Source organism: Gymnoscopelus microlampas (assembly GCF_963454915.1).
Source record: "Gymnoscopelus microlampas genome assembly, chromosome: 1".
Classification (NCBI taxonomy): Eukaryota; Metazoa; Chordata; class Actinopteri; order Myctophiformes; family Myctophidae; genus Gymnoscopelus; species Gymnoscopelus microlampas.
Window position 1 is genome coordinate 63,491,052 of NC_139962.1, and position 72,089 is coordinate 63,563,140.

General features: G+C 41.8%; 2 protein-coding genes and 2 long non-coding RNA genes across 4 annotated transcripts; 3 read left to right on the plus strand and 1 right to left on the minus strand.

The window, feature by feature from the left end:
* Positions 1-3,480: 3,480 nt before the first annotated feature.
* LOC311044452 (coiled-coil domain-containing protein 106-like) lies at positions 3,481-5,593 on the plus strand (the record flags this gene model as incomplete). Its single annotated transcript, XM_084056052.1, has 3 exons — positions 3,481-3,586; positions 3,840-4,031; positions 5,271-5,593. 3 exons carry the CDS (start codon positions 3,481-3,483, stop codon positions 5,591-5,593), a joined length of 621 nt encoding a protein of 206 aa, XP_083912178.1.
* Positions 5,594-15,275: 9,682 nt separating this feature from the next.
* Positions 15,276-17,228, plus strand: LOC311052161. Its single transcript, XR_014601477.1, has 3 exons — positions 15,276-15,347; positions 16,548-16,822; positions 16,996-17,228. It is a non-coding gene; the product is annotated as an uncharacterized lncRNA (long non-coding RNA).
* Positions 17,229-20,281: 3,053 nt separating this feature from the next.
* LOC311052610 (uncharacterized protein) lies at positions 20,282-21,865 on the minus strand (the record flags this gene model as incomplete). Its single annotated transcript, XM_084067649.1, has 4 exons — positions 20,282-20,545; positions 20,752-20,996; positions 21,370-21,534; positions 21,675-21,865. The coding sequence occupies 4 exons, from the start codon at positions 21,863-21,865 to the stop codon at positions 20,526-20,528; spliced, it is 621 nt and encodes a 206-aa protein (XP_083923775.1). The 3' UTR covers positions 20,282-20,525.
* Positions 21,866-57,294: 35,429 nt separating this feature from the next.
* Positions 57,295-58,433, plus strand: LOC311046586. Its single transcript, XR_014600903.1, has 3 exons — positions 57,295-57,409; positions 57,527-57,657; positions 58,334-58,433. It is a non-coding gene; the product is annotated as an uncharacterized lncRNA (long non-coding RNA).
* The last annotated feature ends 13,656 nt before the right edge of the window (positions 58,434-72,089 follow it).

The window sequence follows — 72,089 nt, forward strand, 5'->3', positions numbered from 1 at the left end:
ACAGCTTGAGAGAGCATGAGAGATAAATGCTTAATTTGTCAAAATATGTAGTGTTACATAATATGCCTATGAAGCCATTTGAATTGAAGTGAGAGGGAGAGAGGGGAGCATCCAACCTGTGCATTATTTGCATTCATGATGCAAATGGGATGTGAGACCTGGAGAAGATTGAGCCGTCTCTGATGGACCTTGTGATGGCTCTGCCCCTGTGGGTTGACTTTCTGCAGCTCCTGTAACATAACATATATTATATACCATATCTGTAAATAAAGTTTGAAGTAGTAACATAGATAGAGTAGTAGACCAATGTAAAATAACAAAACATGTATTTCCAATCAGATGTATAACGTTATCTGTGAGTGTGGCTACAGACTGGGTGTAGCCTATGAGTGGCAATGCTAATAATATCACTTACCACCGATAGCCATCCTTGGTCGTGTTGGTTCTTTTGAACTGCATTCTGCTGTAGCAAACAGGGCATCTTTTTTTACTTGCCAATAGCCTCTCCTCCTGGGGCCATCTTATTAATGGTTTGCCCCCTTGCGCTGTCCTCTCAAGCAATCTTCTTAACAATGTCATTGCACAGAGCAGACTGTCCGCCTTAACGTGTACAGTGAGTGCACACAGTCCAATGAATTTATTTAGTTGGCGCTCTCTTGGCGGGTGATGTTGCGTAACCAGATGTTGCGTTCATACAACTCGGAGGGAATAAATACATGAATTGAATTTGCACCATTTCAGAGCCCAGGTTTTCTGGGGCACCACGTTAAATCCCCAAAGTTTGGAATCATAGTGGACATTTTTATGTTACAAGCTGTTAAGAACGCGTGACTTGATGTAGCATTTTCATATTATGGAATATCGGATTTACAGCATGCTCTTGAATGTCTCCATAGCGGAATGACGTATGCTACGTAACCTACGTAATTACGCAACTTGACGCAAGACGAAAGCAGAGGGAATTTGGAGTGGACTACAGTAGACTGGAGTTGAATGAAGAAACAACAAACAAACAAACTACAACGGTCGACTAAAACCTCCAACTTGGTAAGTAAGACATGTGACCCGAGCCTCAACTGTAAAATTAACATGTAATGTTAGCTGACATGTTTGCTAACGTGAAAATGACGAAATCTAACCATCCGTTGGTTAACATTGGTAGGTTAGCTACTAGTTTCTAGAGCCCATCTGGAGCGAGCAGTTCCACCAAAGTAGCCCAGCTTTGGGCATAGTCATCTTGCTACCATCTTGAACAACGTCTGCTTAATTTGACATTGCCACCGGCACGGCAAAACATAGTGATGGACGATGTCATTATATTATCATTTTTCCAATTGTAGATGAATGAGGGATCAATTCGCTTTGCAGTATGTAGATCCGGTCTAGATCGGATACGGAAACGGTCACTAAGCGCATCTACTGTGTGGGTTTGAATTACCGGATATAGTAGGCGGAACCTAGACCAGATCTGAGCATAGCCGCAAATAGAAACCAAACCAGACTAGAAAGCCTGTTGACGCAAGGTTAACAGTTAATTGTGGATTATCTTAATGAATACCATTATCATATGTTTTCCCATCGCATTATCAGTTTAGTTCAGCTCTGCAGAGCTAGACTTAGTTTTAAATATATTATATATATTATTATATTATATATTAATTTCAGTAATATTGTTTGTGCTGCTGCATGTCCATCATATCTATCTAAATTACTGATCATTCAAAAGAGGTTTTTGACAATGATTTCACAGTCAAATAGACATCTGCACTAGGGGTGTCACGATTCACTTACCTCACGATTCGATTCAAAATCGATTCCTAGGGTGCCGATTCGATTAAAATTGCGATTCTGCGATTAATTGATATTCGATTCGATTCTGCGATTTATTGCGATTTTCTAGGGTGCCGATTCGATTAAAATTGCGATTCTGCGATTTATTGCGATTTTCTAGGGTGCCGATTCGATTAAAATTGCGATTCTGCGATTAATTGATATTCGATTCTGCGATTTATTGCGATTTTATTAAAAAAAAAAAAAAAAAAAAAAAAAAAAAAATTAAAAAAAAAAAAAAAAAATTAAAAAATCGATTTTAATATTTTGAATCGATTTTTAAAATCGTGGCATTAAGAATCGCGATTTATTCATGAATCGATTTTTTTTGACAGGCCTAATCTGCACCGTTTTTATTAAATATTCATTGATTGATTGATGTACTTTCTTTAATAAGACGGGGCGGCCATAGCTGAATGGTTAGTGAACCCGCCTAGGGAGCCAGAGGCCCTGGTTGCCCCAGGTTTGATTCCAGGCCAGGGCAGCATATGTGTCAATGAAATTAAATTTGTCCCTGAGCAAGACTCTTAACCCCTAATTGCTCACAGGTTCTCATTGGAAACAAGACCGCAAGGACTTTCATGAACGACCTGTTAAAAGGAATTATCCTTATCCTTAGACATGAGAACAACAGTACATTGAAGTACAAATTCAAAATACAAGGTCTACTAAACTGGAAGACTAATTAAGCACTGAGCTTGTTTAAGATGAGATCCCCATGCACAAATATCATGATGATAGATATGGTACAAAATGTTTTTCAAACCTGCTTATGTATGTTCAAATGAAAAAAATTAAACATTCCTTATTCCTTTCCTTGCACAGCAACTTGTTTTCTTTGATATGTATTGTTTTGTTTTTTTATAACAAATGTGCTAAATAAACTAAACTAAACTAAATGTTTTAGCCTGGTAACGTCTGCTGACTGGAAACAAGCTGTACAATCCAACAAAAACACTTTCTGATTTGATGTACATGTAAGCCAGCGGTCTTCAACGTTTCCAGACCCTTATGGGGTTCAAATTGTGTAACTCTGTGTTGCATACATGTTAATGAGTATTTCCAGGCAGACAGTTAACCACTTAAACCCTCAAGATTTACAAAACTTGAACTTGGTCTGCTCTTTTTTCCCTGTACAACAACCTTCTTTGCTGAAAATAGCCGATCTACAAGCTTGCGTTGCGAGCTTGTAGATCGGCTATATTTGGCTAATGTTCCCCTCGGAATAGGGATGCTACTGTTCAAGTCGTTAATGTAAGAAAATAAAATCCTGTCACACTAAGATTAGGCGGCCCCCCTTGTAGTAACTCTTGAGGACCCCCTGTTGAAGACCTGTGTGAAGGGATGGATAAGCCATAAAATAAGCTCAACGTTGATATGTTTCAACCTTACAACAGATAGTTTAAACGTGTCTGTTGAATATATATTTTTAGTTTTTCTGCCTTTATTGATAGTATAGTAGAGAAGGACAGGAAAACGGGGAGTGACACGCAGCACAGGTAGTTCGGAATGGGATGCGAACCCGCGACATGCCGTCAGGCATTAGAGCCTATGTGGTATGCACCTGGACCGCTAGGCCAGCGGGCGCCCATGTCTGTTGAATTGTATCTTATTTATTTTTTCTTTTCCCACATAGTCTTGTCAAAAGTCATGGCCACCAAACGCTCAGCCAGGAGACCGAAGACCACTGCAGGGACCGCACCAGAAGTGCAATGGACGGACAACCCTTCAGAGGAGACCCACTCTGACAATGATGGTAAGCTTTTGATTCAATCTTTGTTGTACATAGAGTGGCCAGGTTGTCAGGGGCTCTATTCTTAAAGACGAGCTAAACCCCCAACATGATTTAAATTGTTATGTTCGTTCACATACCTTGGTATACTGTGCAGCTACAAAGCTTAGAAGTGTAACTGAAATAGAACAGCTTATGACTGACTACAAATTAGGGTGTAAACACGGTGAAATCAAATATTTTAAGTATTGAATACATCTTTCTGCATCTTTTTTAGTTGAAGAGATTCAACAAAGTGCGTCCACAATGGTCAAGTTCAAGGCCGACTTGAAGTTGATCAAAGGGGAGAACCGCCTGCTGAAGGAGGAAGTCCGGATCCTAAAAGAGGAGAACTCACTCTTACAAGAGCAGCGGGACTTCATCCGGGAGAAGACCCGTGTCTCAGAGGCCGGCCCCACAGTTTCCAAAGGTAACTAGACTGTTCCTCCCAAAACCAACATGTAAGGCTCTAACTACAATCTAAAGAAGTCTTGGTTAGTTAAGGCTTAAGGGTATTCAGCAATGTTTTTGTGTTGAAATGAAATCAGTTTTAAATGGATATATTCTGTGACTTGAAAGCCCAACACAGGGGGGGGGGGCTGTCTGCTATTTCTCTCCTGTAGTCCTGGATGCAGGGTGGAAGTATCTCTGTAAATAACTAAGTATTTTTTAACATAAATCCAGCAATGACATCTGTGAGTCTGTACGAGTTACGGTTGCCGCAATACGTCCACCCAGGGCTACAGGAGCGAGATGGAGGACAGGGGGTATGTGGTTGGGGCCAAACACACTTTTTCATTGATTGCTGTGAGAATATAATATGGTGACGTGACGTGACGTCTTTAAGTAGACGCCTCTTATTGGTTTTGCCTGCCTTTGTGGTGCTGCTGTTTTCATGTCTTAAATGAGCTCATAGATTTGATAACTTTTAACTTTGCTTTTACATTTGCTAACTTTAAGGGTGGCGCATAAGGAGGCGTGAATCCTCTTCTGGCTCCTCTCCTTCTCCTGAGGGTCAGAAAAGGAAGATTAAGAAGAAGGGGAAAAATATTCCTCTTCTTCTGACTCCTCCTCTGAAGACCAGAAGAAGAAAAGAAACAAAAAAGGATCATTTGGAAAGAGAGGTAACCCCTCATCTGGAAAAAGATGACTCACATTTCTAATGCTTCTGGAACAACCCACACACAAACAGCACTGTTGTTTACATCACACTGCAGCACCATTATGCACAGAATTATTTATTTTTTAAGTGCCCTCAAAATTTGGTGAATGCCCCCCCTTTTATACATCAGGGAGCTTTCACACTCTGTCATATGGGCCTAGCAAGGTCTATGGACAATTTTCATCTTAGTGGAAGCATCTTTTATTGTGACACTGCGGTTACATTTCCATCATCATTTCAGTATAGCATGTTCAGGTGTCGATTTCTTTGATCAGGCATAATGCTAAGGTAACTCTCTCCCCTCCACCCATATAGGCTACATTTACCATAGTCAAGGCCGGCCCTATTATCAAACAGTAATTTATAGAGCGTCTAGGACTAAATCAATTTAACCATGGAGTGAATAAGACTGGTCTAAGTACTGATTGTCATGTATACTCAGGATTATAAATACATTTCCAAATTATGAAAGTATTAATGTATATTTTCTTTTGATCTGTCTTGTAGTTCTGAGCCCAGAGGACGTGGTACACAGGTACAAGGCCGTCCTGAAGGTTTTTAAAAAGAACCGCAGTATGACCACCACGTGCGAAATTCTGAAGGTGGACCGCAACACAATTGCAGGGACTGCCGTCATTGCAGATGTGCTCATTGCCGGAGAGGCCGCAGAATTTGGGGAGCTGCCCATCATTTCTGAAAAGCAGAGTTTGGCGAGCTATGCCCAACTCTGCAAGGCATTTTTGGATGCCAACAAACCCCTGCAGGAAAAAATTGATAAGATGAAGAAGGCCACAGAGCTGCTCCCCATCAAATACAAGATGAAGAAGTGAGGGGTCAGCAGCTCTGTGGCCTTCTTCAAGTGTGATCTGGTAAACCATCCCGTCGTGTGAATTGACATTATCAAGTGTCTTCTGCAGATCAGTCTGGCCCCAAGTGCTGGGTGGGTGTTTTGCAGAAACCAAAAAGCAGAACAGCCAATCAGTGTCTGCGCTCAGGGCCCTCATTGACAGACACATCTTGGCTGTTCCACTTTTTGGTTTCTGCAAAAGCAGTGCTTGGGCCAGACCGGTCTGCAGAACACACATGATAATGTGAACTTATTTTTGTATATATTTATTTTAATGTATTACTGCACTGTCTGTTTATTTGGAGTTACAAATGTGTTAAACCTTGCCTCTAGGAGGATGTTTGCACTTTAATTTTGATATAATTATTGTTTTATATGCAACTGTTTTGCACAAATATTTGCACTGTTTTGTATGCAAAGAGAGTTTCACAGAGGATTAAAATGGATCCCTTTGACAGTTCACCTGTTTTTGCGTATTTGTCACAGGGTGGTGTGTAATGATAATTCATTTTATCTTTATGTATTTGATGGCTGGTAATGTTGGGGATGCTGGTGTTTTGGGTGGGTCCTGTGAACTCTGGGTGGTGTTTCCTCTTATCTCCTGACAGCTACTTACAGATGCAGTGTAGGTGTACAGTGTGCTGTCCAGGGGGAGAAGCAGAATAGACTCGCGGACACCGTGTTGGAGCGGAGAGCCAAGACTTACTTGGCATACACTGAACGCAAATGGAGGATGCCCTCCTACCCAGTGGTGAAAGTGGTTGACATTTCTTGCCGGAACTGAAGCATGCACGCGCGCGCGATTTTTTTTCTTCGGTTTCGGGTCGAAAAAAGTGCGGGTTTGGGTGGGTTTTGGTACTTTTTTTCCTTTACTTTATTTCGGTTTTAGGTTTAGGGTTAAGGTTAGGTTAGGGTTACGTTATTTAATTTTCGTTCTCATAAATAAATCCCGTCCCTGGGCCCACCCATGGCTGCACCCCTGATACACATGATGAAAACAGAGCTATATTGTCCAAGTTGACCATACTGTACAATAAGTACATTTTCAAAAAGCCAAAGTTTAAATGGGGCTGAAGCGGTTTATGTATATTTTGTCATAATAATTAAAATCCACAAAGTAACTAGTAGTATTAAACTCAAGTTTTCAAATAATTGAGGTGGAGTAAAAGTATAATATTTGCCTTTGAGATGTATTGGAATAGAAATAAAAATATTGCAAATTGGAAATACTCCAGTCAAGTAAAATTACCTTAAAATTATACTCAAGTACAGTATTTGAGTACATGTACTTAGTTACTTTCCACCACTGTCAGCATTAGATAAGATGAATTACTCACCTTCTGAAAAGATGAAACAAAACACACTTTTGTTCCATAGCCCCACATTGTCTTGGTTTCAGAGATCATGGTTGTAAATATGAACTTTTGCCACAAAGTCTTTATATTCCATAATGTCCCATGACCCACGTCCGTGTTTACATTTTGACGATGCACGTTAGTCAAGTGGAGCTGTGTTCCGTGAGCAGAAAGCTGTCAAGTGGCCTCCAGAAAATAAATCTGGTTTCCTTTCAAAACGATGTGCATTTCAGAATAAGAGGTTTTTTAAAACTCTGTCCTTGTAATGTTACAATTCAACACGCGTTTTATTTTGAAATCATACTACTGGAAGTAGAAGTACCCAGGTAGCCTAGTTGAAACTACTTAACTTCACGCGAACGCAGCAGTTTATGCGGAACGGGGGGAGAAAAAAAGAAAGAAGTCAGAGACAAACAGTGGGGGGAAATCACGGATCTGTGAGAGTGTCCCGTCGTACACACAAATTAATGAATGGTTGTGACGCCCTGTATGTTAATCTGACGTTAGTAGATTATGTTTTATTCTTGAACATGGCCATGGGTCTGTGGCAGGTTATATAATATGGGATTTTCACAGCTGCCTTTGACTTTTTCTTAACGGAACGGCGTTCCGGGACCGAATCTTTTACCGGAACGCCGTTCCGGACCGCTCCGGCCCACTTTCACCCCTGCTCCTACCACCCTGGTCATTTTCGGGACATTTTGCGTCCAAGTGTTTGGGTCGTCACCACTCCCTGGTATAATTTTACACACCCTTGGCATACTGATGCCATTTGGTTCCAGTATGGGAAATATGGTGCAAGTTTTCTGTTGTATGGGACAGGACACTGTTATACCAAGATGCTTTCTTTAACCGTACAGCTTCCTTTCGAGTAAAAGCTTATGTATCTGACTGGGTAAATCATCATGTTTTAATTGTAAGAACATTGTAGTGGCAGGTAAACAAACACGGCTTTCTTTTACAGTTCAGTTCCACCTCAGTTACTGGTTAACTCGCAATGTTGTACTTGATAATGTATTGGAATGTATGTGTTACACATTTCTAATTACTGGGTAAATACCTGGAAATTGTAGGGGAAATATTGAAGACCTTGCCAGGTAACACAGGAGACTACTGTACCTGATGGGCAATAGTGGATGTTTAGAATCTACAATTACAGGGACAGTACAGGGTAATATCATGGAAACAATCCACGCTTCCTTTCACAGTACAGTTCCATCTTACTTTCCGGGTAACTTGCAAGGTATTACTTGATAATGGTTTGGTATGTATGTGGTCCAACTTTCTAATTACCAGGTAATTATCAGAGTTATTGCCAGGTAACATGTTCAAACCTGCACACCCTGATGGGTAATTATGGAGGATTATAGTCTACAATTACCAGGTAAGCACATGGTAATATCATGGCAGCAAAACACACTTCCTTTTTCAGTACAGTTGACCCTTAGTTACATGGTAACTATTAAGGTTTTACCTGATAATGTTTGACTAATTACCAGGAAAACATTTGCTAGTTATTGGGTAAATATTGAGTAATTACCAGGTAAATACCTGGTAGTCGTCATTGAAATATCTTGTAAATACCAATTAAGTAGGTGGTATTTGCCAGGTAAGTACCAGGTAATATCATGGCAACAAAACACACTTCCTTTTACAGTACAGTTGACCCTTACTTACATGGTAACTATTAAGATTTTACCTGATAATGTTTTACTAATTACCAGGTAAATATTTGTTAGTTATTGGGTAAATATTGAGTAACTACCAGAAAAATACCTGGTAGTCGTCATTGAAATATCTTGTAAATACCAATTAAGTAGGTGGTATTTGCCAGGTAAGTACCAGGTAATATCATGGCAACAAAACACACTTCCTTTTACAGTACAGTTGACCCTTACTTACATGGTAACTATTAAGGTTTTACCTGATAATGTTTGACTAATTACCAGGTAAATATTTGCTAGTTATTGGGTAAATATTGAGTAATTACCAGGTAAATACCTGGTAGTCGTCATTGAAATATCTCGTAAATACCACTTAAGTAGGTGGTACTTACCAGGTAAGTACCAGGTAATTACATGGCCGTTACCCTAACACGGTCACATTTAAACAAATTGACAAGGTAATAGACAGTGGAGGTTAGGTAACCACCAGGTAATTATCAAGTAAATACCTGGTAGTTGCCAGGAAAATACTTAATACCTAATAACTGCTAGGTATTTACCTGGTAGTTACCATGTAGTTAAACAATAAATACTTATTGGGCCGGATTCATAACTAGGGTCGTAAATATGGTGTAAATGAAGTTCGTAAAGGAGGTCGTATTTTTGGTACTCACTAACGGACGTGCAATTCAAAAAGGGGGTCGTATATGACAGAGACGTGCGTATGACCAGGTGTGATGATTACTCTCTGGAAGGCTGCATCCAACAGCATCCAACTTCAACGTCACCGTGCTGAACCGTGCCAAACAGTGTTGCCATATCCGCTTATTTTAAGCGAATTTTTACTTATTTTTCTGTAAAGTTGCTTGTAAATATTGGGAGCTGTGGGGTGCGTTTTTTTGGGCTTGTTTCTAAAGTGTAGTTGGTTATTTCAATAGGGTCTGGCTGCAGACTGAAGCGCAAAATGAGCACGTGACCGGGGGGCGGGACCTCCTCTGATGGAAACCTCCTTTCATGGACCTCGTCCAGAGAACGGAAACGGAAATGTATTAAAGGGGTGTTTCTTTTCTTTTTTTTCTCCGGAAACGGAAATGTATTGTTTTCTTAAATGAGGTTTTGATTATTTTAAATCGCGCTAAATGGCCGCCGTGTGCCCGGGCGGCCACCCCGGGAGCCGGGGTGGGCACCGACGCGTGCGCACCCCCGGCCCGGATCCAACGAGCCCTCCGCCGGCCCCGTGCGACCCACGGTCCGGGAGGTACCGGCCGTTTTAGCCCGAAAAAGAGCAGATCGACAAGCCTGAGAGACGTTGAGATTTTCGGCCGGGGGTCCTCCAGGGGGTCCCCGGGGACCTAAGTTTGAAGAGGCTTAATGGTGATTATTTAGTGTTTTAACAGAACGTTAATAAAATGTTTTCGCGATAACATATTTGTGTCTCTATAATATTAATATACTGATAATATATAATAATATATAAAGATGCCTGCCGCCCAAGGCTATCCAAAAAATCTTCTAAGTACAAAGCACCACCAGGTCCCTGCGGAGGGGGGGGGTCCCCTCCACCCAGCCCTATACCCAGGATTGGGGTGCCTTTGGCTGGGTAGAGAGGGACCCCCGAAGGGGTCCTCTGGTTGTTTTTGAAAAATACAAAAATTATTCAAAGTACAAAGTACTACCAGGTCCCTGCGGAGGGGGGTCTCCTCCACCCAGCCCTCTATCCAGGATTGGGGTGCCTTTGGCTGGGTAGAGAGAGACCCCCGAAGGGGTCCTCTGGTTGTTTTTGAAAAATACAAAAATTATTCAAAGTACAAAGTACCACCAGGTCCCTGCGGAGGGGGGGTCCCCTCCACCCAGCCCTCTACCCAGGATCGGGGTGCCTTGGTCTGGGTAGAGAGGGACCCCCTAAGGGGGTCCCCTGGTTGGTTTTGAAAAATACAAAAAAAAATCAAAGTACCACCAGGTCCCTGCGGAGGGGGTACTTTGTACTTTGAATAATTTTTGTATTTTTCAAAAACAACCAGAGGACCCCTTCGGGGGTCCCTCTCTACCCAGCCAAAGGCACCCCGATCCTGGGTAGAGGGCTGGGTGGAGGGGACCCCCCTCTCTACCCAGACCAAGGCACCCCAATCCTGGGTAGAGGGCTGGGTGGAGGGGACCCCCCTCCGCAGGGACCTGGTGGTACTTTGAATATTTTTTGTATTTTTCAAAAACAACCAGGAGAACCCCTTCGGGGGTCCCTCTCTACCCAGACCAAGGCACCCCGATCCTGGGTACGGGGCTGGGTGGAGGGGACCCCCCTCCGCAGGGACCTGGTGGTGCTTTGTACTTAGCAGATTTTTTTGGATAGCCTTGGGTGGCAGGCATCTTTATATATTATTATATATTATCACATATTAATATTATACAGACACAAATATATTATCGCGAAAACATTTTATTAACGTTTTGTTAAAACAAACAAATTATCCATAATTCACTAAATAATCACCATTAAGCCTCTTCAAACTTATTTAATATATCAATGATATAAATAGGTTACCACTGGAAAAACACGTTCATTGTAAAATAATAAACAAGACTTATCCATAAAGTAACATTGATTTGTAACAGTGTTCAATAAAGTTTTGAAAAGAAAAAAGTGAACAGTCACGGAGCCCCGCCCCTCCTCCCTAAACCCCGCCCTTTCCTCCCTACTGCGTGCTGCAGTGAGGGGTACATGGAGAGATCTGCTCTTTTTCCACGGCAGGACTCTGTCCTTTTTCCACACCCACGACCGGGGACCCCCGGGGACCCCCGGCGAGGCCTCGGCCCGGCCCAGGGAGCCCCGAGGCTGGGTACTCGCTCCACTCCGGGGACCCCCGGCCCGGGGGTCCCTGGCTCCAGAGGCTCCACCCCGGCCACTCGGCCGCTCGGCTCAGTTAGTGCCCCCAGTGGTTAAAACACAATTATGCAGGACCTCTTCTGCTGGAACGTGACGTCACCACCTCGGCCGTATTGAGCTGGTCTCGTGGAACAGGTCTGCAGCCAGACGCTTCTCGGTTATTTGGGCTTGCTTCACAATTGTTTAATTGTTTTAACCGGTGGTTCTCAAATATTTTCATGTCATGGACCCCCAAGTTAATATGTATGCTAATGTATCCCTATAAGTCCCATCTGAAAATGTTTTGTGCGAGCTGGAGGCAGATTTGTGTTAGAATGTTTAAAAAATCTTCCAAATCTTCCAAATGTTATTACACGATTAAAAAAAAAATTAGCAGATCTACAAGCTCACAACGGTTTAATTAAAGTGCTTATAATGGCCTAAGTGCCAGTTGCTTCTTTTGGGCTTGTTTTCCTAGACCTGGTTGCTTATTTCTCTCACAACATCTGGCAACGCTGATGCAAGTTCAACTCTGCCGTCTCTCGTCTAAAGATAACTATGCGGTGTCGCATCGCCTTCTGTTCTGTCTGGAAGCGGATCACGTAATAAATGCTCTCATGTGTAATGAGAATAAAGAAGTTTACAAGGTTTAACCCCATTACCAAATAAAAGGCTAATAAAACGTGGAAAGGATATTATATAAGCCTTTTCTAATGAACATTGCGCACCTTTACCAAGGTAAAAAAGATTATGAAATCCAGCATACAAGTGGAACGCTGCTATCCGATTATGGACAAGAGCTTATTGATTACTTATTGATTAAATTAGTTATTTTTTTATTAATATATCACTGTCCTACGTCGGAATGGGGAATAGATCTTCTGGACACAGCTTTCATCCACAATTAGTTTCCTCATCAGATGCTAATATTTATTTGGCTGTTGTGTGTGGCGTTCATGTGATCAATATACAGTAGAGTAGCCTACAGTAGACGATTAGCCTACAAATTAATACCGCGGCACGGACACTGGAGGTGAGTCCGTCCCTCCGCAGTTTCATTAAGGCATGATAGCCTATTTTCATTATTACGTGACACTTTGGCTGAGATGGCCCGCTGGCAAACACACTGAGGGACCTTTTCAGCTCTAAATGCAACTCATAGCCTAGAAATTAAATAAAAAGCGGTGGAATCTACATCATGTCTAAGCAATACATCGTTTGACATTTATTTTTATTCATTTATATATATGTGTTGACAAATGTTGGACACATATATATTTTATTTGAGGTTTGCCACTGTTGTAATAGATTTTGGCATGAAGAATAAAGCATTCTAAAGACATACGCACATTTCAGCCCTGGCAAGACTGCCTCGGGGGTGACGTGAGAACGTGCGCACCTGACGCGCAAGACACAGACCAAAAAATCTTAATGAATCAGGTGTATGTGTACGACTTGTCCTAAATGCCGTTACGTACAAAATATGGTCGCAAATCCCTTTATGAATCCGGCCCATTGTTCTCTATTAATTACCTGGTAGTTGTCAGGACAATTCTGGCAAATTACCTAGTAACTACTGAGTAATTTACATGGTAATTACCATGTAATTAAACAATATATACTTACTATTACCTAATAATTACCTGGTAGTTGTCAGGGAAAAAACTGGTAATTACTTAGTAACTACTGGGTATTTCACCTGAAAATTACCATGTCATTATCTGGTAATCACAAAATAAATACGTATTATTACCTGGTAACTACCTGGTAGTTGTTATGACAATAACTTGGTAATTATCTATTAACTATTTGGTACTTTATCTGGTAGTTACCATATAATTACCATGTCATTAAAAAAGGAAAACTTATTGTTACCTAATAATTATCTGGTAGTTGTCAGGGAAAAAAACTGGTAATTACTTAGTAACTACTGGGTATTTCACCTAGAAATGACCATGTCATTACCTGGTAATCACACAATAAATACGTATTATTACCTGGTAACTACCTGGTAGTTGTTATGACAATAACTTGGTAATTATCTATTAACTATTTAGTAGTTTACCTGGTAGTTACCATATAATTACCATGTCATTAAAAATAGAAAAACGTATTGTTACCCAATAATTGCCTGGTAGTTGTTAGGAAAATACTTTGCAATTACCTAGCAATTACTGAGTAATTGTGTTGGTAGTTACCATGTAATTACCTGGTAATCACAATAAATACTTATTATTGCCTGGTAACTACCTGGTAGTTGTCAGGGAAATACTTGGTAATTATCTAGTAACTAATGTGTAATTTATCTGGTACTTATTATGTAATGTCCTGGTAATTACCTGTTAATTACTTATTATTACCTGGTAGTTACCTAGCAAATACCTGGTTGTTACTGGGTAAAATACCTAATAGTTACCCGGTAATTACTGATAATTACCTGGTTAGTACTTATTATTACCTAGTAGTTACCTGGTAATTACCTGGTTATTACCTGGTAATTACTGTACTGTAAAAGGAAGGGTTACCCATATTTCCTATAGATTCATATTTACCGTATACAGTACATATCAACCTTATTTCTTTACATTTTGGCCCTTTAGTCTAGCCTAGTTGGGTCCCTTGAAAATGTTTGATTTGCCTATGCTGTTTTTATGCCATGCTTTTAACCTGTAGCACTTTGAGATGTGTAAGAATGTAAAGAATATAAATAAAATGCATCATTATTTGTTTTGCTTCTTTCTTTGACACATTTTCTTTCACATCAGGACATTGTAATGATCATGAGACTCAGAGCAATAGCCAACACTCCCTCCCCAGAGTTCAGAGTTTGAATGGATGTAGAATTATGTGCAGGATGTAAATTGCATAGATGTGAGAGGTCTTAAAGTTGCTATAAGTAGTTTTTGGTGATTTTTGGGCAAAATTTTAATGACATCTTTTTTTTTTTTAGACAGTCAACAATGGGTTAAATATGCTCCGAAAATATCTAGTGTGTGTGAAATGTGCAGCGGCCACCAGGGGCCTCTAAACAAGTAGCCAGTGCTGTCACAGATATACTGCTCAGGCCCACCTCTATACCCATAACACTGCGGAATATAGGCACCACCGAAGGAGAACAAGAAATCTGCACTGCGCAAGCTCCTGGACTTGCGTTTATTTTGAAAAGTTGCTGCGGACATTGTGAAGACTGAAGACACATAGAGAGAGAGGGATAGAGACCGAGGGACACAAACACATAGAGAGAGAGAGAGAGAGAGAGAGAGAGAGAGAGAGAGAGAGAGAGAGAGAGAGAAGACAGACGGAGAGAGACGGAGAGAGAAGGAAGAGAAGACTTTTCGTGTTTTACATTTGAGAAGGAAGAAAAACTTTGTGTTTTGCATTGACTTCTGGCGGAGAATGTCGGATTCTGAGGTAAGCTAGCCTATCATACTATCAAACTTATTGTAAACTATGTATAATACATACACATACGTTTTTACTCACAGCTTTATAGCAAGTATTTGTAGTACTGTAAGACGTTATATAGGGCTGTAATCAGTTTGCTGGCTGATAATGTATGTTAGCTAAACCCAAGACTTATTTTTTTGTTGTTGTTGTTTACAGTGCAATTCCTCCAGAGTCGACGACGACGACAGTGACACTGAATATGTCCCACCACCACCAGTAGCTGGTAAAAAGGCAACCAAAGAAAGCCAGAAGGCAGCTAAGACCACCACTGCAGCCACTGCAGGTCGCGGTCGTGGGCGAGGGAGAGGGAGAGCGAGAGCGAGAGGCCGGCTCGCTGGAGAGGAACGTTTGGACCCCGAAGATGTGGAGAGGATGGAGCTGCTGCGACAGCAAGCCATCGCGGATCAAACGGTAACTAATAGTATTAGGCATAGAACAAATTATGTATATGTAGAAAGATCGATGTATCTAGATAGATAGGCTATGATATAAATATGAGATTGATAGAGTACATTTCGTTGTACAGTTGTGTTCAATGATAAATTCCATCCATTGTGTGTCACACACACACACACACACACACACACACACACACACACACACACACACACACACACACACACACACAGAGAGAGCTAGCTGTCTGTCTGTCTGTCTGTATAGATAGAGTCCAGTTCAGACATGAGCATATCGTATGCAAATGTTAGTCTGCACGCCAGACACAGCCTACCCAGTCACCATTCACTATAGTAGAAGTAGATTATTACACAGTGTTTTAAAATATGTTTTACTCAAGCTAAACAAGCCAATATATTTAGATAGAATTATATTTTCTTAGGTGAATTGTGCATGAAAGGGCTGTTCATGTACAATTGTGTTGTTGAAACACAATTGTTGAATTATTGCTATTTACAAGACAACTAATACTATTGCACTTAGGCTCTTTCAATCAGTTTTCCCATTTCTGGGCATGTCATTATAGGAGAACATGTTCAGATATTTTATTATTTTATATTTTATTACAAATAACAAAAATAACCGATCCCCAGGCTGTGAGCTTGTAGATCGTCTATCTTTGCTACATGACACCATGACATGATCCCGGAATCCAGGTTATGTGATTTGGAAATGCTTCAGTACCAAATAATAAAAAGTCTGAAAATAAAGACTGGAAAATGTATGGAATTTGCAATTGAATGTGTAAGAACCTTGTCCCTGCCTACGGGGCGGCAGTGGCTTGGGGGTTGAGTAGCCGGTAAAAGTGCCATGGTAGACCCGCAAGGTTCCCAGCTCGATCTGTGCTCCCCCAGAGTTAGTGTCGAAGTGTCCTTGAGCAACACACTGAACCCCTAATTGCTCCCGATGTGCTGGTTGGTGCATTGCATGGTTTCCTGCCATCGGTATATGAATGTGTGTGTGAATGTAATGCACAATCTATGTAAAGCGCTTTGGAATACAATTGCTATATAAATGCACCATTTACCATTTATTTATTTCCATGTGTTTCCTTGGTCTAACATAATATGTATACTTTGATGAACACATGTTACGTCAGTGAGAAATGAATTGTAATTTGTCTCTATAAATATTATTGCCTTTGTCTATTGTCAGGCACAAATTGACAGTATGAGTCTGGAAGACTGCCGGCTGATGCTGCACAGGGCTCTTGCACGAGAGCCCAGTATGCTATTTGACCTGCCAGACAACCCCAATACCAGCGCTCCACAGGATCCTCCAGCTCAACGGCCACCCAGTTGGTGTGTGTGTCAGCGGTGCAGAGAGATGCCAACAGTTCTGGAGAAGAAGTGCTGCATGCAACGGCCTGGCGCATGTATCTCTCTGCTGCCACAGTTTGACATGTATGTCATGCAGGAGGGTCATCTCAGGTTTGTAATATTGTTTTTCTATGCATTGTTGATTTCTAGGTACAGTTTCGCGGCTTTGTTTGTAACCAATTGCGACCAAAGGTCGCAGTTACTGTAGAATCGATTTACCAGAGTGTCCCTCCATCCGTCAGTCCGTCCACTTTGTAACATTTGTTTTGACCCCTTACCCTCAGACTGGCCCGGAGGATCTGGAATGATGTCCAGGCTGCCGTCGACCTTCCTGACGCAGGAGAGGACAACCGGCAGTTTCGATACGCGGCCTACAGGCAGTTCATTGTATGGCGCTACGGGTCTCTGGGCGCTGACAACCGCATCGTGATTCCCAGCTGTTGTGTTTGGAAGATACGGAGAGCCTGGCCAGACCCTAATGGGCATTATGTTGGTTTCATTCCCCGCAGGATTTCGTTTTTTTCTGTATATCTGCTGTTTTCACTGTTTGGGTTTAGTTCAGAGCATGCACCTGACACCTGAAGTGACACAAGAATTTGAGTACTTTTTCCACCACTAGTTCAGAGCAGACACCTGATAAAGGGGATAAATACATTTTGATGTTCATATTGTGCAGATTGTTGAATAAAATCCATGTATGTACATACGATGCATATATATGTGACTTTGTTATAGTCTGACACCGTGGGTGTTTTGATATTTTAAAGCGGCCGGATGGAGAAACCGGATGAAAACTTTTAGAGCGGAATAGTGAGGTTCCCTGTTAAATCCCGGGCTCCCCCACAGTCAGTGTCAAAGTGTCCTTGAGCAAGACTCAACTGCTACTGATTAGCAGGTTGGTGCTTTGCATGGGGTCCTCTGCCAAAGCGCTATATACGGGTAAAGGCACCATTTAGTTCACCCCCCGCACCCCAACAAACTACTTGTTTTCCATCAATTACACACCCCATGAAGCCTTGAATTCAAGGAGATGTCTGTGGTTGCATTCCTAAGCCAGTAATTTGACAACCAGGTCATCGGTTAGTATGAAATGATTGGCTCAGGAATGTGACAAACAAGAAATAAATCTCAAGGCCTCACTGGTGTGCGTGTGTATACCTAGTAACACTACTACTGTGGTACAATAGGTCAGTGGTTCTCAAGCTTTTTACACTGTGGGGCGTCGCTAGGCAACAGCCTGCCAGGTAAGCACCTCAGCAGGGAGAGTCAGTGGGACAGAGGCGGTGCACGGCCAGCCAGGCCCCGCCCCCAGCTGGGCTGCGTCATCGACGGGCGTTACCTGCCCGTCTACCTGTGGAATCAGCCTGAAGTGAGCGCAGCCGTGGCACCCAGCTGGGGAGCGCACAAACAATGTAAAAGCACCGTCTCTGCCTCCGTGTGGACTGACTCTCCACGCTGGCCAGACAGGTGCACAGGCGGTAAGCGACCCCCCACTTCTTATCCTCCTCCTCATTTACCTGGTGTTATATAGATCGGAGTCTAATGTCTGTATCTCTCTGTTATAGGCAACCTAGGACCTGGTCCAAACCTTACAGAGCGTCTGTGGACAGGAATCCCCCGCAGAGCGCGGGCAGAGGATTACGCACAGACTTTATATGTTTCACTGAACCCTGGCTGGGTAGTGATAGTTATTGTTCTTGTCGACTTATGATTTGAAACGTAATAACAAGACGGCACCGGGGGAAACCCCGTGGACGTGCCGTATCCATTAATAAAACGCCCTGTGAGGCCTTCGCACATACTGTCTCCGAGTGTTGGTTTGGTTCAGTCTTCACAACACCTAGTACCACTTCAGAAAAGACCTGTTTCTCCAAGTACCACCATTATAACTGATGTTAAAATACAGGTGCATAAACCTAACCCATCCTATTCAGAATGCACACTGGAGGCCAATTTATTCTTTGAATTCCATATACTTTTTTAGTTTGTTGCATTCATAAGTCAATACTTATCTTGTTATGCTCATTTCAGCACAGCGGGAGAGCGGAGAGCCTATTTCAACCAATTGCTTGATCAGAATAACTATACAGTAATATCAATATTTCACTCCACTTATGTAGGCCCATTTTTCTTTTTGGGGAAACTCCTGAGTACCACCAGTGGTACATGTACCACAGTTTGACAACCACTGCAATAGGTGAAAGTGTGGGACCATGACACTATGACCACTGCTGGTCATAATGTGTCAGTCACTGTCACACATAAGCGTCAAAATATGTATACATCTGTTCTCACCACTAGACTACAGTTTATTTTTTATAATGAACACTTCACTGTTCAATATTTATCTATTGACTTAGTTCAAATATTTGTACATGCACATCAAAAGAATGAAACTTATTTTCTTTGTGGTCCTTTTATTCATTATCCAATTACAGTGGAGTATGTATATATACACACAGAGATATCACATATCTTCACTGCTCAAAATAAAGGGAACGCATGAACTTTATAATATAATTCCAAGTCAATTACATGTTATACATACATACATACATACATACATACATACATACATACATACATACATACATACAGGAGCACAACCATGTCTACAGTTTTTATAACTTTTGATTGACCAATTTTGGTGAGCCATGGCAGATACAGTATCCCTTTTCTTTTTAATTATTTTTAATGATGATTTTTCGCTTGCTTTAGCCATCATTTATAGCGCATCTGAATCTTCCAACCTGTAGGATAGTGACACACTTTGGTTCCCAGTTATTGGCAAGAAAAACTATTGTTTGTTGGTTCCAGTTCCATACCCTTTTACGTTCTGATTGAAACTCCAGTGGAAAAGGGGACTTACTGTGAGTCTCAGGGCATGGTCCTTACCTTCACCACAATAAAGAGGGCCGGGGTATCACCCAAAGAATGTAAAAAGAAATGTGACAAAGTTCTCAAACTTTTCAGCCTGTGGCAGCAGAGAGATACATGCGGCAGGCCGTTTCATGCACTGATGGCATCTCTCTGAACCGCTGACACACACACCAACTGGAGGATCCTGTGGAGCGCTGGTATTGGGGTTGTCTGGCAGGTCAAATAGCATACTGGGCTCTCGTGCAAGACCCCTGTGCAGCATCAGCTGGTAGTCTTCCAGACTCATACTGTCAATTTGTGCCTGACAATAGACAAAGGCAATAATATTTATAGAGAGACAATTCATTTCTCACAGAAATTAGACATTCGCCCGGCACCCAAACTAGTAAAAACAGCGACCGCCACATTTAGAGCTTGTAGGTCGGCTATTTTCACTACTTCCTAAACGTTTGTTTTCTAATTCATGGAATTTCTTAGATTTTTCTTTGAAGATTTGTTTCTCCTTGAAATGAGTGAAAAGGAAAAAAATGAAGTGAAAATGTTTTTGATTAAAATTAAAAACCAAATGTAGGAAACCAAAAGGTAGGGGACCCATAAAGATTTGTCACTGTGAAATGTGTCAGTGGGTTTGGGAAACAGTGGCGTAGATGATGCCTAATTTAAATTAGCCAGGGTTGGAAGTACCTGGATTTGTCCCCGCTGCCCTGGAGGGATAGGGATGACCCAGGCTGGGGCTGGAGCTGTCGCGGTGGGGCGGTGCACACTGGAAAGAGGAGGAAGATGAGGAAGAAGAGGTGGAGGCAGTGGTGGTAGCACAGCAACCCATCTGCGGGGGAGCTCATGGTGGAGTGAGAGGCCTTGATGGGACAGGGTGTGGGAGCCCACCGGGAATGGAACATGGGCCATTGGTGCCCCATGGTCCTGCCTGGCGCTGCTACTTTGGAAGTCCATGGCCTGATAAAGTAAAATCATAATTAGAATTAAAATTAAATCTGCTTGTTCACAGCCAGGTTTATGCCTGGACAATGAATTTGACCCACAGACTAGTCATTCAGGCATAAGAAGCTAATAATCAAATGCACTATCTCCTCTCCATTATCATCAATTGAAAATCACTTGCCATGCATGTTATTATCAAATGCATAGTCTACAAGGCGTACCTAGACCGCGGCACACTTGGGACTCCAACATCTCCTGTGTGGATGGGGGTGGAACACCACAGAGAACGCCATGATGGCGTGGATCATTTGGCCTTCTTGTAGTGCTCCGGGGCATCCCTCTGTTGGCCAACAGTCTGCTCTGAAGGATAGCCGACTGTAGCTCTTTGATGTAACTGTAGTCCTTCAGCACCTTCATAGGGTACAAGCTCCACTTTCTGGACTTTTTGTTGTGAAGCTTCCTATATCTGACACAAAAAAAGGATATAAACACACAGTAAACAGCAACCCGTTACCCTAGTGTAGTGGTTCTCAAACGTTTTTGACTGTAAATAACTTTGATCCAGCCCTGAATTACATTAGGATTTTAGAATCTCCCTGAATTACATTGGGATTTTAGAATCTCATGTCATATCATGTGAGCTTGTAGATCGGCTATTTTTTGTGAAGAGAGTTTAGGTAGGTGGGAAAACAACTCAAGTACAGTGCAGCTCAAGTCTATTTTACTATGAATATACATAGAGGGTCAATGTGGTATGGATGAATACTAAATATTATACAAGTATTCTGTAGCACCCACTTTGAGAAACCCTGCCCTAGTGAATTAATGTTTTAACTTACTCTGGTGATCCATCAGCCTTGAGCTTGTAAGGCCTGTGGACGTGGTGGTTGTAGTCCAGAGCGGCCAGCAGGTTTCGGGCTTCGTACACCGGAAGGGAGAAACAGAAGCGCTTGGCACAGTACATAAGGATGTGATTGTGGAAGGACTCCAATTCAGACGTAGACCTGAGAGTCCAGCGGAAACAACACATTCCATGTTCTTACATTACTCAAGATAAAGCAGTGCACCATTTCAGAATGACTGTCAAATATGTATTGCATAACGAAGATTGCAAGTTGAATACAAGTCTATGTTGACATTTTACCTGAATGTCAGGTACTTGTGAACATCCTTCAGAAACCGTTTGTTCAGGATAATTTCTCTGAGTCTGTTATGGGCCACGGTATTCGGAGAGATCTTCTCCTTCTCACTTTCCACATAGTCTGGGATATGGTGACAGGCTCCCAAGTACCACTGGTGTTTGCCGGCGACATGGTGCAGTAGTCCCCTCCACATGTCCTGGAAAACAGCAAGGCATCATTACTTAAGTTATACATGTAAAAGCACAGATGAAGGTTACTAGTTACTGCTACTGTCTTCTCAGAAACACATGAAAACAGAACAGTATGCACCTAAAATAAAATATATAATAAAATATAGCTGCAAGCAGCAATGAGCGGTTTCGAGAATAGAGAGAGAGAGAGAGAGAGAGAGAGAGAGAGAGAGAGAGAGAGAGAGAGAGAGAGAGAGAGAGAGAGAGAGAGAGAGAGAGAGAGAGAGGCAGTTAGAGAGAGAGAGAGAGAGAGAGAGAGAGAGAGAGAGAGAGAGAGAGAGAGAGAGAGGCAGTGAGAAAGAGAGGCAGTAAGAGAGAGAGACCGAGAGAGAAGAAGTGAACATGCATTAATTAACAAAGTCATGATTTTTGTTCAGTAAATTATATTTGGACTGGTTAAATTGGGGTTTGAACCAGGGACCTATAGACTTGTGGGTAGGCAGTGTAAGGATAATTCCAGGTCCGTTCATGAAAGTCCTTGCGGTCTTGTTTCCAATGAGGGCCTGTGAGCAATTAGGGGTTAAGAGTCTTGCTCAGGGACAAATTTCATTTCATCGACACATTTGCTGGCCTGGTCTGGAATCGTACCTGGGGCAACCAGGCCCTCTGGCTCCCTAGGCGGGCTCACTAACCACTCCGCTAAAGCTGGGGAACAATAGCCTGGGTGAGGGGGGGAAGAAGAGGAAAAAAGGGGAAGGAGGGGGGAGGAGAAGCTGTGGGGGAGGCGGAAGGGGGAGCTGTGGATCGAAAGGTCACCAGTTTGATTCCCGACCGGAACATCTCTCTAACCCACCCAAAGTCTTACCAAGTGATATATGAACCTTTCAAATATCATTTAATTAGTGACACAAAGAGGTCAGTGTCTTGTTGAGATTGCCATACAGTCAAGTAGTTATATTTTGTATTGTTAAATTCTTTACTGTAGTGATATTTTAATTGTATGATGAACAGAGCTGAATTATTATGGACTGATCTTTATATGAAGTGTGTGACATAGATTATACAGTCTTGTGCTACTGTGTGTGTGTGTGTGTGTGTGTGTGTGTGTGTGTGTGTGTGTGTGTGTGTGTGTGTGTGTGTGTGTGTGTGTGTGTGTGTGTGTGTGTGTGTGTGTGTGTATAACTCAGTCCATAATTATAGTGTATGCATATATATGTATATATATATATATATATATATATATATATATATATATATATATATATATATATATATATATATATATATATGTATGTATGTATGTATGTATGTATGTATGTATGTATGTATGTATGTATGTATGTGTGTATATGTATATGTATATGTATATGTATTTATATATATATATATATATATATATATATATATATATATATATATATATATATATATATATATATATATATATATATATATATATATATACATACACACACACACACACACACACACACACACACACACACACACACACACACACACACACACACACACACACACACACACACACACACAAAAGCAAATATATTTGCTTGACTGCTATTTTTACAGATATCTTTGGTAGAAACAAGTCAGATTTGAAAAAAAAGAAATAAAGTGCAGATTTATTGCAAATATACGTCTTCTTTTCAAACATACAAAGACATGAATGAAATAATTGCTATTAAACTCTGCTTTACTGAAAAAGGGCAAGGTTTCAGGCAGCTCCAGTGGAGCCCCTTTGATGTCATAGCAACTTGCAAGCAGAGTTCACCATAAGTTCAGCTGTAGCCTAATCAACACACCTGTGCTTGAAAAAAAGAAGATGAGAGAAGTTGGAAGGAACGCTTGCTGGTTGGTTGCAGAAAAACGAATCAGGTGTCTCCAAATTCTTTATCTCCACCTCCATCTTTTCCCCAGCTAATTAGAATCGAGCATTTCCATTAAATGGAAATGAGGAGGTGTGATTTGAAAACAGCAGTCAATGAGAGTGTAGCTTTCCCATCTTATGGGGGGATTAGGAAATTCTGAAGCGTGATTGCACGTTAGGTAACCAGACTATCCCTCTCCTGGCACAGCTATGGCCGCAGTACTGACTGAGCCATTGGATAGACAGAATTTAATTTCATAAGTGGTAAGTTATCATACAGCATGGGTTGTTTATTATATACATACAAGCTCATAACGCGTCACATTGTAGATCGGCTGTATGTGGTTACTGTAGGTGTTAATAATTACATCTGCAAAGTAACAAGTAACTAAAGCTGTCATCTGCTGTAATTGTAGTAGAGTAGAGTAGTAAAGTAAAAGTACCTAAAAATTGTACTGTGCGTGTGACAGGTGTGATTGGTGATGAGTGAGAGCAGGTGAGAGGGGTGGATCCAATCCATGGGAATAGGGGGAATTCCAAATGATGATCACCTCAACGCATTGTTGGGGACAGGGATCGAACCAGCTAAAGATATGGCCTCCCTGATGGTGTCTGTTGATATCTATAGGTTTTTCCGTCCGTTATGAACCAAGCCTCTGTTTCGCTAAGTACTGTAGATCACTGGTTCACAAAACATTTACCAATAAAGTTTTTCTTTGTCTCCTCGGAATGGAAACTAGTGAACATAGTCGATCTACAAGCTCACAACGCGTTGCTATCTAAAAAGGTGTGAGATTGTAAATCAGCTATTTTCACAAGAAAGTATGTCATACATAAAAAACAACTACTCTCAAAAGCATTTCATGTTATTGTTTAAAAATTGCACATGTCTGAATTAACAGGGTCATGTTTTGTACAATGCAATTTAAATGTAAACTGTGACGAGTGGGGTTTGAACCATGGACCTTTGGCACATGAGACTAACACTGTATTGATCAAGCTATTCAATCCACAGCCTTAATCAGTGAAAAAGGAGAATCCAACAAAACAAAACAAAAGAGGGAATGAAGTACGTCATACATTGAAAATAAGTACTCTCAATAAGCGTTTCATGTATCAATTGCATGTTTATTCATTGATACAATCATGTTGTGTGCAATGCAATTGAGTTGAAGTCTGCATGAGGTGGGATTTGAACCGGCGACCCTGTGGTATCAAGGCAGATGATCAAGCCATTGGGCCAACAGACCCGAACTAATGAAAAGGGAGTTCACACACATGACACACTTTCACGCAAATTGCTCAGAAATCCTGGATTTAAATGTTTTTCAAACTGCTCAAAATTGCAGACAATCTAAGGGCAGAGCTTACTGGTCAAAGTGATACATGTGTTCCTCATGAGTCAAGGCACATGTGTAAGCAGGTTTAACGGCTCTCGGCCAAACGAGGCATGACTTTTGCCTGTTTAAAGTTTGCATTTTCAAAAAATTGCTATAGCGCCCCCCTTTGACCAATTGGAGTAAGATTGGTTTCAGTGATATTTGGAATGACCCTCTACAATATTGCAAAGTGTCAAACAAATGAGTCTGCATGTATGTGTTAGGGGCAGATGAATAATTGTCATAAAACATGCAATTTTCATTGGCTTATAAAAGCTTAACGTTTTCACTTATGGAAAATCCGCTTGCTCACGTCTGTCGGCATTGGTCCAAAGTTCATGTGTAGACAGTTTCGTACAGATTGCTCAAAAATCCCAGGAGGTTTGATTTTTACTGCTTTTCATATAATTTGAAATGGTGGGAGATCTAAAGGTCAGAGATCAAAAGTCAGAGTGTGAAAGTTGTTAGGCATGAGGAGACGCATGTTTGCATCGAAGTGTCATGGCTGTGGGTCAAACAGGGCATGAGTTGTACCTGTTCAAAGTTGGCATATAGTTTATATACATAAATCGAGAGAGAGAGAGAGAGAGAGAGAGAGAGAGAGAGAGAGAGAGAGAGAGAGAGAGAGAGAGAGAGAGAGAGATAGAGATAGAGATAGAGAGAGAGAGAGAGAGAGAGACATACAGAGAGAGACAGAGAGACAGAGAGACAGAGAGACAGTGACTAATGAGGAGTGAGTGAGTGAGGGCAGGTGTGATTTTGGATTGAAAGGGAGTGACAGCAGATGAGGTGATTGGATCCAATCCATGGGAATAGCCCAAGGGGAGTATTGCACACTAGAAAGACCAACAAATACTGTCAAAATGCCATTTCATCTTGTCGTTAAAAAGTGAACATGGGTTAATTAACAAGTCATGATATATGTTCAGTAAATTATATTTGGACTGGTTAATGTCAGGTTTGAACCGAAGACCTTCCAACTGGCAGGTAGACTGAGCCATTGGATAGACAGAATTGGATTTCATATATGGTAAGTTATCATACAGCATGGATTGCTTATTTGTTCAGGCTTTGCTAAGGGCATCTAACTTGCTTTGCATTGTGGGTAATTTGGGTCCTGAACATGTGGTTTCTACAAACATTTAAAGCCATTTTCCACAACTACCACCACTAGGAAGGTCAGAGTTGGGGGAGCATTTTCGGAAATAGTGGGGATAGATAATGGTACCCCGCAGGGGAGTGTTATTAGCCCAGTGCTATTTAACGTCATGATTAATGATATGTTCCAAGAGGTGGGGGCAGGGTTTGGGCTGTCATTATTCGCTGACGATGGGGCAATTTGGAAGAGAGGAGGGAATATTAAGTTTTTAACAGGGAAAATACAAGGGGCTCTGGACAAAGTGGTAGGCTGGGCTGAGAAGTGGGGGTTTAAAATATCAGTGGAAAAGTCCAAGTTTGTGATATTCACTAATAAAAGAAAGACGGGAAACCTGGGGCTCTCTATGTATGGCAAGCCACTAGAGAGAGTAAAGGAGTTCAAATTCTTAGGAGTTATTTTTGAAGAGAGTAGAGTAACGTGGAGAAAGCACATAGAGAAAACTGTGAGGAAATGTGAAAAGGTAATAAATGTGTTGCGATGCCTTGCTGGGAGAGAGTGGGGAGCAGATAGAGATACTCAGCTAATGATCTACAGAGCCATGATCCGCTCAGCCATAGACTATGGGTGCCTGGCATATGGGGCTGCAGCTAAAACTAACCTGACGGCACTAGATAGGGTGCAGGCAAAGGCACTGAGAGTGTGCAGCGGGGCCTTTTGCTCAACGCCAATCCCAGCCTTGCTGGTAGAGATGGGAGAGACGCCACTTAAATTAAGAAGAAAGAAGCTAGCATTACACTATATAGCCAAACTAAATGGGCAGGAAAAAGTCCACCCAGGCAGGCAGTTGCTGAAGGAATGCTGGGAATGGGGAGGTGGGGAAAGCGGGAGCTTTGTCTACAAAATAAGAGTGGAGGAAGAGGAGCTGGGATTGAGTGGGGTGCGGGGGGGTACTGCGGTGGTGTGGCCTGCAGTCCCTCCATGGCTGCTACCAAACGTGGAGGTAGACTTTGTAATGGCTGAGAGAATGAAGGAGAAGGGGAGAGGAGAACCAGAGGATTTGGTGCAGGAGAGGATGCGGGAGAAGTGGGAAGTCCATCTACAGGTGTACACAGATGGGTCCATTAGGGCATTCACCGAATAGTCGAATATTCGAATATCAAAGCCACTATTCGACGTTGTAAACCGACGTCGAATAATCGCTATTATTTTTACGGGGCAAGAGCTCTGCTCTGGACACGTATTGTTATTCGCATTATTCTGTCACTTCTTCTTCTTCTGCCACTTTTCGCAGTTCTGGCTGAACCGCGCTGTCGCTTTTTACGAAACTCGGCCATATGGTAGATGGGGTGCTCCTTCCATTCCGACATGTCACCACTCCGACTAGTGGCTTCCGCGTGCGGTTAAGGTTAGGGTTAGGGTTAGGTATAGGGTTCGTCAACGTCGGAAAGGCGACATGTCGGAAAGGAGAAATGCACCCATGGTAGATGGTCATGAAAAACGATCAAAAAATAATTCTCACAATCTTTCGTCCAAAGGTGGCGCTATAGCACTCAATTGAAAATGCCAACTTTGACCAGGTACAACTCATGCCCTGTTTGACCTACAGCCATGAAACTTGGATACACATATGCGTCTCCTCATGCTGAACAACTTTCACACTCTGACTTTTGACCTCTGACCTTTAGATCTCCCACCATTTTGAATTATATGAAAAACAGTCATTGGCTCCTAACTTCTGCATTTTTTCACTTATGGAAAATCCGTTGGAATTTTTTGTAGGCAGTGGTCCAAGGTTCAAGTGCTAAACGTTTCGTGCAGATTGCTCAAAAATCCCAGGAGGAGATAGATTTTAACTATTACAGTTTAAAGAAAATTATTCATCTGTGCCTAAAACATACATGCAGACTCACATTTCTTTGAAACTTTGCAGAAATGTACAGGGTCATTCCAAATATCACTGAAACCAATCTTACTCCAATTGGCCAAAAGGGGGCGCTATAGCAATTTTTTGAAAAGGCAGACTTTAAACAGGCATAAGTCATGCCTCGTTTGGCCGAAAGTCGTGAAACTTGCTTACACATGTGCCTTGACTCATGAGGAACACACGTATCGATTTGACCATTAAGCTCCGCCCTTAGATTTTCCGCAATTTTGAGCAGTTTGAAAAATACTTGTTTTTGCCAGTTCTGGCTTAACCGTGCATACGCTTTTTACGAAACTCGGCCATATGGTAGATGCTCATGAAAAACTACCAAGAAATAATTCTCACACTCATTCATCAAAGGGTGGCGCTATAGCACTCAATTGAAAGTGCCAACTTTGAACAGGTACAATTCATGCCCTGTTTGACCTACAACCATGAAACTTCGATACGCACATGCGTCTCTTCATGCCTGACAACTTTCGTGGTCTGACTTTTGACCTCTGACCTTTAGATCTCCCACCATTTTGAATTATATGAAAAACAGTCATTGGCTCCTAACTTCTGCATTTTTTCACTTATGGAAAATCCGTTGGAAATTTTTGTAGGCAGAGGTCCAAAGTTCAAGTGGTAAACGTTTCGTGCAGATTGCTCAAAAATCCCAGGAGGAGATAGATTTTAACTATTACAGTTTTATGAAAATTATTCATCTGTGCCTAAAACATACATGCAGACTCACATTTCTTTGAAACTTTGCAGAAATGTACAGGGTCATTCCAAATATCACTGAAACCAATCTTACTCCAATTGGCCAAAAGGGGGCGCTATAGCAATTTTTTGAAAATGCAGACTTTAAACAGGCATAAGTCATGCCTCGTTTGGCCGAAAGTCGTGAAACTTGCTTACACATGTGCCTTGACTCATGAGGAACACACGTATCGATTTGACCATTAAGCTCCGCCCTTAGATTGTCCGCAATTTTGAGCAGTTTGAAAAACACTTAAACCCAGGATTTTTCAGCTATTTGCGTGAAACTGTATCATCTGTGTGATCTCCTTTTTCACAGTTACTTGTCTGTTGGGCCAATGGCGTCTCCCTTAAATGAATGCCTCACAATCTCAAGGTCGCCAGTTCAAGCCCCACTTGATGTAGACTTAATTTAAGTTGAATTGCAAACAACATGACTGTATCAATGAATACATTTGCAAATGGTAAAGATAACCTGAAATGCTTATTTGAGAGTACGTTTTTTACGTATGACATACTTCATTCTGAAAATAGCTGATCTACAATCTCACAACTTTTCATGGTTTGTGAGCTTGTAGATCGGCTACTTTCACTAGTTTTGGTTCTGAAGAGATGTACAATTTCTTCATTGGTAAATGGCTTGTGAACGAGTGATCTTAGTGTTAGTGAAACAGGGTCTTGGTTCATGAAAGAAGGCAAGAGTTTATAATCTTCAACAGACAATATCAGCCTGGACAAAGCTATAGCACTATAGGTAGTGTTGCAGCCTATTAGTCTGAAGGTTGAGAGTTCGAATCCTGTTAATGGCAGTAGGTTGAGATGTCCAATCAAACCATTATGTTTCCATCTCTCTCTCTCATCAATCTATTGTTTCCATGTCACTCTCTCTCTCTCTTCAATCTATTCCGTTTCCATGTCTCTCTCTCTCTCTATTCACTGGCCCCGTATTATCGCTGCTTGCAGCTATATTTATTATTATTATTTTCATTTTTTTGGATTCTTTTTTTTAGATTTTGTTGATTTTTCTTTTTTAGCAGGGGCTTCTCAACAGCAGACAAGCAGGAACATAGGGCTGAGGGAACATAGGGTTGAGGGAACTTGAGTACGCTCCCTTTGTAGTTATCCTAATCCATTCATGGTTGATTGTTGTCAAATCATTTCATACTGTATGTGACGTTGTGCCGTCACTCAAAGTGTAGTGGTGCGCTGAAACAGCAGCGCGCATGCCAGAAAGATGCCTTGAAACGACCGGACCGAAGGATGGAACTGTGGTTGTTGTTGAACATATTGTAGATGGGATAGGCTTGGAAAATCATTAGACTTATTCCAAGTTAAATGAACTGAATTAATAAGTTCGCTACGTTTCTTTTCAACCAGAGCCGTGGTATCGCAGAGCAGAGCAGCAGCAACGCATGTTATGCTAGGCTTCGTCGTAAGAGAGTGTTGTAGCGAAAATAGCAGATCTACAAGCTCACAACGCGTTCATCCGTGAGGCAATGTGCAGTTGTACATCTGCTATGCCTGGACCAGCTGATTTGGGTTTAGACCAATCAGAACGCACAGCTAGTTAACCCTTTAATCGCTGATTGTTTTCAAGGCTTGCAATACGGCATTTTAATGATAAAGGCTCGTTTGTATTGGATGAAAAAATTATTATATATCACCGTCGAATAATCGAATATTCGACTACTTTTAGGTCGAATAATTCGAATGCTAAAAATCACTATTCGTGAATGCCCTAGGGTCCATGGACCCAAATAGTAAAAAGGTGGGGTTCGCAGTGCACATTCCCTCCCTGCGGATCACCCAGAGCAAAAGGCTGTCAAATGGGGTGTCAGTATTTACAGCAGAAGTAGTGGCCCTAGTATGGGCAGTAAATTGGGTGGAAGAGGTGAGGCCGCAGCATGTAATCATATGCTCGGACTCGGCGGCGGCGCTGATGGCTCTGCAGGGGGGGAGGTCACGGGTTAGGCCGGATCTAATCTGTGAACTGCGAACTGCACTCTATAGAGCAGAACGGGCTGGAAGCAGAGTGGGGTTCATGTGGGTGCCAGCACATGAGGGGGTGGAGGGAAACGAGGCTGCTGATTTGGCAGCCAAAGAGGCGGGAGGAGGGAGGAGGTGGATGTGGGTATAGCCTTGGGGGTCTCAGAGCACCGCAGTAGGATAAAGGAGGAGATAACCAGGAGGTGGCAGAAGGAATGGGAGGGGGAAAAAAGGGGAAGGTTTTATTATAACATACAAAATAGTGTTAGGGGAGGGAACGGCACTCTGGGGAACAACAGAAGGGAACAGGTCATAATGACAAGATTGAGGCTTGGGCACTGTGGGCTAGCAGGGGGACTGGCTCGAGTTGGTAAACATGAAGATGGACTATGTGAATGTGGAGCTGAAGAAACAGTACAGCATGTGTTTATGGAATGTGCCAAATACGAAATGGAGAGGAGTGTACTGTTCACTGCAGTACTCGATGCAGGGATGGCGTGTATCTCTCTGAAGAACTTACTCAAACCGGAGGGAAAGCAAAATGCAGTGCTGAAAGCTATTATGGAGTTCCTTGTGGAAACAGGCATGCACCATAAGGTGTAGGCCACAGTGCAAATGAGCAATACCTAACACAAACAGTGTGAGGCAGCAATACGCCGACGGGCGTCTAGACTGCCGGAAAGTCATAAGAAGAAGAAGAAGAAGAAGAAGACCACCAGTAGGAGAGTATTCGATTACCAGGGTGAGTTTGCTCAATGATGAGGCATTTACTGTCATTGTAATCATGATGCGGGAGTTTGTAATTGTTTGTTCTACTGATTAGTGTTATCCATTACATGGTATTAAGATAATTCAGTGGTGAAGAAAGTATTGAACTCCAGTACTTGAGTCAAAGTATAGATACTTCTGGTCAAATATTACTCAACTATAGTGCATGTTGATCAATCAAATTTGTGTTTGATTTAAATACTGGAGTAGTTGCTTTTGAATATACTTAAGTATTCAAAAGTATGTGCTTTAAAAATACTCAGAAGTCAAAAATAAAAATCAGTAGTGAAATATGCAGATCAAGTTCTCCACAACATAGTGAAGTGTTTGGTAGGAATACATGTGTGTACACCAGTGGTGGAAAAAGTACTCAAATGTTTTACTGAAGTAAAGTTGTCAATACTGCAACGTAGAAATACTCTGTTAGGGTACGCTCCCACCGCACTTTTATTTTACCTCTGGGGCAGAATCTGCCAATGCTTTGTCAATGTAAATGCGTGGATTCACGCAAGAGCGGATATTTCCACCTGTCGCGCAGACCTTGCGTTTATCCGCTCTGCACAAATTCTCATAAAACTGCTGGAGGCAGGAGCTGATTTTCCCCCTCTGTCCAATCGGGTGAGTGGAAGGCGGACCGTCCCGAGACTCAGGAAGCAACATGGTGCTTTCAGTGGACCAACTGGTTGTTGCTGTTGCATCTCACCCAGTACTTTATGATTTGACCATGAAAGAGTTCCATATGACTGAAATTAAAGAACTGGCCTGGTTACAAGTCAGTGCGGTCGCAAAGGCTTCAGGTTAGTGTAATAATATATTTAGTGTAATAATATTACTCTAACTATATATGTAATAGCCTTGTCAGTTAAAAAATAGTCTTCACTTTTGCACTTGGTGTTCGTACATCTACATACACATTCAGATTTCAAATATAAAGTGCTTACCCCATGGCCACGGATTTTACAATCATGTACGGGCTCTCAGAAGTACCCGTATCTTCCGTATTGTTCAATAAAAAGCATTTTAATCCGATTGGTGGCCATTTTCCCATAGAGTTATAATGTACCAACAGTGCAATACACCTCTGAACCGCTAGGGTAGCGCAGTTGAAAGCATACAGAGAAAATTACCACTGATTGGATTAAAATGCTTTTTATTGAACAATACGGAAGATACGGATACTTATGAGGGCCCGTACATAATTGTAACATCCGTGGCCATAGGGTAAGTACTTTATATTTTAAATCGGAACGTGTAGATAGATGTACGGACCCCAAGTGTGAAAGTGCAAAGACATTTTTTTGTCTAGTGTAATACTGTATATAACAGTAACTAGTCTCAGACAGACTAGTAGTCTGTCGTTTGTAGTTGCCTTAATACGGTAATGTTGAACTGCACACATCCTGTTATATCTTGTTATATTATATATGTTAATGTATAGTAATGGTAATATATAGTTTTAGATGTAATTTTATTAGAGAGCAGTCAACTAACATTATTTTATCTTGTTTAGTTAAAGAATGCAAAGAGAAATGGAAGTATCTGCGAGACCACTATAATAAAATCAGAAATGAGGAGAAGAACAAAAAGAGTGGGTCCAAAGGAGGGACGAAGAAGGAGTGGTGCCACAAGGCTATTCTTAGTTTTTTGGAGCCACATTTGCTGGACAGGCCCACGACATCCAACTTCTCCCAGGCATCAGTGGACCCAAACAGCAGCCAGTCCCAGGACTGGCAGGATAGTCAGGAGGACCCTGAACCCGTTGTTGAGGTAGGCCAACATTCCAGGGTCTGTGTAGAGGTGTTTGGTTGAAGATGTGTTCCCTGATGTTTAAATGGTGCATTATATTCTTATAGGAAGAGGACCAGCAGATGGCTGGGGAATCTAGAGCTAACGTAAGTGAACCACTCTGCACACTTGCACATCACTCACGTTACATTCAACTGTAATCTGTTGTTATGACACCTGAATTTACCTCCACAAATCAGTACATTTAATTTAGTTTCTTTTTGTCATATCATACCTAGGCTGCACAGACCTTCAGCCAAGGTGGACGGGGGGTCTCATACTATGGGACGGGATCCCTTTGAAAACCCTGTGGCTACAACCAGGGTACGTAAGCCACTCTACACACCTGCACATCATGTATTGATAACACTGTACTTTCTACCTTCTTTCTGCTGCTTTAACACCCAAATATCCCTCCACAAATCAGTACGTTTAATTTGGCTTTTTTTGTCATATCATGCTTAGGCTCCACAGACCTTCAGCCAAGGTGGGCGGGGGGCCTCATACAATATGGGACGGGATCCCTTTGAAAACCCTGTTGCTACAGCTAGGGTATGTAAGCCACTCTACACATCATGTATTAACACTGCACTTTGAACCTTGTTTCTTCTGCTGCTTTAACACCCAAATGTCGCCACAAATCAGTACATTTAATGTTTTTTTTTGTCATATCATGCCTAGGCTCCACAGACCTTCAGCCAAGGTGGGCGGGGGGCCTCATACAATATGGGACGAGATCCCTTTGAAAACCCTGTTGCTACAGCTAGGGTATGTAAGCCACTCTACACATCATGTATTAACACTGCGCTTTCAACCTTGTTTCTTCTGGTGCTTTAACACCCAAATATACCCAAGTAAAGGTTTATCTCACATCATCCTAGGTTGTGGACCCCTTTGCACGGCCTTCCAGTGCCCCACCCACTAGATACCAGGCTGTGGACACCGCTGCACGGCCTTCCAGTGCTCCACCCACTAGATACCAGGCTGTGGACACCGCTGCACGGCCTTCCAGTGCCCCACCCAGTGTTGTGACTACCGCCCAACCCTCCACCAGCAAACGTCCTAGAAATGCAACAGAGCAACCTATGAGCGACTACCACAAGGGATTGCTTGAGGCGGTCAACAAGACACCAGACGAGGACAAATATTTCTTCTTAAGCTTGGTCCCTGCCTGCAAGAGGATGGCTCCAAAAACGAGGGCAGAGCTCAAGCTTAAAATCATGCAGCTGGTCGTTGAAGCTGAGTTTCAGCCTCAGGATGACGCCATTGAATAGATAATAAAAGCATGCCCTTAGGCAAACTGTCTTTGTGTTATACCTGTCATTATGTAACTGTTGACAAGACACAGTTAACTATAATCATGCAGTTTGTATACACGCAGCTTTGAGGATATGCATTTCTTTAATTGTACTGCATGCTCAAGACAAATTATTTCAACACTATATAGTATGTTAAAATGGCATGATTGTTTGAACATAAGCTTCACAGTTGATGTAGTCCACATCACATCAAATGTGAAGCTCATGTTCATATTTCAACAGATCACCAATCTTAATAGTCAATCTTATATCAGGAGTCTTCAATAGGGGGTCCAAGACCCTTAGGGAGTCCTCATTGTTACCACATTTACATTAATCACTTGAACCCTATTATCCCTATTCTGAGGATAACTTTAGTCAAAAATAGCAGGCCTACAAGCTCACACCACCTCCTGTGAGGCGTTGTGAGCTTGTAGATCAGCTATTTTCAGCAAAGGGTTTGGTGTAGAGGGAGAACAGCAGACCAAGAACAGAGCCAAAGGTCAAGTTTACAAAGTATTGAGGGTTTAAGTGGTTAAATGATTCAAACACTGATGATAGTACTGTCAAACAAGTCTATGGCTATCTATGAAAAAGGTTAACTCTGCACCTCGATTTGTAGTGGAGGTCAGGCAAGCAGGGGGGCCCTTGGCATGAAAAACATTGAAGACCGTTGCCCTATATACTTTGCTAATCAGGGTCCCCCACTGGTCCCCTCATTCTGTGGATGATGGAATGTTAACATGAACCCTAGCATCCTTATTCTGAAAATGAGATAATAGGCCAACATTGGATCAGCTATTTGCACTACTTGACATACAATTAAGTGTACAGTGTCAGACTTAAGGAGCAAAAAGCAGATGGAGACTAGTCAGGTCAAGTCGAGTAGTATTTATTACAAAGTATGACTTACATAAAAGGCAGGATAATGACGACCTTCCAACACAAACACATAATGACACATGTTCAGTATTGGCAGGGAGTGTGCAGACTGAGTCCATTTATATAGGCAACAAGGTGATTAGTGAAGTGGCCACAGGTGAGCTATGGTCAAGGACGAGCTAGGTGAGTAACTGGGATTGAACTGAAGTGAGATGGCATGCAATATGGGAGTGGCTGGAGTTGAAAGACAGAAAGGCAGAGAGACAGACAGAGGAACAGACAGCTGAGACAGACAGAGGAACAGACAGGTGAGACAGATAATCACACTACAGGGTTAACAGAGTCATATTGCCAATCCACTTCACCGGCAGAGGAGGAGAAGTAGGTGGCAAAGTTCTCTCTCACAGCCAGAGCATCAGTTGCTGAGGTGTTGTCATGAACATGACCTATGCCCTGCATTGCAGGTGAAGACTCAGCACTCATAGCTGTGCTGCTGGGGTGCTCATCCTCACAGTGCCAGCGGAGGTAATTGTGTAAAATGCACAACATCCTCCGCAACGTCAGGTGACACACCAAGGACTCTGGTGTACACACGCCACTGTCGAGCTAGTTGACCAAATGCACACTCCACCATCCTCCGGGCTCGAGACAGTCTATAGTTGTGGATCCTGTTCTTTAGTGGCAGCAGCCCAGAGGATGGCTTCGCGAATGGCCTCATCAGGTTCCTAGATAGATAGAGAGATAATTGTATTGTCATCAATTTAAAAGCAAAACAATGTACTGTACCTTAAAAGTGCAAACATGGTTCAGAATCAGAATCAGAATCAGAAGACTTTATTGCCATTACATGAGGACATGTTAGGAATTTGATTTGGTACAGAGGAGTGCAGTTTACAACAGGACTAGTGCAAGACAGGACAAGACAGTGCAAACAACATCATAGTGCAAACAAAATCCAAATAAATAAGAGAAGTGCCAAAGTGCCAAAAAGATCAAGTGTTCAGTAGTCAGGTCAGGGGGGGGGGGGACCAGCAGCATTCAGTAGCCGGATGGCCGTGGGGAAAAAGCTGTGTGAGTGTCGTGGCTTCACAGTCTTTAATGACCGCAACCTCCTGCCTGAGGGGAGCGGGGCAAAGAGACCATGCCCTGGGTGTGCGGGGTCAGCCATGATCTTCCTGGCCCTCCCCAAAGCCCTACTTTTAAACAGGGCCTCCAGGGGGGGCAAAGGGCAGCCAATCACCCTCTCCGCCGAGCGTATCACCCGCTGCAGCTTGGCCTTGTCCTTGGCCGCTGCAGCGGGGAACCAGATGATGATGGCGAAGGTGACGATGGACTCGATGATGGCAGTGTAGAAGTTCACCAGCATGGACCTTGGGAAGTGGAGTTTCCTGAGCTGCCTCAGGAAAAACAGTCTTTTCTGGGCTTTTTTAGTGAGGGCGTCGATGTTGGGCCCCCACTTCAGGTCCCGAGAGACTGTCACCCCAAGGAAGCGGCATGACTCCACTGTGGCGACTGGAGTGCCTCCCAGTATGATTGGAGAGGGAGGGGGCGGGTTCCTCCTGAAGTCAACGATCAGCTCCACCGTCTTCAGAGCATTTAGCTCCAAGTTATTCCGGCTGCACCAGGAGACCACCAGGTCGATCTCACTCCTGTAAGCAGATTCATCCCCCCTGGAGATGAGTCCTACCAGGGTGGTATCGTCCGCGAACTTAAGGAGCTTGACCGACTGGTGGCTTGAGGTGCAGCAGTTGGTGTAGAGGGAATACAGAAGGGGAGACAGGACACAGCCCTGCGGGGAACCGGTGCTAATGGTCCTCAGCTCGGAGATGGACTTCCCGAGCTTCACCCGCTGGGTCCTGTTGGACAGGAAGTCCGTGATCCACTTGCAGGTGTAGTCAGGCACCTGCAGCGCAGAGAGCCCACGTTCCAGTATGGGTGGCAAGATGGTGTTGAACGCCGAACTGAAGTCCACGAACAGGATTCTGGCGTAGGTACCATCAGTGTCCAGATGTTTCAGGACGTAGTGTAGAGCCATGTTGACCGCGTCTTCCACGGACCTGTTGGCTCTATACGCAAACTGCAGGGGATCTAGGAGAGGGTCTGTGATGGACTTCAGGTGGGCAAGGACGAGGCGTTCAAAGACCTTCATAACCACAGGTCAGGGCAACGGGTCTGTAGTCGTTTAGGCCTGTGATCCTCGCCTTTTTGGGGACAGGGATGATGGTCGAGGTCTTGAAGCAGGCTGGTACCTGACAGCGCTCCAGGGAGGTGTTGAAGATGTTACTGAACACAGGTGACAGCTGGTCAGCACAGAACTTCAAGATGGAGGGTGAGACAGCGTCCGGTCCGGCCGCCTTCCGTGGGTTCTGACTCTTGAACAGGCGGTTCACCTCCCTTTCTGATACAGAGAGGTATGGGCGGGCAGAGGGGGTGGGACGCTGGGATGGAGAAGGCATGGATCAAGTCACATGAAACAAACCTGCGCAGGGGAAATGCTTCATCTCCCACAAAGACAAAGGGCATTGCTTCTGTAGCTCCTGGAAGGGGTGTGTCTGGTGGAAGGTCGAGGCCATTGTCAAACAGAGCCTGGCCAAAGGCTGAAGATGCCAGTGTACCTGATTGATTGAATACTTTATTTAGAAGTTGCAGAAAAAAGCACATGAAAGTACAGTTCAAATACAAGGTCAACTACATAGGATTAAAAGAAAGACAATGGTTGGGGTCCTTTTGCACTCAATTCATAGTGACATTAAATTACAGGCAGATATACACTACTATGCAGAACATCATATAAACAGTTTAAAAATGAAAAATAAGAAAAACAAAAGCTACCTCCATCAGGGTTCTTTCCATATGCACCGACATCTATTATTCTGAAGCGATACCTGGCATCAACCACAGCCAGCAAAACAATGGAGAAGGACCCTTTATAATTGTGATATAGTGAGCCCGAGTTATTTGGGGATTGAATAACTATATGTTTCCCATCAATTGCTCCAACACAATTTGGGTAATTCCACATTGTGTGGTAGTCCTCAGCAATGGCTCTCCACTCTTGCTGTCCAGGAACTGGCATATATTGTGCCACAAGACATGCCCAGAGGGCCTGACACACCTCTTTAATAATGGCCACCACAGTTGAAAATCCAACTCTGTAGTTGAAGGCCAGTGTTTTGTATGAATCTCCAGTTGCCAGAAATCTGTAATGTAAGAAGGGGTTGTGGTTAGAATAGAATGGGTATACTGGCGTTTATTTCACTCAGAAGAGTCAGGTTATAGGCAAACTAGTATTTACTATTATTTTAATTTAATTATTAAAATGTCTAAGCTGTCACCTGCATCACCCATCATCAAGGGATAATAATAGGGCTTTGTAGATAGAAAATGTTACTAACATACATTAACCAATGCCTTTTGCTATTTCTACTATTCTGAAATAGCTGATGAACAAACTCACATGACGCTCGTCTGTCACAAAAGTCATGGCGCTACTTGTTCCTGTTTTTTGAAATGTTTACATTTACAACCACTACATCTACATAAACATTCAGATTTCAAATATAAAGTGCTGAACCCCCGGCTACGGATGTTGCAAGTTAAAGCGCACGGGTCTAAGTACCCGTATATTCCGTATTGTTAAATAAAAAGCTTTTTAATCCGATTGGCAGCCATTTTCTATGTATTGTTTATAATGTATCAGAGTGCAATACACCTTCCAACCGGTACGGGCGCGTAGTTGAAAGCATATGGAGAAAATTCAAAGAAAATGGCTGGCGATCGGATTAAAAAGCTTTTTATTGAACAATACAGAATATACGGGTACTTAGACCCGACAAATGCTTAGCCGCTCACCGGGACCAATTGGCTCTCTGTAGTTGGTGGTTTCTTTCGTGATGGTGGGTCCAACAATTGACAAGAGCTCGTCAAACTGGTTCGGCGTCAATCTAAAATACCATTTGAACCGTTCATTGTCTAAGCGAAGCTCTTGGACCAATGCCCAGTAATCACCTTGTTCTTTCCTTTTTAGGAGAGTGTCATGAATCCAAAATCTTCTTTTTTTAGCTTGTTGCTGTTGCAACTCATCCCCTTCCAATAATGCAAGGGCAAGTGCCCTCCGCCTGTCCATCCTATAATAAAGTTTAATAAACTCAAAAGTCGTAACGTAACCGGGGCTACAGACAAAGCTAGTCTACGGGCATCGGGCAACGCAACGGGGAGGGAGGGGCTTGAAAGCAAGTGACAGATGTTGATGTGTGTCAGTGGTTGCCTGGCAACGTCAAGGCAGAAGGCGGTGCGGGCTGCGGGGACGGTCTTGAATGTGAGTGACAGGTGCGTCACAGCGTTTTTAGCGGCGCTAGCCGCTCTATACCTTTAGGTATAGAGCGGATATTAGCCCTCTATACCTGGCTTTTGCGTCAACGTTCTGATTGGTCAGGCTCGCCAAGGTTCTGATTGGTCAGGCTCGCGAAGGTTCTGATTGGTCAGGTCCGTCAACGTTCTGATTGGTCAGGCTCGCCAAGGTTCTGATTGGTCAGGTCCGTCAACGTTCTGATTGGTCAGGCTCGCCAAGGTTCTGATTGGTCAGGTCCGTCAACGTTCTGATTGGTCAGGTCCGTCAACGTTCTGATTGGTCACTATTCATGACATCATAGTGATGTCATGAATAGTAACATAGTGATGTCATGAATAGTGACCAATCAGAACGTTGACGGACCTGACCAATCAGAACGTTGACGGACCTGACCAATCAGAACCTTGGCGAGCCTGACCAATCAGAACGTTGACGCAAAAGCCAGGTATAGAGGGCTAGTTTGTATATCTATATATATACAATTTGAATCCTGCGCCATGTCGGTTGTCAGTATGTATGCGACGCCAGTGTGACGTAATCTGACATCACGATGACAACGCCAGTGTGACGTAATCTCACGACAGCATGACATCACATGACATCACATCCTATCTATAAATAAAGAACTTCTAGTCTGCTACAAAAAGCTACGAAGATAGAAGCTGATAGAGTGGGTACCTAAAGTTTATTTTTTAGGTACCCACTCTATCAGCTATGACAGATCAGTTTTTGCCACTTACCTTGGAATGCATTTGGTGATTCGCTTCCAATGGCACTATTTAGTGCCACTGGAAGCCTTTTAAAATAACAATTACAAAAATATATTATGTTTGACTTCAAATGTGTAATTTCACTAGAATGGGTACAATGAATCTTAGTAATATGAAGTATTATAGTGGGATCGCTTAAACATCTTCTCACCTGATATTTCAAGTCACAATGAAGGCAGAGTAGAGACATGAAAAGAAAAACAATTGCATTAGTTGAATTACTATACCATTCTAATTACAATTTTAAATGCAGGAGCCAGAACACTATAATAATGTTCCATACTCTAATGAAATCAATCATGATAACTGTTACCAATTTATTCATATAAAGTTAATGACTTAACAGTTTACTTTTAACATGTAGCTTGGAAGCAGTTAATTCCATGGTTCATGGGTAATAGTCTACATCAGTGGTGGAAAGTAACTAAGTACATGTACTCAAGTGATATTTCACTTTAAAACACATTTGGGTATTTTAATCGTCTACTCAGGCTTTTGTGAACACCCCAGACCTACATCAGTGGTGGAAAGTAACTAAGTACATGTACTCAAGTGATATTTCACTTTAAAACACATTTGGGTATTTTAATCGTCTACTCAGGCTTTTGTGAACACCCCAGACAGTTATTAAGTTGCTTGATTCAGTATTTATATATAAGACATGCCCCCTTCCTATACAAACCCAGTGTAACTTCAAACTCCATTTTAACCATGCTAGATTCATCAAGAACACCTGTCCTTGGTTCTGTTGACTCATACCGCCCTCCTCAGACGTGAGGGGGCCATGTTTTTTAATTACATTTTTCATTTATTTTATTGTATTAAAGTTCATTTTCCTTTTCTTTTTTTTTTGATAAATGAAAAAAGGATTTGAAAAACTGCCCCCTTCACGTATTAGGAGGGCGGTATGAGTCACCAGAACCAAGAACAGGTGTTCTTGATAAATCTATCATGGTTAAAATGGAGTTAGGAAGGGGCATGTCTGATAATATACATCTAAATACTAGATTAGATGACAAAATGACCCAAAACTTTTTTGAAAGTGAAATATCCCTTTCAGTACAATTGTGAAGTATTTGTACTTTATTTACTTGAGTATTTCCAATACGTTTACTACTACTCCACTAATACTTCTACTCCACTACATCTCAGAGGCAAATATTGTACTTTTACTCCACCACAATTATTTAAAAAAAGTTACTAGTTACTTTGTAGATTTTGATTATTATTACAAAACATACAGTAACCACTCCAACCCTATAACGGCCATTTGAAAATAGCCAATCTACAAGCTCACAGCAACACATTGTAAGCTTGTAGATATGCTATTTTCAAAAGATTTGTATACATTTGAAAAATGTGAAATGGGACATTTTCTATAATGAGTACTTTTACTTTTGGTATTTTAAAGCACATTTTGATGCAAATACTTTTACTCAAGTCAAATTTTAATTCCAAACTTTTACTTGTAAGGGTACGCTCTCACCAAAAGTTGGCTGGCCGCTGTTAAACGCAGCTTGTGCGCGGCCACAGTTTTTTGCAGCCAGCGGATTCTAAAAAAATCACACCTGTGTGAAGGTAGCGGCGCCTTTGATATATTTTGTCATAGATATGTGTTTCTACTAGAGAAACAATATTAACACATTGACTGCCAATCGCGTAGATCTACGCGAACCTATTTAAAGCCGCAGCGTGCCAATCGCGTAGATCTACGCGAAGTGGTCTTTTTTGTATTTTACATTAGATTAAGTCATTACCTACATTGTCAAGAAATTTCATCCATCTAGACCACAGAAAAGTTGTGAAATTTCATGATCTGGTCAAGTGATCACATAAAAGTTGTTATTACAAAACACTAAAGTCACATAAAGTCGCCAATCTGCTCATATAAACCCAAAAGTTTGATCCAGCAGCGTGGCTGCAGGCTGTGCTCAGTGAGAGGGCAAGTACCTGTGGAAAACGTGATGCTCCGTGTGAACGAGCCAGTATGCTTGCGGTGTCCATGCTCGTGCATGAGCATGCTGGCTCGTGCATGAGCATGCTGGCTCGTGCATGAGCATGCTGGCTCGTGCACGAGCATGCACTTTTCTTGACCCAAAACACATCAGCCAAGTGATCCGAGGTCGCCCCGACCCGAGGTCGCCTTTACACAGAAGTTTATACACATCTGCATGAGATCTGAGGCTTTGGGGCATTGTGTTGTATGTGCGCGGGGCTGAACTATTCCTGACCCTAAACACATCAGCCGAGACACAGAAGTTTACATAGATCGGCTGTGAGATCAAAGGCTAGACATCGTGCTCCTATGTGCACGCACTGTTCCACACACACCATAGGCAGCGCGTTCCACGCGCACGCAGCAGCTGTGATCATAGCCATCATGTTTAGAAAACAAAGAAAAAAAGAAAACACTCACTATGGATCTTGGAACTCGCGCCCGCCGCACGCGCCACCACGCCCACCGAGTCCGTCGATAGAGTTGTATTTCTAAATAAATGAAGAAAAGATATTGTGGATAGATCCATGTTGGAGATGACGGTAGGCTGAGCTAGATTCGCCACTCGCGTAGATCCGTTGGAGACGACGGTGGTAGGCTCGCCACCGTACGGTAGGCTCGTATCTGTGCGCGCGCCCATCCGGCGCAGGCTTGACGCGCGCGCACCCGATGCCCCAAAGCCTTTAAATCGGGGCCGCGCGGAAACTTCTTTGGTGCGCATTGTTGAGTCAAGAGCCGATCGATATAGTCATAGTTACATAGAGAGAGATAGAGAGAAATATAGAGTGATTGTTAGTGAGTTTGAGTGTTAGTTGTAGAGTGAGTTAGTGAGATAGGTGTGTGATAGATAGATTGAGTGATAGAGAGATTATTTGAGTGAGTCAGTGAGAGATAGTTGTGTGTGTTACGTGAGATTGACAGTGATTGAGTGACGGTGAGTGGTCTGATTGTTTGCGAGTTTGTGTGAGTGATTTGCGTGTGTTTGATTAGTATTATAGTAGTGTCGTAGTGTAGTATAAAGTAGTGTGTGTAAGTGATATATGTGAGTGAGTGATATTAGTATTATAGTAGTGTTGTAGTGTAGTATAAAGTAGTGTGTGTAAGTGATATATGTGAGTGAGTGATATATATTTAGCCTAGTGAGTTATATATATATATTATAGGATAGAGAGGGCGTGGAGGTATACATAATAATTATAGGTGGAAGTTAGGCGAAGGTTTAGGGAAGTAGATCGGCGATATAGGATAACATCAGGTGGAAATAGAGAGGAGAGAGAGAGGGTTACATGGCGGCTTTCCGACATGTCGCCTTTCCGACGTTAACGAACCCTATACCTAACCCTCACCCTAACCCTAACCGCACGCGGAAGCCACTAGTCGGAGTGGCGAGATGTCGGCGTGGAAGACTGTTACCGAGAGAGAGATATATATATAGGTGGAAATAGAGAGGAGTAGGCCTAGTATAGTTTATTGTGAGAGTAGACTACAGTATGCCTAAGCGCCCAAGCAAGCGCAAACACATCAGCGGGCAATATATCAATACAACCTAAACATTGTCGTTATCCGATCTACAAGCAGATCACACAAAGTAGATCACGACAACGCGTCGCGTTGCGAGTTGTTGTTGTGAGCTCCGTTGTAGCCGCGGCCCGCGACCCACATGTTGAGAACCACAGACACCGAGCGAAAAAGGGACATGCAGTTAGTTTAGCGTTGCCAGGTTGTGGGAGAGGAATAAGCAACCAGGTCTATGAAAACGAGCCCAAAGGTAGCGACTAGCCGACTATAGGCCACATGAGCACAGAGCACTTCAAACCTATCTATCTGAAAATAGCCGATCTACAAGCTCACAGCCACCATCATTTACAAGCAGCCTTACAGAGAAACAAGCCCAGCCCAGTGTGGCTTATAATTTATAGCACATATACAAGCTCGTAGCGATAAAATAAGCAGACCTGGCAACACTGGCTGGCACTGGGTGTCTTGAAACACACAGTCGCTAGTTTTCTCCATTGAATCAAATACGTAACAAATAAAAGACGATAAAACATTGAACCTGCCATTTCCCCCTTCATATCAATATAACCTGAACTGAGCTTGTAGATCTGCTATTTTATTCTGCCTTTTTGAAGGGGGGAAATGGCAGGTGTGCTGACCCCCCCTCCCTCTGCAAATGTTGTCATAATAAAAATGACATCAAAAGCCTCAGTCCAGGTTAGACCACAACACAAACGCTTTGATCCTGTTTGTTGATGTTTTCCTGACCTGAACTAAACCCCTGATGTCTTTCATCTTGCCATTTGCCCCCATCAAAAAAGCAGGTTATGATGAGGTCATGTCAACATAGCATTTGAAAAATTCACCATGTAACATGTAGCCTACTATTTGATCCATTTCAGAGTCTGATGATGATGAGGATGATGACCTGCAGGGAGCAGTTGGTGGACATGTTGGCGGGAGTCCAGGTAAGATGTCAGAATTATCACAGGAAAAAAAAAACTAAAACCTTACACAGCAACGGTAAATATTCTCTCATTTATGTATATATATGCATGCATGTGATCTCTATAAGATGATGCTAAGATGATGCTAAAAGCCTAAATTGATCTCATCTACATAATATTGATCAAGTATTTTATTTATTTATTCTATTTAGGACCAGACACGGTTGGGGATGAGGGCGTCATGGGTGGACCTGGGCCGTCATCTCGTAGAACGGGTAAGAAAGAGTGTGTTATCACAGGAATAAAAAACACTAAAACCTTACACAGCAACGGTAAATATTCTCTCATTTATGTATGCATGCATGTGATCTCTATGATATGATGCTAAGATGATGCTAAATGCCTAAATTGATCTCATGTACATAATATTGATCAAGTATTTTTTATTATTTATTCTATCAGGGCCAGACATGGGTGGGCCCGAACCGTCACACGGACCGCGACCTGGACCGTCATCTCGTAGAGGTAAGAAAGAACCTGTGTGTGTGTGTGTGTGTGTGTGTGTGTGTGTGCTCTCATTCATTCTAAGTGTAATAAAGTCATGCACCACCGCCACAACGTAAACCACACAAATACAAAAATATATTTTATGGTAATTATCTATTTCTATAATTCACAGGTGGCAAGCCTCGTAAGGCTGCAGCTCCGCCTCGTGTGTGGTCGGACACTGGCGACTGGCAGCCTCGCGACATCCCCTTCTCCCCTGCTGAGACTCCGGGGCCTCGCAATGGGGCTGCTGATCTCCAGTCAGATCAACCGGTCGACTTCCTGGAGCTACTCCTGACGGATGAGCTGCTCCAGAACATCTGCGACGAGACCAACCGGTATGCGAGTCAGCAGCCTGCCAGTGAACGGCGTTTCGCCAGAGGAAAGGCCTGGAAAGCAGATAACCCGCTGGAAGTGACAGAGCTGAAGAACTTTCTTGGCCTCTTCTTCCTCACTGGTATCATCCACAAGCCTGCTATTGCCATGTATTGGATCACTGCTGAGCCCCTGGCAACTCCCTACTTCAGCAAGGTCATGGCGCGGAACCGGTACCAGTTGATCTGGTCCTACCTTCACTTCACAGACAACACTATCCCCCAGCCCCTTGACCCTGTGACCAAAAAACCCATAGACCCGCTGTGGAAGATCCTCCCAGTGTTGAAGTACTTGACGCTGAAGTTCCAGGAGATGTTCCTGCCAAGCCAGCACATCAGCATTGACGAGGGCATGCTGTCCTGGCGTGGGCGCCTGGCCTTCAAGGTCTACAACCCGAATAAACCCATCAAGTATGGAATCAAATCCTACATTCTGTGCGACTCTCAGACGGGGTACCTCTACCACATGAAGCCGTGCTGTGGTGGAATCAACAAGTCTACCCTGCGTGAGACAGTGACCTTCCTGCAGTGTGACCTTGTAGGGCACGGGTACCGTCTCTACATGGACAACTTGTATAACTCGGTGGACTCGTGCCTGGAACTTCTGGGGAAAGGGACCCACGTGTGCGGTACTCTGCGATGCAACAGAGGGCAGCCACCAGCCATCAAGGCCGTGACCAAGGCTAAGCTGGGCCTCGGGTCAACCATCAGCAGACACTACAACGGCGTGATGGTGACAGCATGGCGAGCCAAGGAGAGCAAAATCGTCACGATGATCACCACGTGCCACCAGGATGAGATGGTGACCGTGGCACACAAGGAGAAAGGCAACAGAGACAAAGTGGAAGTTCAGAAGCCAGTGTGCGTGGTGAAGTACAACACCTACATGGGGGGGGTAGACAAGCTAGACCAAAACCTGGCCTATTATCACTTCACCAGGAAGACGACGAAGTGGACGAAGAAGTTCACAGCCTACATGTTCCAAATCGCACTATACAACTCCTTCGTCCTCTACAGGGCCAGGCATCCTGATGGTTTCTACAAAACCCTTGTCACCTACTCCACGGCTGCTGCCACGTCCTGGACCACCCTGGGACGCCTTCGCGGTTTGGCCCGTCCTCAGGAGGGTAGGATTGGAGCCCCGCCTCCTGAGGACGGGGCTGAGGAAGAGGGAGAAGATCTTCCTCAGGGGGATGGGAATGGGCCCCCTCCCCCTGAGCAAGGGGCTGATGAAGAGGTCATTCCTCTGGAGGAAGGGAATGGGCCCCCTCCTCCAGAGGTACCCCGTCTGAGAGTCGCACAGAATGTAGGTGAAGAAGAGGTCATTCCTCTGGAGGATGGGAATGGGCCCCCTCCTCCAGAGGTACCCCGTCTGAGAGTCGCACAGAATGTAGGTGAAGAAGAGGATCAGGAAGACGATGCTTACCACCCCCACCCAAGGGCACCCAAGAGGGACCCACAGAACAGGTTGGATGGAGACATTGGAGCCCATGTGCTCATACCGTTCCCACCCACTCCGGGAAAAAAGTATAATTCAAGGCGGTGCAGGGTCTGTTCCAGGTCAAAATTGACACCAAAGGGGCAAGAACGGCGCGAGTCACGTTATGAATGCAAGGCCTGTCGTGTTCCCTTGTGCAAGGGTCCCTGTTACTCAAGGTACCACTCAGAACCACATTATTAGAGTTTTTTTTTTTTATTATTATTTATTGAAAACATTCTTGGCAAATGCTTTCGCTTTTGTCCGTCTTGCGCCGGTCCAAGAATTTCACCTCTAGCGGCGCAATACGAATGCCCCCGGCTGTCCCTCTTATTTGCACTAATTGCACACATTTCTTGATTTGAATGATTATTATGTATTGTTATTGGATGTAGTTATATTTAGTTTGAAATGACACTTTACTATTTTGGATTTATAGGCAGAGATGTTATTTGTATTTATTTTATTTTGCACTAATTGCACCATTTATTGATGTTGAACTTTGAATTATTATTTATTATTATTTGATCAGATGTATATAACTAGAGTTGAAAAATTGTTTGAAGAGTAAAAACTTGTTCAACCTGGCACTTTTCTATTTTGGATTTATAGGCAGAGATTTTATTTGTATTTATTTATTTTGCACTAATTGCACCATTTATTGATGTTGAACTTTGAATTATTATTATTTTATTATATAGTAAAAAAAAAAAAAAAAATCGACTGAAAATAGTCACTTCAGTGTTCATTTTCATTCACTTTGGAGTGAAACAGAGCGATAAATGTACAATCTATAGCATATTTCTTTTATAAACAAATATTGTTTACATGACTGATGTCAATGACTGTGAATGAAGGCGCAAAATAAATGTCAAAGACTTTTGAAATCATTTTATGCATCTAAAGTGTGTCCTTTTACTAAAACCCTCATAACTCTGAATCTAAAGAAAAAGGTCTGTTTTTGGTGTTGACCAAGCTGTATTCAACTACCTCTAGCTAAAGAACGGAACATGCTATCAACTCACTTTCAGTTGAAAGAAGAGATTCTAAGCTTCGATTTGAGATATTCCATTTGATTATAGTCATAACACAAAATGTTCTGTGAGCCCTCAAATATGAGTCAGAATGGTCAAAATTCCTGGCACTGGCTGATCCTGTTATAGAAAAACCTCTGGCAGTCAATGTGTTAAAGTATATTAGTATACTCAGAAGTGATAAATAAATATCGCTAGTGAAATATGCAGATCTACAAGCTCTCCACAACATAGTGAAGTGTTTGGTAGGAACAAATGTGTGTAGTAGACCAGTGGTGGAAAAAGTACTCAAATGTTTTACTGAATCAAGCAACTTAAAAACTGTCTGGGGTGTTCACAAAAGCCTGAGTAGACGATTAAATTACCCTAATTTGTTTTAAAGTGAAATATCCCTTGAGTACATGTACTTAGTTACTTTCCACCACTGATGTAGACTATTACCCATGAACCATGGAATTAACTGCTTCCAAGCTACATGTTAAAAGTAAACTGTTAAGTCATTAACTTTATATGAATAAATTGGTAACAGTTATCATGATTGATTTCATTAGAGTATGGAACATTATTATAGTGTTCTGGCTCCTGCATTTAAAATTGTAATTAGAATGGTATAGTAATTCAACTAATGCAATTGTTTTTCTTTTCATGTCTCTACTCTGCCTTCATTGTGACTTGAAACATCAGGTGAGAAGATGTTTAAGCGATCCCACTATAATACTCCATATTACTAATATTCATTGTACACATTCTAGTGAAATTACACATTTGAAGTCAAACATAATATATTTTTGTAATTGTTATTTTAAAGTATATTAGTATACTCAGAAGTGATAAATAAATATTGATAGTGAAATATGCAGATGTACAAGCTCTCCACAACATAGTGAAGTGTTTGGTAGGAACAAATGTGTGTAGACCAGTGGTGGAAAAAGTACTCAAATGTTTTACTGAATCAAGCAACTTAAAAACTGTCTGGGGTGTTCACAAAAGCCTGAGTAGACGATTAAATTACCCACATTTGTTTTAAAGTGAAATATCCCTTGAGTACATGTACTGAGTTACTTTCCACCACTGATGTAGACTATTACCCATGAATTATGGAATTAACTGCTTCCAAGCTACATGTTAAAAGTAAACTGTTAAGTTGTTAACTTTATATATTGGTAACAGTAATCATGATTTCATTAGAGTATGGAACATTATTATAGTCCTCTGGATTGTGCATTTTGCATTGTAATTAGAATGGTATAGTAATTCAGCTAATCAATTGTTTTTCTTTTCATGTTTCTTCGCTGCCTTCATCATGACAATATCAGGTGAGAAGATGTTTAAGCGATCCCACTATAATACTTCGTATTACTAAGATTCATTGTACACATTCTAGTGAAATTACAAATTGAAGTTAAACAATACATGTATATAATTGTTATTTTAAAGTATATAATATACATTTATTTGTGTTTTTTTTTTCTTCAGATGCCTTGTAAAAAAGGAAAATGGCGAGCTGATTTCTTCCAGAAAAGGAGGGCCGACTGCCCTCCTCAACCAGACATTTCGACTGAGGATGCTATGAATGATGACGTACAGCCTCCTGTGAATGTGCAGGAGGTTGTGCATCCTAACGTTCAAGCATTAAGTAATTTATTTTCATTTGACAAAGACATGACTGATTTACCGACTAAAGATGCTGTGATCAACGAGGTTCAATCTTCTGAAACTGTTCATGAGATTGTGCATCCTCATTACACTCCAGCATCAACGACTTTTGACTATAATGTGACTGAGGTTGAATCTCCTCAAAAGGTTCACGAGGTTTTTTGTCCCCGTTACCAAAACTCAAACTCAGATTCATGCAAAAAAAAAAAGGCAAAAATGACATAAGCGCTGAAAGAACTGCTGAAAAAACTGCTAGAAAAGCTGCTGGAAAAGCTACTGAAAAAAACTGCTGAAAAAACTGCTGGAAAAGCTGCTGGAAAAGCTACTGAAAAAACTGCTGAAAAGCTCAAAAACTCTGAACTGTCTGGCTGTATCACTGACCAAAGCACTAACACTGATTACCCCCAAGTATCTTTTGTGCAAGGTTCATTCCATCAAGCTCATGCACAATTTGATCCATATGCTGGAAAGCAATGTGTCCCAAACAGTCTGACTGCAATCATCATGAGTGGAATTCGAGATGTCTTTACCTGGGGACCAAAGGACCTTGATGAGATTCTACACCATGGTAATGTGCTTTATGCTTCCTTGAGTCGAGCTTGTTCAATTGCAGCGGAGAGTGGATTTGTTGCAATTAATGAATTGCCCAGGAAACATATACTGTGTCAGATGCCCGTATCAATAATGTATGGTGAGGCCTTTTGCGGTGTAGTTGGACTTTCCCAATATGCTGAAGTATTGCAGGACATGGTGTTGCCATTGGATGAAGCGATACAAAGGGTTTTTGTAGACTTTGATGGATGTTTGTTAACTTTGAGTGGATATACCTGTGCAGTTGTCAGAAAGAACGGCTGGTATGCTGTAATTGATTCCCATGCACGTAGTTGTGAAGGACTTGTTGATGGAAATGGAAAAAGTGTTTTGGTATATCATGCTGGCATTGCAGAATTGTACAGAAACATTTGTAATCTTGCAGAATCTTTGAACGCATTGAATCGGCCATTTGAAGTGACTGGAGTCAAAGCAATTGTTATGGATGATGCAGAGCAGCGATTCCGTGAACATGAGCCATCTGCTAGCACAAGTGCCTCTACTAGTCAACCACTGTACAGTGCTGTGTTGAAAAGTACAAGTATGCCAGTTTTTGCCCTAAAGCCTTGTTTGATAGTTGACCCATCTACTAGTGCAGTATATCATGTTGACACTTGTGAAATAGCAGATGTCGTCGTCATTACTGATGTCATAACACCTCAATTGTCTTTCAAGCCGCTTAGATCTGTGGATCAGGACATAATGTGTATTGTGCTCAATATCAGTAATGAAAGTGTCAAAACTGTAGAACAAAGGAAAGACTTCACACCAATGGGTGATCCTTGTAAGAATAAACAAATCAAAGGTGACGGCAACTGTTTCTTCAGAGCATTGTCTTTTGCGATCTGTGGTGATGAAAACAAACATATCAAAATCCGTCGTGCTATATTTAAACATCTTTCTCAGAATCCATCAGCATTTCAACAGTATCTGAGAGAAGGTTTTGAATCTATGCAGCAATACTTGACTAAATCAAGAATGTATTATTCAGGAACATGGGCTACTGAGCTTGAAATCTTTGCTGCTGCTGACTTGTTGCAAACGACTATTATGACGTTTAATAGTGGCATATGGAATATTTTCCCTAGTTGTCATGAAACTAGAGGTGTTCAGAGATGTCAAGCAGTATATTTAAACAACACTAATGGAAATCATTATGATGTTGTAACATGTGTTAAGAGAAAGGACAATCAAATGTGTTGCGCGGGGATATGCAAAAATGCAGCAGGAGAAAAAAGTACAATGCAACTAAGAAAAAGGTCACATGACACAAGTCTCCCAAAGTCAAAATGCGAGACAGAAAGGGACAGATATGAAAAGGATCAAGTGTATAGAAAGAAAAAGAGAGACGATGATAATTTCCGATACAACAATGATGAAATTTATTGCGCAAACAAAAATGAAAAGAGAAAGTTCAAATGTGCTAATGATGCAGAGTTCCGAGCAGATGTTTATGAATACGGCAGGGTCAGATATGCTACTGAAGCAAAGTTCCGAGCAGAAAGACAAATGGCAGCGCGCAAGAAATAAAGAAAATAAGTCAAAGCAAGTTGACATTGATTGTGCTATTGAAACTTTCCAAAAACATGTTCGTACAGGCCCTGAATTTGTTTGCTGTGTCTGCCATCGTCAACTTTTCAGAAAGCAGGTAGGCCGTGTAAGAAGTCAAACTATGTGAAGAAAAACGTCACATTAATAGCAGACAAATGTATTACACAGACATATTTGCATGAATGTGATAGTAAGTGTTTACTTAATTGTGTAATGACCTGTGATCGAAAGATATTATCTGGCAAAATGCCTGAACAAAGTGTATTAAACAATCTACATCTGGAACCAATACCACCAGAACTAAAATGTCTTAATGTTTGTGAAGAACATCTGACAGCTAAACATATTCCGTTCAGAAAAGTTGTTGTGTTGCCCAAAGGAGGTCAAAACGGATGCCATGGACCAGTAGTTTGTGTACCTTCTAACTTATCCCATGTGACAAATGTTCTACCAGGAAATGATTGTGATGACATGATCATACGAGTTAAATTGAAACGGAAAATTACATATAAAGGGCATTATAATTATGAATATGTCCATACAGATCATGTAAAAAATGCCTTGCGATCTGATTAAGCATAATCCCTTCTATGCTGACACGGAAATCAATAGAGATTGGATAAACCCAAGTCAAACTAATGACATTGAAGTTGAGGAAGGAGAACAAACAATTGAAAATGCAGGTGACACAGGCAATGTAGATGAAAACGATGACCATTTAACCTATACAGAACAAGAGACTGTAGCATGTCTTGATACTTGTCTTCAGCCCGTTGACTTAGCGCAAGATGTTTTAGATCAGTTGGCAAAAAAGTTCCCAAGCGTATCACAGCTGATATGTTAAGAGATGCTGAATCATTAAGGAAGATCTTACATTATGATGAAGGCTACAAGTATCTCCGGAATATTCGTGGAAGTCCAGCATTTTGGCAGTCTGCACAAAAAGATATTTTTGCAATGCTTAGACAGCTTGGTCTTCCTACCTGGTTTTGTTCATTCAGTTATGCAGATTTGAGATGGCCAGAAATGATGAAAGTGCTTATGCTTCAAGAAGGAAAGCTGGTTGATGTAGAACAACTTGATTGGTTACAAAAGTGTGGCATATTGAAACGGAACCCAGTGACAGCGGCAAGGATGTTTGACCATCGATGGCATGAGTATTTGAAAGATGTTATATTATCTCCAGCAGCACCTATTGGACATGTATCTGATTATTTTTACCGTGTCGAATTCCAGCAAAGAGGGAGCCCATATGTACATGGTTTGTTCTGGGTTAAAGATGCTCCGCAAATAGATAAAGATTCAGATGAAGACGTTGTTGCATTTGTGGACACATATGTAACCTGTGAGATGCCAGACGAGCATGATGGAAAACTGTATGAGGTTGTGAACAGTGTTCAAAAGCATAGCACTCGACATTCAAAGACATGCAGAAAAAATAAAACCGCATGTCGATTTAATTTTCCTAGGCCAATTTCTTGTGAAACATTCATTAGCCGACCAAAGAAAAGGGAGTGTAAAAACACAGATGTTGACAAAGATGCAAAACAGGATGAAGACATGGATGTTGATGGTGGAGATGACTTGCATAATTCAGAAAAAAATGAAGATGAGTTTGGCTTGAAAAGAGATGAGGCCTTAGAAATCCTTGAAAAGGTGAAAACGGCATTATTAACGACACAAGACCTATTTGCTGACATTGGTATTGATCAAAACATATTTGAATTGGCGCACAACAGAGTTATTTACAAGACAAGTGTTGTTTTGAAACGCTCTCCAAATGGTACCTGGATAAATCAATACAACAGTGATTTGTTACCTAGCTGGAATGCTAATATGGATATTCAATTTATTACAGATGCATACTCTGTTGTTGTGTACATAATCACCTACATATCAAAAGCTGAACGTAACATGGGAATGTTGCTTGATCGAACGCAGAAAGAAAGTCTGGATGGAAATGTTGATGCTAAAGAAGCCTTTCAAAAACTTGGAAATGTTTATCTTCACAATAGAGAAGTTGGTGCCCAAGAGGCTGTTTATAGAGTCACAAATATGCATTTGAAGCAATGTTCTCGTAAAGTTCAATTTATTCCTGTTGTTCATACTGTTAGAATGACAAAACCTTTGAAGGAATTGCAGTCACAGGGGACAGATGATGACTCAAGCATATGGATGATTAGTCTGACAGACAGATATAAGAGCGGACCACAAACTCATGATTTTGAATATTTATGCCTTGCCACATTTGTTTCAGAATACAGACTGCTGTCCTGATCACAGGTTGCCACATCTAAAGGTGAAACATTTCAACTGGACAACAATTTGGGATTCGTGAAAAAACGGACCAGAACAGAAGCCGCAGTGGTGAGGTATCCGAGATTCACACCTACAAAATATCCAGAAAAATACTATCAATCTATTCTGCAGCTTTTCTTGCCATATCGTCAAGATTCACAGTTAATGCCTCCGTCTTTTGAGTCATTTGAAGAATTTTACAGTCTTGGTTCAGTGAAAAATGCTGCCAATGATTTACAGACAGTAAAATCCATTGTTGACACAAACAGATCTCTTTATGAGAAAGAAACTGATCGAATTGATGAAGCACAAGAGCTGTTGAACCAAGTTGGTGATTTGGAAGATGCTTGGGCTCAATTATGTCCCGAATCTGAAAAGGAACGATTAGAATGTGTCAGTCTAAGAGAAGATGACATTGCTGATGATGACGATGATGATGAAAACATCCCTGATTTGACTACAAATGCACAAAAGGTTTGCACCATTGAACCTCATAATGGTCAATTGTGTAGAGAAGACGCATTAAATCTAATGAGATCTTTAAATGAGGAACAGTCAAGTATCTTTTACAAAATCCGCAACTGGTGCTTACAGAAAATCTGTGGGGAAAATCCAGAACCATTTAACGTATTTTTGACTGGGGGTGCAGGCACAGGGAAGACACATTTGCTCAAAGCTATACATTATGAATGTAGCAGACTCTTCTCTCAAACCTCTGTAAATCCTGATGACGTCACAGTTCTTTTAACGGCTCCAACTGGTGTTCCTGCATACAATATTTGTTCTTCAACCATACACAACACATTTTCCATAGGCATTAATGCCACATTGCCATATGTACCTCTCGGTGATGACAAAATAAATTCCCTACGTGCCAAACTGGGTAATGTACAAATATTAATCATTGACGAAATATCTATGGTTGACCAGCGTCTTCTAGCCTACATTCATGGGAGATTAAGACAAATAAAACAGACTGGTGACTATTCTCTTTTTGGAAAAGTGTGCATCATTGCAATAGGTGATTTTTATCAGTGTTCTCCTGTGAAAGGTACATCTTCGTATGCAGAAGGACCAGGAGGTAATTTGTGGAATAATAATTTCATGATTGCAAAGCTAACTAAGATCGTTAGACAGAAAGATCCAATATTTGCTGAAACACTAAATCGCTTCAGAATACGTCAAAAGAAATTAAATGATCAAGATCTACATTTGATAAAACAATGTGAAACTGGCGAGCAATCCAATGCAATACACATATTTGCTACCAATAACGAAGTTGATATGCACAACATTGAAACGTTGCAATCAAGTTGTCCAGATGCGATCAGTATAGAGGCTGAAGATTTTGAAAGGAACCCAAAAACTGGAAGGATGGTAAAAAAAATTGGTCATCATAAAAAAACATATAACTCTTGTTTGTCAGAAGTTGTGAATATTGGTGTAGCTACAGGACGACTTACAGGACGACACCCATTTTCAACCTATCTTCATATAATTGATCCTCACTTATGTTCAGGATAAAATAGTAAAACATGATTCTACTCCATCTGTATCTCATAGGAGGGTTGTGGTCACTTCAGAAACCAGTCTATACCAGTGACATCATCGTTAGGCAGATTTTAAGATATATATATATATATATATATATATATATATATATATATATATATATATATATATATATATTTTTTTTTTTTTTTTTATTAACACGAGAACAATGGTTTCCATTATAGCATACTAACTTTCCAGGAATAGAAAGCCTGTCATTTATTTTAGCTTGGATTCCCCATCGATCCAATTGAGGCCAATTCAGAGATTGGTAGAAAGTAGACAAAGTATCTAGTCTTTGGCTGCTATGTCTGAGTAGTGTCAACAGATCTAACCAGAAATTTGGAAGCTATTGACTAGATGAAAAGATTAAAGATGATGAGATAACTGCTAGGGTGTGCAATGACTTTTGCATTCTGTAGCTTGCTCAGTCTTTTTTAAACAAACATGGACAGGATAGGTCAGGGTACACCAAATGTGACAACATTCGACAGAAGACTTTTGCTGACATTCGCAATACCCATTACATTACATTGCAGTCATTTAGCAGACGCTTTTATCCAAAGCAATACCCACTCTAGAGGATGCTGTAAGAGGCTGTCGAGATAGTGTCGGGGTTTGACGATACGAAACACACCTACACAACTCCAAAAAAACTTGAAATGGTAATACAACTGGAGTAGATGAATTTTGTCTCCCTGCTCTTCTATTGAGACATTTCGATCGTGTCAAAATGTCTCACCTAGACACGGGATCTGACACAAATGTTGACCTGATGGTCAAGATTAAGGTAACATTTTCAGCACTTGAGCAGGAAACCGGGTGCAAAGGGCAAAGTTACATAGTGCTGATTTAAGTGTTGGCATTCCCTATAGGTATTGATAAGCTCATTGTTGAAGATGTGCAGATGCCATATCCGTTTAACTGGGAAAAGTGCCGTAAAGGAAGAAAACCCATATTGTTATCCTACATTATGTTTTGTATTTTGCTATAGACTCTACCATACCAGAGGCAAGGTCCCAGCAGCAAAGCGAGTGGCTGAAGCACAACATGGAGCTTCAGGACTATATGCGTGACACAGTCCTCTCTACAGGGCGAACTGGATCCGGGACAACCACTCCAAAACTCCAAAAGATGTCCTAACGGAGTACCCTCGGCTCACCAGTCCAGGCATGGTATGGCTCTACTGGAACATATTGCATACACTGAAAATACATGATCTACGTCTGCTATTAAAATAGCAGCTGTCACAGCTGTCACATTGTTTGAAAAATATTGTTCCTGTTTTTTAGATCTCGCAGGACGTCTTGGTGCTGCATGGGGAGGCTGCACCCAAGTTGTTTGACCGACTACGCAGAGAAGGTTTTGTACTTGGCAAAGCAAGATGGAAAACTGCCATTTCCGATTGATGACATGACACTGGGTAAGTTGGTTTTCTTTTTTGTTGTATAGCAGGGGTCTTCAACAGGGGGTCCGGGACCCCTAGGGGGTCCTCAGAGTTACTGCAGGGGGTCCGCCAAATCTTTGTGCGTTATGATTTTTTTTTTTTACCTTAACCACCTAGCATGCCTTTTCTGAGGAGAACTTTAGCCAAAAATAGCAGATCTACAAGCTCACAAGCTTGTAGATCTGCTATTTTTGGCAAAGAGGTATAGGTGTAGAGGGAAGAAATAGCAGACCACGTAAACACAAGTTGAATCTGAAACACAATGTTGTACAATATAAAAATGAAAAAAATGTTGTACAATATAGAGGGGGTCCCTGCTTCATCTCTCTCTCAGCTAGGGGGTCCTTGGGCTCAACACGTTGAAGACCCCTGTTGTATAGCAAGGATCCTGTGATTCCTTTTCTTTTGAGTTAGAAAATAGGAGATGTTTTTTCTCCAATGCTCGAAAATGTGAGTTATGAGTTTGTAGATCTTGCTAATTTCAGTTGATTATTTGCGATAATAGTCTAGTATTTTGTCAATCTCTTTTTCCACAGTAATTGTATTTTTTGTTTTTGAGGTATTGAAAATGTCTTAAAATGAATTCAATTTGTATTTAAACCAAATTAAGTGCCAGCCACACCATTTTGACATTTATATTGTTGACCTACAGATGCCAAAGGGGAACTGGCCCTCAGGCTGCTAACCTGGCTTATGCCACAGACCGTGTACACAGGGTCCATAAGAAGACCGTCCGGCACTCCGCTGAAGAGTCCCTGTTGGCCTTCATTGACCTCAAGCCTGCGCTTTAGAATGGAGGCCGACGGGCTTTTTTTTTTCCTGTTTAACCGATTTGCCATCACCATAAGCTCCCACACCTGCATCCTCAGCTACAGTTCAGCTACAGTTCAAGTACAGTTTATAAATGGCTGGTTTTCACATTTACATCTGGGAAAACGCTGTGGCCCAAAATCTTGTCACACAAGTGAATTGGCCTGTAGCCATCATTCCGCCCTGTAATGTTTCCATTCTATGATCATACACCAAGCATACAACGACGTGCGTTCAATGGGCTTTATTATCGAGCTTGCTCATACAGACAGAGTGCTGATACTGAATGACTGAATGAATGGCTTCCTGCTTATAGCCGTCTCCAACAGGTGGCGTAGTGGCACAAGTCATCAACATTTGCTGAACATCATATTGCTTTCTTTTTTTTTCCAAAACACTGTGCAAACAAAATAAACATTTAGCTTACACGTTAAAGCTTCAAACCTCAAGTACTGAACATCACATTGATGTGGAAAAATAACAGAACATCATACACACATTATCAATGTCAAAATTAGCATCATCCTCATTCTTTTGAATATGGCAAATCTGTTTCAAAATATTTGGCTTCTTCACATAGGTCTGAACACTCATAAAACAAACCAATAATAAGGTGCATTTCAAACACTTCATTTTAGATGAATCAGTCCATTTTCATTTAGTGAAAAACCTCCACAGTTCCTGCATTGGTTGGAAGTGGAACGTTTTTCGGGCCATCTGCTGCTCTTTGGATGCCTTGTCTGATCCAGTGCGTTGACTGCAGCCGCAGCGCCTCTCTCTATGCCAGATGCATGCATCTCAGACAGTTCCAGTGTCCTTCCATGATCAAGGAGCTCCCTATAGTGTTAGGTCAGGTTCCCTCAGTGCCTTTCTGCGTAGCCTGGATGATGTACAGCTCTGTATGATTTGTGTTTTAATCTCTGCATCAACAGCTGCAAACTCACAGTTTTTAGCCAACATCCTCAGCCTGGTGTTATAACTGTCCAGATTTTCTCCTGGTTCTTGCATGGCTTTTCTGAAGATATACACTTGGTACTGAACATTTTTCTTTGGTGAGAAATAGCCAGATAACTTCTGCTTTAATTGTGGCAGCATAATCATCATCGTCTGCTGCTAACGTGTCATAGATATCATGCACACGTTCCCCTGCTATGTGTAGCAACAATGCTTTCAGCCTAGCATCTCCAGTAATATTCATTGCAGTTGTATAATTTCCAAATCTTTGCACCCATTTGGTCCAGCGTGGTCCAACAGAGCTCGGATCTGTTTGAATCTGAATGAATGGCTTCCTGCTTATAGCCGTCTCCAACAGGTGGCGTAGTGGCACAAGTCATCAACATTTGCTGAACATCATACGCCCCTTGCCACATGGACTGACTTGATAGCATATGCACAGGCACAAGTGATCAATCCACTTCCGGGCAATTTGTTCTTGATGAATGCGTACATGGGAAGTCATTTTGGGCCTGGGGCCTGTTAATCATCCTGGACCTCAGTTGGTCTACTGCGTGACCATCCCCCCCACCCTTGGTTATCATGCAAACAGCCAGATAGTGCCGCTGATGAACCCGGGTCCTGCGATGACTGTCGTGGAAGTGCAGATGATGTATCAATGAATACACACACACACACACACACACACACACACACACACACACACACACACACACACACACACACACACACACACACACACACACTTCCCTCCCTGGAGGCAGAAGAGTTGCTAAAGTTGATTCTGTAATGTGCGTGCCTACAGTGGCCAGTAGAGAGCGCGAATGGGCTGTCATTAATATAGTTTACTACAGTGGTTTTCAACCACACACAATGTATGCCTGTACTCATTTGTTTCTATGTTCATTTGCTGAATAAATGTTGAAAAACGCTAAAAATAAATCAATAAATAAATAAATAAAATAATGGAGGCCGACGGGAACGGCAAAACCGGATCGCAAATAGTTCCGTTCCGGTGGTGTTACACTGAAAACGGTCCGTGTAGAAAATTGAAAAAAAAAAAATAATAATCGAAAAAAAAAAGGAAAAAGCACCCGGACCGTAGCACTACGGTCTCGGCGCTTAACAGTTGGATTTAATGGACCGTAGGACTACGTTCTTGGCGTTTAATGTGTTAAAGTTGCTCCCCTGCTCAATAATCTCATTACATTAATCACAGCTGTGTAGTTTGCTCTGTCCAGAGCGGAGTGGATTTGTTCACATCAATTTGAATACCTGGATATTTTCTCACGGAGGTATGTGTGTGTTGCTATTATTTGACAGTTTGTGTTCATGCATGGTGACTAGAGGGAGACACATCATATGTATAAATTATTCAGCCTTCTCCCAATCACTTTGGTCTGTAAGAATCAATCGCATTGTATTCAGTGCACAAGCTACTTTGGAGAGTAAATATCAGTTATCTGCATTGTCACTTTATGAGTTTTATTGGTCTTGTTTTGTTCAGACGGCCCAGTCAAGCGCCCCGCCATCTGTCTGGGGCGGCACGAGGTCCGGAGACACTTAACCTTGCTCTTTACCGGCGCAGAAGGTACAATGCATTGACTTCTTTGTGGTTATCAACTCTACTCTAATGCAAATCTTCTGCTGGCTAACTTTGTTCTGTATTAATCACACAGACCGCCAAGCTGCACTTCTCTCCACCGGCCTCAAAGCCAACCTTGGCCTCACAGGTATTGTTTGCACAATTGATAAACACACACTTTCTTTACAATGAGCCACAATTCTATACCAACAGTGTGATAATCAAATATGGGGCGAGGCTTATGTTTTTGGTACTGCTTTGGTGCTGTAGAAGAGGAATATAAAACACAACATTATTAGGAATGCTGGGAAATGGTTTATTCAGATTTATATTAACATATATATATGTACATTGCGTTGTTTTGATTTCATACTTTCTTGGTGCCTTGACATTTTCAGCTACAGGTCAAGGGTACAGGCCGACGGCATCCTGTGAACCGGTGGAAGCAGTCAGCCTGGACTAGGCTAACGCAGAGGTCTTCGATTCCAGCTTACTAGTCAAACAAGAAGGTGTCGGTCTTTGCTCATTTATTAATTTTGAGAAGTAAATGCTAATGTTCACACAATAAATATTGGTTTTGTTTTTCTTTTGTTGAAACAGTTTGCCCTTCTTGTCGGTGATTCACATCTCCGAGCCATCATAGACGGATACGTCAGCATGCCAGCGTGTGAGCTATGCTTCGGAGTCATGTCCTTCCCTGGTGCCACGGCATCCGAGCTGGAGGAGGAGGTTAAACATGCTGTCCTTTGTCACGTTCCGGACATAGTTTGCGTTCTGGCTACGAGCAACGACCTGGCTCATGGCAGTGTCACCCAAGCAGGAGAGGCCTTTCGCAGGCTTCTGCTAACTGCCTGTAAACGCTGGCCCAACGTAAGTTAATTCTTACTAATTTGTCTTTTTATTATTAAATGTATGATTGATTAATTGGCTTTGAGTAGTTATTGTAATGCCTCTAAAAGTTTGAGAAGATGTCGTTTTTCAGGAAGAACGATTTGCTTTTAGGTCTGTGTTTTGGACTTTCCTCCTCGTCTGAACGTTGACATGGCAAAGCAGAACCGTTTGCGAGAGCTGTTCCAATTTGCAGCACACTTCTGCGGTAAATAATACAAATCTTATACTCTTCAGGCTGATCTACGCAATATTGTATTATGATGACTACACAAGTATAAAGTATGGCTGAAACACTTTGAACACTAGTATCACTTTTCAGGGCATGTCATTATAGGCAAACATTTTGCGAACAGACAATCTACAAGCTCACAATGTGACGCGTTGTGAGCTTGTAGATTGGCTATTTTTGGTGAATATTCCCCCAGAATGGGGATGCTGGGGTTCAAGTGGTTAAGGACAATCAAATCCATCCCGTTCTTTTTTTAATACTTTTACGAAATGTAACTGAGAACCAGAGGAGACAGATGGACACATGGCAGAGGAGAGGCTACATGTGACACAGGAGGAGGAAAGGAAGACGAAGAGGAAAAAGAAGAAGAGCAGACAACCCGAGGTGACAGAGGAACAAGGGTCAGAGAGGCAGAAGACAAATACAAACAGGAGAGAACCAGGGGGGATGGAGAGACGAGGAGACGAGGAGTGGGTGTACGTCAAAATGGTGACCTCCAGAAAATATGAATTTGGTTGAACTGTATTCAAATTCAAATGAATTGAATTGAATACTTTACTTTAAAATGTAAATGACAGACATTAAGGCTAAAAGGATAACACAAAAAAGTCCTGGGGACTTGTTTCCATTGTGGTCCTATTCAATTCATCAACATAGCATAAAGAATTAACACGATACATATCGTCAGCAAATGCAAATACTATGTACAAAGGAGAAAAGGATGAACGGCTGCAGTGAATGGCACCTCCTTTTCGATGGGAATTAACATTTAGTAGCAGAATAAGATTTTTTGAAAAAATGTGGGTGCTTAACATGGGGACACATGTCACAGCTGCCTACAAGCGGCTGACTAACCGCTACGGCATTACCATGAACTTAGCCTGGTTGACCAGTACAGTGTCTGCAGGTCCATGGGACTTACTATTGACACTAGAAATTGATTTTATGTTGCTCACAGTCAGGGCAACATTGGACCTGGCTATGGAGGCATCTGACCAGGAGACGTCCCCCCGGCCGCTGAGCCCGCTCCAGGGACCCCCGGTGGGTGTCGGTCCACCTTGCAGGCATGGGAGGCCACGGAAAGTTGCCCGGGAAATGAATCCCTCAGCAGCCCAGCCATGACGAAAGATTTGCAGGAGCGTGGAGCGTGAAGCCAGGGTGAATGCAAGCAGGCTGCGTGCGGGTAAAACTGACCCGTCTCCAGACCGACCTGTAAGGGTCTTTTTTTCCCTAAGTTCCCCTAACTTTTACTCCACTACAATTAATTAATTACTATAATTCTACAAGCTCACAATGCGTTGCGATGCGTCATGCCACGCATTGTGAAGGATTGGTGGGAGGGGGTTGTTCTCTTTTGAGTACACCGACTGTGAATGGAGGGAAGACTTCAGGATGACCCGACAGTCATTTGTTCATTTATAGTATGCACCTTAATGGAGAGGTATATGGCCCCAGAAGAGGTGACTGTCAGAGAACCAATTCCCTTAATGATGCGCATCGCAATTGTCATATACACATTAGGGAGCTGTGCAGAATACAGGCTGGTTGCGAACTCATTTGGCATTCTTAAAAGGGCATAATTAATGGGCCGATTAGACAACTCATCCGTGTCCCAAATGATGAGGAGGCAATGGAGATGGCGAGAAGATTTGAAGCAGCACATCATATCCCTCAAATAATGGGGATTATAGATGGAACGCACATTCTCATCCCTCCTAGCTCAGATGGGTACAGTGACTAATGCAACCGTAAAGGATGGTGCTCCTATGTGCTGCAGGCTGTTGTTGACGACAAATGCAGGTAGGTAATCTCTCTCATCTCATGATCATCATAAGGCCTTACCAGTATCTGTACTTATCAGCTATGCACCAAACAGCTTAAAATAAATACCATGTAGCTCTGGTCCATAGCGTTAGAAGGAGTTCTGGGGAACGCTATGATACTTTAGAGCGGTTGCCCGGCACACCCGTGGCGGGTGCAATACGTTAGTCCGACAGCGCATTCCTCCGACAGCGCAGTGCTCCGACATTAAACAGTAAACCCGAACCAAACCCGCACCCTAACCCTAACCGCACGCGGATGCCACATAGTCGGAGAAAAGGTCTGTCGGATTAACGCATGCCCGCGGCGCAGGCTGTGCAGCCTCTCGTCCGGTTGCTTGCACTACCCCGGGTGTGCGGGGAAACGGCTCGAAAGTATCAAGTTGCTTAGAAAACACCACCTTGCAAGGAATGCTCCCTGTGTTCCGATGCACCAGAGGCTCCACCTCCCTGGAGGAGCTACTGCAATCAGCCACTGCCTCGCCGTCGTTCCAGATGGAGGAGGAGGAGGAGGAGGAAGTAAACAGATCAAAGTCTCCATTTATTCTCTTAATCATAAGTGTTTGCAGTCAGTGTGGCTTCATGACGTTTTTTTTCTGGCCTCTGTTGCAGGACGTTATCGGGCCTGATGACGGTGGCTACCATCACGTGGTGCATCTGAGTGTTAGCTGAATGTGCTTTGTTTTGTATTTATTGACTCTGCTCTCATCTAATACGGGACATTTCTATGTGTCCATGCCTCATCTAGCAGATCGTAAGGTGACAGCGAGAATGTTAGCAAGTGAACAATCATTTTTATTGATTCATTATTAATTTCCATCAGGGTTTAACAAGAGGAGCAATGCGATGACCAGGGAGATCATCGCCATAGCAATCGTTGTGATTTTGTAGATCGGCTAGATCTACAAGCTATAATACAAAAATATTTGAATATCTAAACTCACTGTCACCGCTCATCGGTTAGGCCTCATACACATAGTTAAAACATGTGACGCATGCTTTGCGCATGCCTCAGGGGGGGTGAAGCCGTTTCAATTCATTCCTTATGTACGTGGTTTTGATGCGCTGACTTGTCGCAGAGGAGGAGGGGTGAAGCCATGAAGCCATGAATTGAAACGGCTTCACCCTCCCGAGGCATGCGTAAAGCATGCGTCGCGTGTTTTAACTGTGTGTACGAGGCCTTAGTATTTGGGGCCTCGCCGCACCTCCGGAGGGAAAAACAATCTTGAGGGCCTCTCAATATTTTTTTCCCGGGCTGAATTAGGGGCCCAGCACGTCCCTGTGCACAAAATCAAGGTGAACGACGGAGCGGGGGGGAATCAACATGAGCGGATAGCGAGCGTGACAACAGCCCCCTGGAGCGAGGAGCATTTCCACCCACTCCGCTCACATGCTCTGATTTACATTGGCCAATATAGTGAAATAGCCAATCTACAAGCTCACCAATTTTCATTATCAGTGTTTCATTTTAGTTTTTTTTTCTATTCTGGAAAATCTTTGAATGTCTTTGCAAATGTCTAAAGTAGGGGAAGGCAACCTTTTTGACATGAAGTGCCATGATTTTATTTTCTTGATAGTCAGTATTTCCTATAGATTTATATTTACCGTATACAGTACATCAACCTTATTTCTTTACATTTTGGCCCTTTAGTCTAGCCTAGTTGGGTCCCTTGAAATTGTTTGATTTACCTATGCTGTTTTTATGCCATGCTTTTAACCTGTAGCACTTTGAGATGTGTAAGAATGTAAAGAATATAAATAAAATGCATTATTATTATTATCATTATTTGTTTTGCTTCTTCCTTTGACACATTTTCTTTCACATCAGGACATTGTAATGATCATGAGACTCAGAGCAATAGCCAACACTCCCTCCCCAGAGTTCAGAGTTTGAATGGATGTAGAATTATGTGCAGGATGTAAATTGCATAGATGTGAGAGGTCTTAATGGGAACCCTGTTAAAGCCTTGTTAAATTGTTTAAAAAATATGTTTTAAAAATATTCTAAATGTTACACATTTTCAACATTTTTTTAGCATATCTACAATCTCACAATGTAACACGATGTGAGATTATAGTGTCATGAGGTTTTAGTGGTCTAACTGATTTTGATGCTATATTAACACATTCAGCTGGGGACCCCCTGGAACCCCCTCAAGGACCACTGGGCTAGTGCATGGCGCTGCTCATCAAACATGGGCCACACAGTGGCAGCGGTGGCCTAGTGGTGGCCTAGCGGTGGCCTAGCGGTGGCCTAGTGGTTAGAGGGGCGGCCTTGATACCGGAAGGTCCCTAGTTCGATTCCCCAATTCGTCACATCAATCATGAATCACTTCCATGCAGGGTCCGGCTGGAAACAAGCTTCGTGCTTAGTCCGACACCCTGGGTAAACAACAAACTTTGCTTTGCTTTACTGTGTGTCAATCACTGTCACTATTGACAGCATGTCTATTTATTGCTCGTGTTTTTTTTGTCACAGTGTGAGGCAGGAGATGGTGGATCTGAGGCAGGTTACACAAGAAACTCTGAAAATAAAAACGACAGGAACATACTGCTGTAACAGCTAGTCAAACCTTCCAGTTGAAGACAAGGAGGGTTTATATACACACAGGGATAACCAGGCACAGGTGAACACAACTGACAATCAGCACAGGGATAGGCTAGGAGACTAACAGGACACAGGTGGAGATAACTAATAATCACTGCAGAGAAGCGAGACAGAACAGGTAACAGCAACTAAGGAAAACAGGAAACACTGGGACTTCACTACAAAATAAAGGCGCACAAGTGTGAAGTAAAATCCTTACTAAAACTAAGAAACAAGGAAGATACATTACTTCCAAATTAAAGGAATACAATTGTTAAGTAAAACTATAATAAAGAACAAGGAACACAAAAAGGAAACAACAGGGAAGCAGAACAAAACACGGATCATGACACTTTTAAAGATACTATTTGACACTGTAGGCTAAATAGTTTGAAATAATACAATTATTTAATACAAAATTTATATTTCTAAAATATTTAGTTTTTGTTTCTGTTTAGACTGTACAACGAATAAAGTGGTATTTTGATCACTGGCAACATGTCTTCTCTTGTTTAATAACTAAAGGCAATCTAGCTGAGCAATACATTCAAATGAGGTTATAGAGCTATACGTTCATTTCTTGGAGTTCATAAGCTTACGCCAATTTTGGCTATTAGCGGAGATATGGGATGGACGCCAGTAAATATCAGACATAAAGGTGAGATGTTGAGACTTTGGAATAGGCTTGTTAAAATGTCTGACGACAGATTAACGAAAAAATAATAATAATTGGGACATTTCTAATGGTTACCCATGGGCCACTGAAGTAAAATCTTTATTTTTTATGAATAATTCTTCGTTCATTTATTTAAACAGATTATCTTGTAATGTCAATGACATGCAGAATTACATGTTTCTGAAATATAAAGACAGTTGGTCTATTGACTTATGGTGCAAACCAAAATTAAGAACATATCGTCTCATTAAGAAGGATTATAGTCCTGAACCATATGTCATGCAGAATGTATCTAAGAGTCAAAGGTCGTTGTGTGCACAGTTACATTGTGGGACCTTACCATTAGCTTTAGAAACAGGTAGATTCATTGGTATGCCTGAGGAGGACAGAATTTGTTTACTGTGTGACTTGGAGGAAATTGAAAGTGAGATACATTTTTTGTTTTATTGTCCTCTCTATGATGAGATAAGACATCAATTATTTTCTAAAATGACATCTATTTGTGTTAACTTTTTCTGGTCGGATGATTATGAAAAACTTGAATTGTGTTTTAGTAAAGGTATTTTCTTTTTGGCAGCTTTTATAAGTAAGGCTTGGGGAAAAAGACAGAGTGTTCTTTATGTTTGAAAAGAAGAAACAAAAAAGTTGTTATAGTGTAATCCTATGTAATGTAGTGATTTATATATTTTTACTGTTGTGTCCTGTAAGTCCATGTGGGCTGGGCACCTTTTGGTGTATGACACAGAAATAAAGAATCTATCTATCTATCTATCTTATAATATAACAGATTATGCTACAGGACGACTTACTATTTCTATTCTACTCCATCTGTGTCTCATAGGAGGGCTGTGGACACTTCAGAAACCAGCCTATAGCAATGACATCATCGTTAGGCATATTTTAAGATAATATATATATATATATATATATATATATATATATATATATATATATATATTATCTTAAAATATGGAGCATATTTAACCCATTGTTAACTGTCAAAAAAAAGAAAGAAAAAAATAGATGTCATTAAAATAAATATTATATATATATATATATATATATATATATATATATATATATATATATATATATATATATTTTTTTTTTTTTTTTTTTAATGACATTTCTTTTTTTTAGACAGTTAACAATGGGTCAAATATGCTCCGAAAATATCTAGTGTGTGGGGCCAAAGATTGTTAATATAGGAAGATACACATTCTCCATTGGCGCCACTAGAGGCGAAGTAGTACACAAATCCTACAAATGGTCTCCTAAGTAGGTGTGGTTGTCTTCTATAATTATATATATATATATATATATATATATATATATATATATATATTACCACTATGGACCATAGTATGTTTAGCATGAATGTTAAGTTTAGCAAAATGTCATGATTCACAAATCATACCCCATCAACCAAGACAGTTAATAATGGAAAATTATATTATTGAGCATTGGAACACACATTTTATTTAAAAAAAATTGTCCATAATTATTTATTTATTTTTGTCCATAATGATTTCACGTAGGCCTACCACATTCACATATAGAATTTCAGTTTATCAGTTTTTAGAACATCTTATAGGAACAGCAGATAATAAAATATAATATAAGGGACAGAGCCCTCTGTCTCGTCTGTCAGACTGCAGATGGACTCTTCAGATATCTTCCCAAATCTCGCAAAAGTGTGTTGCTGTGATAGTAGAGAAAAGTCGATAACAAAGTAGATTTTCCCCTAATTTGTGTCACTAAAAGAAAAAGCCATTTTAGTATGAAAATCGTGCATATTTTGTGTCTTGTGATGATCGGGTCCAATCAGTGGCGTCAGTTCAGCAAAAGCTAGGGGTATGGCCGCGCGAAATTTTTGTGCGGTTCTGGGCGGATTGGGTTAGTTTTTTTTCAGTTTTTGGTTACTTTATTTCGGTTTTAGGGTTAGGATTCGGGTTAGGTTAGGGTTATGTTATTTCATTCTTATTTTTGCCTGATTTTACCGATTCATTATCAAAAAGATTGTCGTGTATTAGCCTGTATGGCTTATAGTTATGAAACAGTATGCAAGTAAAAATAGATAGAAGTTATTTAATAATCATGTGTTGACTCAGAGCCAGACACACTGGCAGCGGCTACTCAAGGACTCTGAATAGCTGTGAAGTACAGTCATTTAAATGTCTTTGTCTTATCATCCTGATCACACCTTGAGCAGGATATAGGAAGCAGATAGGGAGACAGTACCATTTGTATGTGTTCAAAGAGACAATGTTTGATCTTCAACAGCTGATGGGGGATTCTCCCCCAACCCACCCGTTTGTTTGTATTCAAATGCGAATGGACAGTTTAAAAGATGAACTAAAATGTTACTCATTGCTACTAGTACAGTCCTGACGCCGTTAGGCTGTACAGGCCAGGGGCTACGGCTCCTGGCTCCTGCGATTAAACACAATTACATTTGCAAAAAGTGGGGGGCGGGCCGAGTGTGTGTGCCTTTTCTTCTCATTGATCTGTCGGTGCTGTGGTCCACTTTTTTCTTTACGGAGAACCTTATTAGGAAAGAAATGGCAGAGAATTTTCCGAAACGTGCGATAAAACCGTTGCCCACTACTGTATACTGCAAAGTATGTAAAAAAAAAAGAAGGACGGAGGAGGAAAAGAAGAAGGACACCAACAGAGCCTGTGACCAAACACGGATATATCTGGGAGATGTTTTTGTTCGTTGGAGGGAACTTCGGGACTCGAAAGGGCTGAGAACAGATGCATTTTTTTCGTGTATTAGTTAGTCCAACAAACGTTAGCACTGCCAGCAGACTGCTGCACACACAGGTCCTATGTTCCCCGCTTTCCTAGGGAGAGCGGGGAATATAGGACCTAACCTAAACCTAACCCTAACCCTAACCTTAGTGGGGGAACATAGAACCCGGGGAACATAGGGATGACCCCGTTGTAGCCACGACGCAACGTAAACAACATACACTGAATAAGGCTGTGTACTGTTCGTAAAATATATAAAAAGGCCATTGCATCGTGGCTAGAGCTGTGCGACCTAATTTCTTTAAAAAGGTTTATATGCCCTGGTCAGGACAGCCTCACTGCTGGCTCTGTTCACATATCAGTATGCTTACTATGCTAACAAGCTTCACGTGATGCTTATTTGTACATTGTGTAGTGTCTTGACTTGGAAGTCGGCAGTAGCCTACCTAGTTTATTTGAAGTGTAGTCCACCATGTAATATACTGTACATTAGAATGCCAATGCTAGTCTTGTGGTGCATATGCCTAGAATGTGTGACTTTGCACGTAACCTACTTTTTAGGGGGAGGAAGTATAGTCCACCATGTACACTAAATAAGTTGAACGCTAAAGGTAGCTTCTCTTGTTATGCTTAGCCACTTGGCTTCTATTGTATACACGTATTGCACGGGGGGGAATGAATGCTATGGCCCACGTTACAATATATCTGTGTTCTTTTAGTTACATGAATGACGAGGATTCGCCAACATCGACGCCCAGAAAGCGGCTCCGTACTATTAACTATTAACCTCCCCTCCAAGTTTTGTAACTGTAGCCTTTACGGTTTCCGAGAAAAAAATACTTGAATGGGAGTTTTTGCAATTCCCATTAAAGTGGATGGGGACATTTAATGCACTAATAAATCAATATCAAAAAATCTATCCTGACGCAAATGGGCGTGGCCTATATGGGGAGATGCGTCGTGAGCCAAGGAATCCAGGTGAAAAGAAATTTTGATTTTAGGACCTACGGTTCAAGAGTTACGGGCCAAAACGTAAAGGGGGCTGTTATAGCGCCACCATGAGGCCGAATGGTGTGATATTTTTTTAAATAATTTGGGACTTAATTATGAATTTTCCCTCCAAATCTGATAACTCTAGCTCTTAAGGTTTCTGAGATAAAAATACTTGAATTTGAGTTTTTTGACTTTTACATTAAAGTGGATGGGGAAATTTAATGCACTAATACATTAATATCAATTAAACTATTCAACCAATGCAAAATACAAGCGCACGATTCCCGTTCAAGACGGTCATTTTGATATATGGCACAACATTAGGGGATAAAAACTGTGGGAGAAATAGCGGTGCAAAGTATTGTTTATCTATAAATAAATAAAGAAAGATGGAAAGCTATACTGCCCTGCCAAGGCAGAGTGCAGTAACTACGAAAACAAAAATCACTGAAAAATGGGTTTAAAAGTGATTCAACTGGTCAGCCAAATGAGATATCGGCATATAAGTGATATTACACTAATTGTACATCTGTTCTTGAGGTCATTGTTTATCCCCCAACATCACAAAGGCTAATTTGACCTTTGGGATACCCAAATAAGTCAGTGTGTCCAAAAACGTAGTTACTGCACTTTGGCTTGGCAGGGCAATATAGAGTACTATAGTCTGGTATATTGTTCCTGAAGAAACACTGTGGGCTCACAGCCCACCATCAGGATATAGTGGTCTCGCTGCTAAGCTTCCGCGATCCCACTATACAGTAGTTCTTCTCACAATGTGTAGCAAGCCAGCTATTCCCCAATGTTGGCACCTGATGACGACATGTCACCAGGTGCCAGGTTTCAATGTCTTGAAACCTATTCAAGACATTGAAAGTTGTACGAAAGTACAGTACTTAATGACTTTACACCGGAGCATATCAATGCATCCCGGGTGTCTATGGGCCTGTTCACCAGTTGCATTGAGGGTGATCACAAGTAGACATCTCTTAATACAGATGTAAATGCACTCAAAGAGGACAACAATCACCTCCCCTCTCAGAAGGGGAAAGAAAAGGTGAACATGTTTGACACCTCTTTGTTTGAACTGATCAAAGCTATGATCATGATGA